Source organism: Malania oleifera, chromosome 1, assembly GCF_029873635.1.
Source record: "Malania oleifera isolate guangnan ecotype guangnan chromosome 1, ASM2987363v1, whole genome shotgun sequence".
Lineage (NCBI taxonomy): Eukaryota > Viridiplantae > Streptophyta > Magnoliopsida > Santalales > Ximeniaceae > Malania > Malania oleifera.
In genome coordinates, this window is record NC_080417.1 from 49070523 (window position 1) to 49142611 (window position 72089).

The window sequence follows — 72089 nt, forward strand, 5'->3', positions numbered from 1 at the left end:
ACAAGGTCCAACCCACTAGACGAGTTGAAAGTCATATGGAAAGAATGGTCTCCTGCGCGACGGTTGAAATTTTCTCAAGAATATGGGCACATTGCATATCTCGGTAAAAATTCAGGACATAAAAGCACTTTTTGAGTTCTGGAATCCACCTTACTGCTACTTTACGATGGACGGACTTGACCTAGCACCAACCCTTGAAGAATGGTCTCCTGCGCGACGGTTGAAATTTTCTCAAGAATATGGGCACATTGGGTTTTAACTGCCTATCTCGGTAAACATTTAGGCCATAAAAGCACTAGTCGAGTTCTGGAATCCACCTTATTGCTGCTTTACGATGGACGGACTTGACCTAGCACCAACCCTCGAAGAATATGCTTCACTCCTGCACTTAGTTAAATTGCAGACACCATACTGAACCTATGTACATGACACCAATACTTCCTTTGTAAAAGAGTTCTTCAACGCCACCGAGGTCAAGATTCAGAAGACGCTCTCAGGGGAAGGCACAAAAGTTAGAAGGATCTCCTGGAAACAGTTGAAAGAAGTGATGGAAAGGGAAGAAGGGGAAGAAGTCCAGATACGCATAATGGCACTGGCCATTCATTTTTTCAAAAGAGTTGGGCATGGTCCATTAACATTAGCTTTGTCAAAGTAGTAGAACCTGTCACATTCCTTAGCACTGCCAATCGTCTTTCCTGATGATAGGTCCTGAAAGACACAATGAGAGGGTAGGAATTTAGCTGAGCAATTAGACTGTTTGGTTAACTAACTAATAGATAGCAAATTGCACGATAAATTAGGAATGTGGAGGACAGATTCAAGAATAATAATAGATTTAGAAATACGAATACTCCCTTTGCCAGCGATGGGGGATAGAGTCCCATCTACAATTTTGACTTTTAAATTACAGGCACAAGGTGAGCATGTTGAAAATAAATGATGAGCATCGGTCATATGGTCAGATGCATTAGAGTCAATAATCCAAGGGGTAAAATGAGAAGTGGAACTAAGGGCTATCAAAAAAGTACCTTTGTAGGCTAAAGAACCAGATGACATATTATTAGAGGACTAACCGGAGGTTGTCTCCTTTTTGGGTAGCCATGGATTGCTTAGGTTTCAGAGGAACCCGAGCTCTGATACCATGTAGAAAAAGAGAATAAATCTTTTGTATATTCAATTGTGTATTCTGTACATACTCGGGTCCCCATTTAACATGTACATAGGGAATAATATATGGAAATGTAAAAGTCAACCCATACAATCAGCCTTAATATTGGATCTAATTAGAGCCCTAATCTTCTACCACAATCTTCTTCAAATCCCCTTCCAAATCATTTGGGATTTCCACAAAATAATATTTAAATGATTTATGAATTTCATTTGTATTAATTGAATATGTTTAATGCACACATTATCTTACAAATAGCACACTTCATACACAACATAGAAGTATTTAACTTGTAATATATTAGTCCTAAAACTTAAATTATAATGTCTATTAACCATTTCTAAAGTTTAATAAAAGAATTTCATGCTTTACTACTAATTTCTGTTATTTTTTAAAATCAAAATTGAAATTTACATTGAAATTGAAATTTCTATCGAAATTTTCGTACTTTTGGAGCTTCAAAATTTGAGTTGAAATTGAAATTAAGAACTTGCCTGCAATGCAGAAGATGCAGCAAAAAAGGCAATTGTGACACGCAGGAAATTAAGAGAAAAATTGAAAATCACTTTAGATTTCTAGTCATGTGGAAATGAAATGGGAGCATATGTTGATTAGTGCCAAGATTTGTGAACCAACTCTGCAGGGAAGCTATTAATCAAGATTGGTAGATCAAGGAGTATTAAGGTTGGGGATTAGATGATGTTTTTCCTTCAAAAAAGAGAGATTTTCGTGCTTACCAAAAGTTGAAAAGTTGAAAATTGGTGCGCTACTTTGGTGAAAATGCCTATGAAGTTGAACTCCCTCATGACTTGGATATATCACCATTCTTTATTGTGGCTGATTTGTAGCCATTCCTTGGTGATATACAAAGTGTTAAGTGGAAGAACTCCACCAAAATCACTTGTCACAAGGTAGAAAAAAATTGATGTTGTCATATTATGTGTGAGCGGTGAAGACTATGGCTGGTATTTATTTCAGATTCTCAATAAAATGGGTTGATGCACCTGATTATAAGAATTCATGGATTAACAAGAAGGAATTGATGAAGATTGACCCTAAGATGTGTTAGCAACCAAGAAGGGGGAATGATGCACTCAGTAGTCTTTATATAATTCTCTGCTTATATCAAGTGTTATAGATGTTAGGGGTATTTTGTAATTTCTAAAATATGGGATTCATTTTGGTCAAATTAGCTTTAGGATATCTTTTGTAATATGTAGGGGTAATTTTGTGAAGGGATTTATTTTTGGTGGGTTGTAAAACAATAAGTTTCTTTTAGAGTGGGGTTATGTGCAAAATAGGAGTTGGCTTCTCGTAGAAGTGTCAACCCTTGCATAAATAGGAGTATTAGCCACTTTTCCAAGAGGTTTTGGCATTTTATCTTTGAAATGATTTTTCTCTATTGCTCAACTCCAAACCAGCTAGGGTTGGAAAGATTTGGAGGCTAGGGTTTTGATGATTTGACCCCCTAGTGCCTACCAATCCCTCCGTCATGGCTAAAGGTTCAAGAAGCTAGCAGAAATCCGTTATTACCATTCATAAATATGGCATAAACAGGTACTGGGTTATGTGCAAAATAGGAGTTGGTTTCTCTTAGAAGTGTCAACCCTTGCATAAATAGGAGTATTAGCCACTTTTCCAAGAGGTTTTGGCATTTTATCTTTGAAATGATTTTTCTCTATTGCTCAACTCCAAACCAGGTAAGGTTGGAAAGATTTGGAGGCTAGGGTTTTGATGATTTGACCCCCTGGTGCCTACCAATCCCTCCGTCATGGCTAAAGGTTCAAGAAGCTAGCAGAAATCCGTTATTACCATTCATAAATATTGCATAAACAGGCATTGATTTGAGGATTTAGTTGTTGTGGTGACTAGAGACTGTCTTATTGTTGATTGGAATTCATAGCAGTAATCTCTTTATTACTTTAAGTATTTAGTAGTTATTTGAATCAAGAAAGGTTGCTAAAACACTATCCTAAAACTCTCATCTTCATTTATGAATTTCTTGTTCTATTCTACACTTATTTGCATCACCTCAAGAAAGGTTGCTAAAACACTATCCTAAAACTCTTATCTTCATTTATGAATTTCTTGTTCTATTTCTACACTTATTTGCATCACCTTTGCTAGTCGATTGAGCCTTTGTAATATTTGTTTCAATGTTATCCCTAGATTATGCTATTATTTTTGTGTGTGCTCCAAATTTAGATTTTTAATTGGGAAAGAATGAGGTCCAAGATGATAAGAGGCTCTTTCAGCTATCCTTACATTGAAACATTCCATTGTTTATCCTTTTTGAGCCTAAAATATCCTTTCTTGAAAACTCGGTCCAAGGATCACCCCTACATTGGGATATTTTATGCAAAAGCTCCCCAAAACTAGGGTAGTTTTTATTTTGATGATGAAAAAGGAAATTGAAAAGGAAAGATGAGAAAGAATTGACACACAGTAAGAAAAATGCTATATATAGCAAAAGAAAAACCTTTAGGTTGAAAGAAAATGGCAAGAGAAAATAAACCAAGTTGAGAAAGTGAGTGAAAAGTGATCCTTTTTCAGCAACCTCAAAAGTTCACCTTGAGCCTACAACCTCAAAACCTCTAGATTCATCATCTTTTCTAGTTAAATCCTAAATGAATTGCATCAAAATTTGATCCTGCATTGAGTGCTTAGGAAACCTATTACTTAACAAGTTCAGTCCAACTATCACCATCTAGGAGCACTAGAACACATGAACACTAGTGAGTTTTAAGCTTATCATCCCTTATTTATGAGAGTTTTATAACCCTTGGTCATGTTTTGTCCTATAAAATGTTCATCTAGAGATTCATATTTTTCTGCAATAGATTCAGCATGCTTGTTACAAAATCAAGTTTTGGAATCACATGTACGTATAGAGCACATGCCATTTCTTGGTGAAAATTAGAAATGAGAGTAAAAGGGTACATGGCCATTCAAAAGAAGAAGGAAAAAGGTAAAGAGTAGGAGGAATAGTTCATATTATAACACTACAGTAGTTTATTTGAAGATATTTCAAATTAGCTCTATCATATATGAAGTTCATTAAATTCATCACATTGGAACAGCTGCAGTCAAACATTGACATTACAAATACTAGGACAATTCTTTTTCAAATTTGGCATAATAAAGAGCATGTTAATGATTTTTAGCTACTTTCCATCTTCCGTTGGGATCAAGAAAAGGTATTATTATTTTAATCAATTTTACATATATGGGGTACCCTAACCCTCTCTCCTCCCTGATTATCCAAACCACCTTGGCTTACATATTTTTTGAACCTAATTCCATGAGTTTTAGGCTCATTCTGTTTTGAATGGAAAAACAAAAAAAAAAAACAAAAAACAAAAAACAAAAAAAAAAGCATGGCTTTTGACTAAATTCAAGTTCATAGTGGGCAGTCACCTAATGGTATGATTAATGTAGTTGGTTTTAGTTTTGATTAAAATAAAACCTTACAACCTCCAAAAGATCAAAATTTCAGAAGCACAGAAGAAGCATTAATATAAAATCAAACTTTGACATGTTCAGATAAGAGGCTCTACAGTTTGGCAAATAAGAGGTTTCCACAAGTCATGACCGTGGGTAATCATGGGGTTAAAGCAACAGCTGATGACTATACTTGGGTAAGCATTACACTTCTTTATTTCAATCTTTAGTTTGTTCTACCAAAAAGACTTAAGCTTTTGGGTCAAGTTGGTGCACACACGTGTATCAAGCATACCTTTGGACTCCTCTAGTTTTAACAAGTGGTATTAGAGCCGACGGTTTATAATGCTGGGTGTTGGAGTGTGTGACCGAGGCTAAGAAGGATCATCTAAGCTGCCAAGATGGATCCAAATTGGGTCAAGACGTGGGAGGTAGGATTGATTTGGAGGCTCCATTTGGAATACAATTCGAGACACGTAAGACGACCCACTTGAGCAAACTGTTGGAGAATTTGTCTCGTAAGAGAGAAGATGGCTTCCGTTCAAGGGGGAGCAATTGGAACTCACAAGTGAGGTGGAGATTGTTGAGAATTCCACTTGTGAAGTTTGTCCCACATTGGAAAAAGTGAGTATTTGATGGGTGCTTATATATGGTGTAGCCCAAGACCCAATAGGACTTAAGCTTTTGGGTTAAGTTGGTGCTCACCCATGTGTATGAAGCACACTTTTGGACTCCTCTGGTGCTAACAAAAAGGAAGGGGAAGGGAGGAGAGAGGAGATGAGATACTAGGGGAAAACTCACATTCAATTCCAATTCAAATTCATCAATAACTGCCTACAACATGGTTTTCACACATTATTTATAAGAAAACCTCTTTACGTGAAATTACACATAAACCCCTAAAACTATATTACACTACAAACATGCCCCTACTTAACTCAAATATTACAAACAACCTCCAAATACGCATAATCCTATACTAATTAATACTAAACACACATAATAAACTAAACCTCACAATTCCTTAACCCAACTCTTCATAATTATTTCGCAGCAAGGATCTTCCCAAGGTCTTACTTCATGTCCTACATCAAAAATCTGTCCTCGAATTTTGAAATGTTGGAGAATCAAAAGGGAGAAGCAAACTTGGATTCTTTCAAAGCTAGCGTTTGAGTGATACAAGAAACCATGATCCTTTGGAAGCATCATAGACTTGAATTGAGAGTTAGCATTAATAAGCACATAAAGAATGACAAACTCAACAATTGGAATGTTTGAAGGACTTTGGATGCCTTCAAACCCATTCATTTTTTTGTATTTTCTTCAAGTTGAGTAATTATGATTGATTCATAGGTAGGATATCACACCAAACATTAGCCAAATGTTCACCCATTTGGATGGGAACCAAACATCTTTCATGAACATGTACAATAGAGTTATCAACCCAAGGCATCTCATAAGGCTCCAGGTGAGGTTCCAGGTGAAGCTACATTTGAGTGGCTCCATTTATGTAAACCACATTCACTAGACATCTTCCATCAATAAAATGATTTTGCAAACCTTTCATTGCATTTGAGAAAGGTGTTGAAAAGCTTGAAATTGTGCCCAAAGTTTGGCAAATGACAATCGTTTTTCCTATAATTTGTCACCATGTTGCTGAATTATGCATATACATATGCTGCAGCTATATATCACAACCCTTTAACACAATTTCCCACAAGCCTTACTCCCAATTTCTCAAAAACTATCTTTAATCCACCTTGATATTGATTGTCTAGCTGAAATGAAACAAGTTCACGAAGAAAACTCACAAATTACAGCAAAAAATCTGATTTTTGATGCTGGCAGTGACAATTTCTAGGGTTTCATGCCAAATTATCGTGCTTGCTTGCAATGTAGTGAATACAATTCAAATATCTCCTTGCAGCTCAAAATATCACAGAGAAGATCCAAAATTTTGTGGCTGGGAAATTTTTTGTGAGACTTGAGCAGGAGGAGACACTCACTCATAGTCGCTGGTGCGTGGGTTGTGTAGGCCACCAACAATGGTGCTCCAGCAATGATTTTTTTGGCAAAGGTAGATTGGGGGTGGGGAATACGGAGGTGATGGCTGTATGTCAAAAGAACTTTGGCAAGGGTGGATTTTGAAGGAGCCGACAGCTGAAGAAGTATGCATGGGAGCCACATGAATGGTTGAACGATGATGAAATTTTGAGGGAAAGGGTTTTAGAAGATTCTATTTTTGGTGGTGTAGGTGGTGTTGCAGGATGGTTGTTGGATAGTGGTGTTTGAGATTTGGGGACATGACTCAAATTTCTGAATAGTCCAGAAACTACCTTTCAATGTTTTTTTTTTTTTAATATTAAATTTTAGAATAGAAATTACGAGATGGGAGAGTAACTTAGTGTAGGTTCTGCAGCCATGGAGAAATTAGAACATACCCCTACCTTACACAAATATTACAAACCTCCCCCAAATACACATAGTCCTTTAATACTAAACACACATAATAAACTACTAACTTACCCCCACAATTCCTTGACCCAACTCTTCTTAATTATTTTCCAGCAAGGATCTTCCCAAGGTCTTACTTCTCCTACATTAGAAGGTCAAGTCAGTTTTCAAGGTCGTCAAATCCTTGAGGTTTTTCCTTTTACTTTTCATTGAGAACCCTTTAGGTCTGTCCTTCTATCTTTCAGTGGGCAAGTCGATTTGAGATCATCAGATCCCCTTGAAGTTCACCATATTTCTTTATAGGAGTAAGTTAGTTCGAGGTCATCGAATCGTTGAGGTTTTTCCTCTTACCTTTCAAATTAAAACCATTTTTTCAAGGATAAGTCAGTTCTAGGTCATCAAATCTTGGAGGTTTGTCCTTTTACCAAGTCAAGTTGGAGTCTTTCAAATCTCTGAAGTTTATTATCTTTCTTGTTTAGGATAAGTCAACTAGAGGTCATCAAACCCTTGAGGTCTATCTTCTATTCAGACAAGTCATTTCAAGGTCATCAAATCCTTGTGGTCTATCCTTTTACCTTTTAAGTGCAAAATTCAGTTCAAAGTGATCAAATCTCTAAGGTCTACTAAATTTCTTCTAAGGATAGGTTAGTCCGAGGTCGTCAAACCCTTGAGATCTATATGATTATCTTGTATATAGACAAGTTAGTTTGAGATTGTCAAATCCTCAAGGTATAAACTCTTGCCTTTTAAAAGGAAAAGTTAGTTCGGAGTTATCAAGTCTTTGAGGTTCAGGGTTATCAAATCTTTGAGGTCTATCATCTTACCTTTCAAATGGAAAAGTCGGTTTAGAGTCCTCAAATCTCTTAGGTCTACCATTGTTCTTTTAGGGATAAGTGAGTTCAAGGTTGTCAAATCCTTAAGGTCTATCTTCTTACCTTTCAAATACACAAGTCAATTCGAGGACATCAAACCATTGATGTCTATCTTCTTCCATTTCAAATAGGCAAGTCAGATCAGGATCATCAAACCCTTGGGCCATCTTTCTTACCTTTCAAATAGACAAGTCAATTTGAGGTCATCAGACCTTTGAGGTACCTTTCAAACAATCATTTCGAGGTCATCAAATCCTTGAGGCCTGTCTATTTGTATTTCAAAAGGTGAAGTCAATTCAGAGTTCAAATCTCTAAGGTCTATAATCGTTTCTTTCACTTGGTAAGTCAGTTCGGAGTCATCCAATCTTTGAGGCATGTCACCTTTTTCTATGGATAAGTCAGTATAAGTCAGTTTGGGGTTATTAAATCCTTGAGGATAGTCCTATCATCCACTAGTATTTTATTATTTCTTAGCTTAATAATTCAGGGTTCCTAATCCATGAGGTCTATATCCAATCATCATTTCCCCATTGAATCCATTCAAAATGGACATAGAATCTTTGCCTAATGCTTTCAAAGGAAGACATTAGCCCCAAGAGGGGCAATTGTCGATGCCTATTTTTAACCAGGGGAATTGTTCAATTGAGAGAGTTAGAGGCATTGATTTTGGAGTAATTGACACTTATCCTTGTTGTATGGGTTCTCCTTGATAATATTGGGTTTGTAATGGGTTCCAAATAACCTTGAGGGCAAGGAGGCAATTCTCCTTGCCTCCAAGGGCACTTTTGGGAATAGGGATTCTGTCAGCACAAGCCTAGCCCTCTTATTATAAATAAAAGGCTAAAGAAATAGCAAAAGGTTGGCTTACATTGAATGGGTACCAAAAACCCTGGAGGGCAAGGAGGCAATTCTCCCTACCTCCAAGGGACTCTTGGGAATAAGGAAGCAGTTAGCACAAGTCGCCCTCTTATTTGCTAAATTCTTTAATCTTACGTGGAGCAATTTCCTTCACAAGGTAAGCAGCCAATTTAAGTTGTGCTCTTGATATCTTGCATCTTGGAAAAGGTGGGCTTAGATTGAATGGGTATCAAAAACCCTGGAGGGCAAGGAGGCAATTCTCCCTACCTCCAATGGACTCTTGGGAATAAGGAAGCAGTTAGCACAAGTCGCCCTCTTATTTGCTAAGTTCTTTAATCTTGCGTGGAGCAATTTCCTTCACAAGGTAAGCAGCCAATTTAAGTTGTGCTCTTGATATCTTGCATATTGGTTTCATGAGGAAGTGATCATCTTGGAGCATATTTGTTTCAAGTTCATTATATTTGATATATGGGCTTCATTTCATTCTTCTTTAGATTGATGCTTTTTTCGTGAATTGGGTGTATTTCAATGGAGAAGATTTTAAACTTTAACATTATTTTTTATTAGAAAATTCGTTGGATGCCAAGGATTGAAAATATTTTGATCAGGGTTTGGACATATTAGAATCGGATTCTTGTAAGTGATATAACTTCATGGTGAGTCTTTAAATGAACAAGTTGAGTCTTTTTCTTCTCTCGTCACTGAAAATTCTAGCAGACCGGACCTCCTAAGGGTTGGTCTGGTGCATTCTATTGTCGTCTGCAGGATTGGAGAGACTCCCGGCCATCACCGGAGATTGTCAAGCATGGCAAGACAGTAGATAGAAAGAGGAGAGAGAGTAAGAGAGACCTTTAGAGAAGGAAAAAAGTGTTAGAAATGAAGAAAGGTTTTTTTTTATAGTGTTAACTGGTGCATTTTTCACTAGATGGGCATTGAGTCATGGTGAACAACTTGAAGTAGCGGGCAGCCATGGCTGCAATTTGTTTTTAGAAAAGAAATAAAGAAAGAAACAAAAAAAAAAAAAGGACACACGAGAGAAGGGGCTAGAGATATTACAGCAGTGTCACCAGGCAATGACGACAATCGAGTGATGGTCAAAGAGGTGTGGGTCGGTCGTGGGAGGGCTGAGCTAGGAGGTTGTGGCAGCGTGCTGGAGTTATAAGAAGAAAAAGAAAGAAGAGAGGAGGTTTATGTGACCCACCACGTACTTTTTAAAATAGCCAGACTGGGTTGACCAAATCTACTATAGATACACTAGTATTGTTGTTAGTACTATTAGTATTGTAATTATCCTTATACTTATTATTGTTTTTTTTTTATTCATCATTATCATTATTATTTATTTTACTCATTTATGTAATAGAAAATTGATTAAAAAAAATAAAAATATCTTTTAAAAATCACAAAAAAAATATGGAAAATAATAGAAAATTTTCTATAAAAAGTGGAAAAAACAAAAAGAATTAAGTGCTAGGAGGTTTTCTATTTTTCTTATATTTATTTCCTTTTATCTCTTTTTCTTTTTATTTTTGTGGTCAATGATGTTACCCTAACTTAGAATATTGTTTTTTATTACCAAAATCTAGAATTTCCTTCTCATTTCAAGATCCTAATTCAAAGTTTTCAAATCATATCTCAAATTTTCCTTTTTTAAATCTAATTCAAAATTCTTTACAAATCACTTTTGCTTCCCTTGTATTTCAAATTTTAAAACTCAGATTTTCAAAATCAAATTCTAAGGCCCACATTTGTTCCCTTTCTAATCTTTCCTTTTTAGAAGCTGTAATATTTTAAAATATTGTGGTTCTCCTTTGTGTCCTAAATTACATCATCCTTGATGTTTGATTTGATCGATCAAAGGAGAAGTAACCCATTCCATACTTTTGAAAGACTTCCAATTAAAGCCTTTTGGCTAACTAGGAAGGCCCTCAAGCTGCTCTCTTTCATCCTGAAACTACGCCATCCTTGGTGTTCAGTTTGGACACAAGGGAAATATTCCATGGGCCCTTTTATTCCTTTCTTATTCTAAAATATAGGACAGCCATTCAATCAATAATAGTAATCGTTCATAGAATAGATGTCATAAGGTGCCTAACACCTTCATTACACATAGTTAAGACTCTCGAACCCACCTCTTAGTTCATAAATCATTAGAGTTTTGATTGTGAATCATAGGGTTTCCTTTATTTTATCCCTTCCCTAGAAGGTGAGGTAGTGACTCTGCATTGTCACATTCCATCCCTCCATTCCGTCCATGCACATCGCACAGTGGACGAAATCCAACGTTGACAATTGTATCTTAGTTGTTTTTGATAGATTCTCTAAAATGGTTCACTTTATACCATGTAAAATTTCTCCAAACACTTCTCATGTGGATGCTTTATTCTTTATAGAAGTTATTCGCTTGCACAGGGTTCCAAGGTCCATTGTTTTGGATCGTGATGTGCATTTATAAGTCGCTTTTGGAAGAATCTTTGGAAGCTATTGGGTACTAAATTGCAATACTGTAGTGCTTATCATCTCCAAAAAGATGGCCAAACTAAAGTGGTAAATAATCTCTTTGAAATTTGCTTAGAAGCTAGGTTGGTGAGAATACAAAGAGATGCAAGTTTGTTCTTTCTGAGCTGAATTTGCCTACAATTGCTCTCTCCACTAGTTAACTTGTATTTAATGTGAGTGATTTATATCCTTTCTATGGTGATGCAAATAGAATTGCAATGAAGCCGCATGACTTTATAGCAAAAACCACAAGTTCTACTTTGGAAATGATAGATGTATTGGATGTTAGAAGAATTATAGCTAGGCGTGGAACTTATACTCTATATTTTGTTTATTTCAATGGAAAACTAAGTTCAAAAGATGCTTGGATTTTAGTTCACAAGCTCAAGGAGTTGGATGAAGCGCTTTGGGAAGATTTGACTTCAAGCACTAAGCTGAATTCTTTTCAATAATGTTTATTATTGGCATTTCAGTTGTTTTCTTGTAATTAGATTTTGTTATGTGATTTATAAGAGTTACATTTTGTACAAATATAGATCAAATGAATGAATCTAGCAGTACTTTGTTCTAGAAATCCACTTTTGCAAGTATTCTTGCGTGGAGTGATTATTTTCCTCCTAATCAAATCAAGTGTGTGGCTCGGTCGCTTTGAGTGGCATCTGCAATTAGTGATGTTGAGTGGCACCTATCAACCGCAATAAAGTGGCATCCCAATTATCTTTTCCTTTGTAAAAAACCCTACTGATTTTGACATTTTCTTTATTTTTTGTATGTGTGTTTGGCTTGCATAAAGTTATATGATTGAGACAAAGTGCTTCAACTCCTTAAGGAAAATCTTGTTGCAACTTAAGCTCATATGAAATAGCAAGTTGATAGCACCATAGTGAAAAGGAATTCTTAGTGAGAGAATTGGTATTTCTCAGCCTTTAGGACAAGGCTAATTGAAGGAGGCAAGAATGTTAGGATTCCCAAATCAACTGGGATTTCTAATTAATGTTTTTGGATTCCCAAATCAATTAGGATTTCTAATTAACGTGTTATGAATCCCAAATCAATAGGGATTCTATTTAATGTTATGATTCCCAAATCAATTGGGATTGAGTCCATTGAGGACTTAGATTGGGATATTTTACATTCCTAATAGGAGTAGGGTTCCCTACTCTGTATATATAACATTGTAACCCTATAAGGATTTTTCATTCAAGAAATAACATAATTCATAGCCTTTAGCTAATTTGGAGGCAAATCCCTTCGAAGTGATCAACCCTATTTTTCTTTCGTATTTTCCATCTTTTCAATTTTCCCAGTTTCTCTACAATAAAACTCTAGGGTCTTATCTCGATTTTACTCTGCCATAAGTGAAGTAGCAAGAGTGTATGGAAAGGCAGCATCTATGGTTTCATTTGATCATGATATAACCATCATGATAGGTGTTTTGGCATAAAGATAAGAAGATCATCTTGACCCCTACCAAACCCACTACCAAGGACCCCAAGTTTAGGAACAAGATAGCCCTTCAAGTCCCATTGCAACAAAGCACACTTGCTAAATTATTGGATATTTAAATGAGAAAGTGTACAAAACATGGGTATTTTAGCAATTGTTGCTCGAGAATTTGTTCCTTTTAAGGATCTAGAGTTTCCGCATAAGTATCCACCTAAGTAGGAGAGTTGTTAGTTAAGTTCTTTGATGTAGTGAGTTACCTAATGAGCTACCACCTACATGAGACATTCAACATGCCATAGATCTTATTCCAAGTTTACAATTACCTAATTCTCCACATTATAGGATAAACATAAAGAGTATGTTGAATTGAATAGATAGGTGGAAGAACTCCTTAACAAGGGCTTTATGTGTCATAGCCTAAGTCCTTGTGCAATACTAGCTTTTCTAACTTTGATGTGGTACCTAGTGAGTACCTAATGAGCTATTGCCTACCTGAGACATTAAAGATGCCATAGATCTTATTCCAGGTTCACAATTACCTAATTTGCCATGTTATATAGGATGAACCCTAAAAAGCATTTTGAATTGAATAGGTAGGTGGAATAACTCTTGGACAGGGGCTTTATATATCATAGCCTGAGTCCTTGTGCAATACTTGTTCTTCTAACTCTGGAAAAGGATGGATGTTGGATGATGTGTGTGGATAATAGATACATCAATAAAATTACCTATCCTAGATTTGAGGACATGCTTGATATGCTTGCTAGCTCTAGTTAGTAATCTAAGATTGACTAGCACAATGAGTGTCTCCAAATTAGAATTAGACTAAGAGACGAGTGAAAAACAGCCTGTACGACCCAGTCACCTAGGATGTTTATTTGAGTTGTTGGTCATGCCCTTTGGATTTTTCAATGCTCCCAAGACACTATGAGCATTATGACACATTTTTTTTTTGTAGCCATTCAGATGAAAATTCCTAGTGGTCTATTTCAATGATATACTAGTCTACAGTAAGACTAAGGAGGAGCACATGTTTTGCATTCTACTATGCTCTTTCTTGTTTTATTTTTTATTTTTTATTTTTTGATTTTTTTGGTATTTGTGCAATGAATAGCGAGTTAGAAGTAAGAACTTCAAAGCCATTTGGGGATTGATTTGAGCCAACGACTATTTTTGAGGTTTGGAGCTTCCAATTGTTTACCTACCCCCTATAGGTGATTCATAAGGCGTTTTGGCGCCATTATGGTTCCCGTCAAGAAGTGTGAGCTTCATTGGACATAGAGCTTTTAAAAAGCTTTAGTATCTTTTCCGCTTGTGATACCTCTGAGGTAGGTATAGGTGGAGTTTTTAGTCAGGAGGGATACACTCTAATATTTTACAAAGAAAAACTCTTAAGAGTCTAAATAGAGATACAATGCATGTGCTATGGTGAAATCTCTGCAACATTGGAGATATTATTTGTCACCCCAAGATTTTGTACTCTTTGCTAACCACCTTGCTTCGCAATGTGTAAGTTTACAAATGAAGTTCAAGTGCTAAGCAACCATAATTAGGTAGAGCTTCTTAGTGAGTCTACCTTCGCTCCCAAATATCATTTTGGTGTTAAGAATAAGGTTTCTTCTCCATATCATGAGAAATAAGATCATTGTGTTTGATTGTTTGATCGTACTCTACTTGTCCTAATTTTGGTGTCATATTTTAGGAGGTAAGTGAGGGCCATCGTAGAGATTTTATAGATTTTATCATCCATAAGGGTTACCTATTTAGGGGCACTAGGTTATGTATTTGCCACACTTCTTAGTTTGGGAGTTGCATGTTGGTGGGTTATAAAACTATGACTTAGTTGATGACAAGTTTTATATGTGTTCCATCAAGAGGGATGTTGCTAGGATAGTGTCTCAGTATTGTATGTTTAGCCAAATCTAGGAAACATAACATTAGTCTTTATTTCCATTACCACATGTACCTTGGAGAGAGACCTAGGTTTATGGATTTCATTCTTGGACTCCATAAAACAGCCTGGGGATAAAAACTATTGTTGTATGTATTTTGATTTCAGACCCTATAAAAGAGCCTAGGGATAAAATTGTCGCATTAATTGAGGACAAAGGTTTATTGACCTTCCATGAAAAGGAATGTTGGTAGGATAGTGTCTTAGTGTCGTACCTATTAGTTAGCCAAATCAAGGAGACGCAACACAAGTCTTTATATTCCTCTTCCATTACTACACATACCTTGGAGTGATTTAAGTATGGATTTTGTTCTTGGACTCCCTAAAACAACTCAAGGACATGATTCCATTTTTGTTGTTTTTGTTTATGCCCCTTTTCCATTATCTACCTCGGAGAGGCCTAAGTATGGATTTTGTTCTTCGAATTGCTAAAATAGTTCGGGGACATGATTCCATATTTGTTGTCATTGATAGGTTTTCCAAGATGGCATATTTTATCCTATGATAATAATAAGACTTTTGATGTTCCTCAGGGTGGTTTTTGACAGTTCTTAGTTCAATGAGAGATCATCCAGCTTCTGATGCTACATGGCTTACTAAGGATGCTATTCATAAGAGTTGTTCCTAAGTTGTTAGAGACATTTACAGTCACACTCTACAAAGCCAAGTTCCTTTCAGCAAGGGGTATGACAAAGGACCATCTACATCTAAGCCATCCATTCGACATACTTATATTTGGCAAATATTTAGGAAATTATGTTTGTATTAAAATTTCTTTGTATTACATAATTTAATGTTTTGTTGGGGGTTTTTATGTAAATATGTGTTTTTTAGTAGTAGATAAATTCCTATTTTATAAGTGTTTGGAGACAGTTAACCAGGTTTGAATTCAGATATGCAGTCTCTGACACTCTCCTCTCTCTCTCTCTCTCTCTCTCTCTCTCTCTCTCTCTCTCTCTCTCATGCAACCTCTCCCTTCCTCTCCTCCTTCTACCTTCTTCTTCCTCCTCCATTCTCTACTATGTTCTATCTTTCAACTAAAACATGTGTTTTAGTTAGTAGTAGATAATTGCCTATTTTATAAGTGGTTGGAGACAGTTAACCAAGTTTGAATTCAGATATGCAAACTTTGACACTCTCCTCCCCCTCTCTCTCTCTCTCTCTCTCTCTCTCTCTCTCTCTCTCTCTCTCTCTCTCTCTCTCTCTCTCTCTCTCTCATTCAACCTGTCCCTCTTCTCCCTTTTCCTTCTTCTACTTTCTCTCACTCTCTCTCTCCTGCAAGTTCTCCCTCTCCTCCTTCCTTCTTCTTCCTCCTCCATTCTCTTCTTTGTTCTATCTTTCAACTTTTTTTCTATTTCTACTTTCTTTTCTTTCTTTTCTACTCGTTTCTATTCTCAGCATTGTTCTATAGTTCTCTTCCTTCTCTCTTATTCTTACTTCTTCTTATCTTCTTCTATTTGTGTTTTTGTCCCTTAATTCTCTTTCTAGTTCTGATTTTTTGTCCCTGTCCTACATCAAGGAATCCACACATTGCAGTTTGATAAGGGAACCCCAGACTCCTGGTTTAGGCCTTCTAATCAAATCAAACTAACAAGATAATAGTACTTTATGGAGAGACATGTCTAAATAGTACATGGTGTGGATGAGTTCTTTATTTGTATGGCAGAGAAAGTAGACACAACTCCAGACTAACTAGAGAATAGTACTTCACACAAAATGACTTGGTAGAGACTACTAGGCCTCTGAAAGTCAGATGAATGAGATAATAGTACTTATGTAGAGACATATCTAAACAGTACAAGAAGTAGATGACTTCTTTGCTAGTGCATGCAGATAAAACGTTAACCTCACCTCTATTATGTGCACCAAAACCAACCAAATGAAAAGAAAAGAGGAAGAAACTTATTTTGCATGAGTAAACATTACGTTATGATGATATGTTTTTCCTTTTTTTTATTTTTATTTTTATTTTTTTCTGGTACAACTTTGAAAAGTATGCTGCATTGACTACTTCCCTTACCCCCGCCCCAAAACAACAAAACAGAAAAGGAATCAAGGAAGAAACTTTCTTTTGCATTAGCTCGCATAACGTTCTAATGGTACTTTTTTGCATGAGTTGGCAATTGACATAATATTATAATTGTGTTTTTTCTTTCTCTTTTTCTTTGATCCTGAGAATGACGAGTAGGGGTGAAATCGGTTCACTTCAGTTTGGTTAAGGCAGAAACCGAAAATTGAATCTAAAACTGTGGTTTTTAATTAAGGGGAACTGAAATCGAACCAAACCGAACCTTCTATTCCTTTGGAGAATCTAACATTGGGCGGTTTGGTTATGATTTTTTCGGTTCTTAATCAATATATTTTTTTTAATATTCAATGATTCTTTTGTTCTCCCACATTTTCTCAGCAAGCAAACAATCAAACAGATCCATTTTCACATTCAAACTAACTTGATAACTCCAAAAAAATCTAAGAGAAAACAAGAAACCTCTGAGAACCATTCAATTTTCAAACCCAAATCCACGAATCAAACTAGTGAAGTCCCATGGAGATGGCCTACATTGTCAAGTCGAGTGTAGCATTTGTAAATCAACAGGAGGAGGCAAACAGTTAAAGTGCTGAGGAGATTATTGACGGCATACTTGGTGGTCGCACCAGCAGATTTATCCAACCTCGTCAATGACCTCTAATCCGCGATGTAGCCAAGGAGGCATTCACGATGGTGTTTCGGTTATGCAATGGAGTTGGAGAGGAGGTTGTTTGAGGCTGCTAGCCTACTATGCCAGCGAGGGTTGTGGGGCTGGGGCTTGGGGGGTTTTGGAAAGGTGGTGCCACAGCGGGTGGGGAGGCAAAGGCAATGCCGAAGAAAGCCTAAATGACCAAATCCCTAATTGTAATTGAGATTTGAGGATGAGAAGTGAGAAGACAAACCAATTTTTTTCAAAAATTTATATGGGTTAATATTCCAATGTGTTGCACCCTATTATACTTGGGACTGTAGACCAATCATATGTTAAAACACACACACACACACACACACACACACACACACATATATATATATATATATATATAAAAAAATAATATGTAATTTGATTTTCGATTTGGTTAGGTCTAGAAAATCAAAATTGAAACCGAAATCAAAACCAAAAATTTTGGAAATCCTATACCGAAACTGAATATTGAAAACCAAATTGCTTTTGATCTAAGTCCAATTTCGATGCGGTCTTCGATCTTTTAGTAATTTTTGTACACCCTTAATGACGAGCCCCTATGGGCTTGTTGATGCAAGTGCGCAGCGGAAACCTCACACAAACTCAAAACAATCACGGAACAAGCAATGCAAGTACTCAATAATGAACAATACAGAATAAGCAATCACTCACAAAAGAGTCAACGAAAGCAATAATCAATGAGACAAGATTTACGTGGTTCGGCAATGTGCCTACGTTCACGGGAGCAACAACTGAATTTTTCACTATCACAATGTCAAGCTTACAACTATGGTTACAAAATATGATTATATAGGAACCCTATGTATACAAGGAGCCTTAGAACCTATCTAAATCATCCCTGTAGCAATCCTCGGAGGAAATTCCTCCAATTCCCCAATCTACTAATCTCCAAATTCAAAAATCGTAACTTGCACAGAACGAAACTGTCGCCCAAACCAACAACGGTTTCTTCCCGCAAACTTCTTTCTTGTTCTTTGCTTCATGTTGCTTTCCCAATGTATGTGTTCCACTCAAATATGAGCCACATTTCCAACAATCTCCACCTTGGCGAATATTCACCACTTAGGAGAATTTGAAAGCATAATCGCTGCTCCACTTTGGATAGTAGATTGGGACCATCTTCCGTTTAGCACCTAGATACGTTAATCAATTCCAAGCAATACTTGAACTTTTCCGTTGTGACTGGCTTCGTCAGCATATCAGCTACATTGTCAGACGTGTGAACCTTCTCAAGTAAAAGTTCACCTGAAGCAATCAGTTCCCTGATCCTGTGAAGCCGCACATCAATGTACTTTGTCCTCGCATGATACACTTGATTCTTTGCCAAGTAAATGGCGCTCTAACTATCACACTATAGCTTAACTCCACCTTGCTAGACGCCTAGCTCCCTGACTAATCCCGTAAGCCATAACGCTTCCTTGGCAACCTCAGCCACTGCCATGTACTCCAACTCAGTAGTAGATAAAGTAACAAGCAACTGCACCATAGACCTCCAACAAATAGATCTTCCCACAAGGGTAAATATGTAACCTGTGGTAGACCTCCTATCATCCAAGTCTCTTGTATAGTCGGCATCCACATACCCTACCATCAGCGGATCACTCTATTGTCTACTGAACATGATACCATATCCGGTTGTACCCCTTAAGTACCTGAGAATCCACTTGACCGCATCCTAATGTTGTCGACCCAGATTCGAAAAGAAATTGCTCATTATGCTAACAATCAGGCCCGACCTCGTACATACCATGACATACATCAAACACCCCACTGCACTAGCATAGGGGACCTTCAACATGTCATGGACCTCATCGTCTATCTCAAGGCACTGGACGGTAGATAGCCTGAAATGCCTTGCCAATGGAGTGCTCACCGGTTTAGCATTAGCCATGCTAAACCTCTCCAGCACCTTCTCCTCATAGTCACCCTAAAAAAACTATAGTCTCCCTGCAACTTTGCCCCTATGAATCTTCATGCCAAGTATCCTCTTGGCTACACCCAATTCTTTCATGTTGAACTATTTTCCCAGTAGAGTCTTCAACTAATTGACCTCAGTCATGTCTTTAGTAGCAATTAACATGTCGTCAACATAAAGCAACAAAAATATAAGAGACCCGCCCTCAAGACTCCTCACATAGACGCAGCAATCGTACTCAAACCTCAAGTAGCTAATACAGGTCATATAGGCGTCAAACCTTTTGTACCACTGCCTCAAAGATTGCTTCACCCCGTAAAGTGACTTCTTCAGTTTGCAAACTAAGTGCTCCTGTCTAGGTTGGTCAAACCCTTTTGGTTGTGTCATGTAAATAAGCTCCTCTAGATCACCGTAGAGAAACGTCACCTTTACTTCCATCTGTTATGCATGTCATGTTGCGCCACCAGTCCCAACACTACCCTGATGGAAGTGTGTCTAGCTACAGGGGAGAAAATTTCATCATAATCTTACTCCCTTCCTCTGCGAGTATCCCTTTTCACCAAGCAAGCCTTGTACTCCTCTCTTTCATTTTATGAAACTGCTTCTTTTATCCTATATACCCACTTGCATCCATGGTATTAAATAACGACCGTTACGTAACGGAAAATCATCACTCCGATACCATTACAGCCCGCATTAGCGGTGAGCAGAAAATTCACGTGCGTAACGGCCGTTACAGAACCATAATGGCCCATAACGGCCGTTACACTAACGTTACGACACATTACAGCCAACAGCCCCTTACACTACTGCGTACCTTCCTTATCTCCTCAAATCTGCTCCATTTTGTGTGTTTCTCTCCATCATCTAGCTTAGATCTCCTCATTTGAAGCCTCCAAAGAAACGAAAGCAACTTCGAAGCTTCGATTTGTTGTGTTCTTCCCTCTTTCACTCTTCGTCTCTTTCGTACAGCTTCAATCTATTGATCTGAAGCTTCAAAATCCCCAAAATCAGCTTCGATTTTTGCCTTGAAGATGTTCTTCGCAGTTCGCAGCCATCGCAGGTCAGCTGACGGTAGTTCGTCTTGAAGGTGTTTGATTTTTTCTTGAAGGTGTTTCGATTTTTCCCTCTTCGTTAGTTCATCTCCTTTGTCTAGTGTAAGAACACAAAAATCAGCTTCCAATCTTCGATTTGTCGCTTGAAGGAGCTATGCTCTGCAGGTCGCCTCCATTCGTAGGCTCGCAGTCGCAGCTCCAAAAATAAATTTTGAAGCCTTTGATTCCCCCAAATTTTGGGGGCTTGCAGGTTGCAGCTCTCTCACAGCTTCGGTGGGGACTCGGGACTCGGGAGTGGGTATGTTTCTTCAGTTCTTCTACTTCATTGGTTAATGTAATTGTAAATTACCAATTTATTCTAAATTAATAATTTAGTTTATTTTATAATTTCAGTTTATATTTATTATTTAATTAGTATGCAAATTTATGAATGATTATATAAGTAGAATTTATTAATTAAAATAAAAAAATTAGTATAAAATTATTAAAACATAAATTTATAAAGTTACTTAGAAAGTTAGAGTACAGATTTAGTAAAAAATTATTAATTAATATTCTACATAATTATTTTTTTAAATACCTTGACTATTAATAATTTAATATTAGATCTAAAATTTATAATAAATCCTAATTTCTACACAATTAGTCAAGTCTCAAGTGACTCAAGTACACTACCATTTAAATAATTAAATTGTAAGATTTACAATTCCATATTTATTTTTTTTAAATTGTAAATTGTAATATAAATTATTGTATTGTAATATAAATTATTGGGTCTATTGACTCATTATAAGTAACTTTATGTCTTTAATCAATTGATTCTTCATTTTAATTACATTTCTACATCTTTTTTACCCATTGAACTAATGCAAACTTTAAAAAAATATGCCTTTTTTTTATAAGCAGCGCATTAAAATTAATATAAAAATCATAATGCCTATTAAAAAGCATTTGTAGGTTGAATGAAGGTTGTCAAAATTCATTAAAAATCATGCATTAATGAATTTCATGCTTATTTTTCGATTTTGGCATGGTTGTGCATGCGTGAAAAAAATTCACAGCCGTTACGCCCGCTTCCCATTACGTAACACCCACGTCTCCCGCGTCCCGTGACACCCGCGACCGTTACGCGACGTTACCCGCTACCGCGATTTCGAACCATGCTTGCATCCAATCGTCCGTTTCCTAGTTGGATGCTCCACCAAGTCTCACGTCTGATTCTTATGCAACGACTCCATCTCCTCAACCATAGCGCTCATCCAGTTACCTTTCTCCTGGCTGTGCACGGTCTCTTGAAAGGTAGTAGGATCCCCTGTGCTAATGATAAGTGCATAAGACACTAGATCGTCAAATCCATACCTGGGGGGTGGCTTGACAATGCGACTAGGTCTGTCTACAGCTATGCTGCTATGTGGCTATTGGCCACTCGAGCTAGAATTCCCTGTATTCTGAACACTGTCATCTCCACCCTTAGTTTCTGACTCCATCTACACTGCTGACTAATCTCTCAAGTTAGAACTCCCTGCATTTCTGACCTGAGTCTCCAACTCCACCTGAATCACATGCTCGTTGCTGTTGCAATTTTCTGGCATCTGTTTCTCTATTTCCTCTTGAGTATGCTACAACATGGCTTTCGCATCGAAAATCACGTCTCTACTCACTACCTTGTTTGCCACTAGATCCCATAACTTGAACCCTTCCACGCTTTTCTGATATCCTAGAAAGATGCACCATCTAGAGTTCACCTCAAACTTTTATCTTTCCTCACCGGGAATGTGTGCATAAGTTGAACACCCAAATACTCTTAATTCGGAGTAGTCTACCTCGTTACTTGTCCACACATTCTCAGCAACTTTCCCATCTTGTGATGCCCTTGGGGATCATTTACCAAGAAACAAGTCATACTAATTGCCTTGACCTAGAAATTCATAGCGAGCCCAACATTCAACCTGAGATACCGAGCCATTTCAGCTAGGGTTTAGTTCATCCTTTCTCCACACCATTTTGTTGCAATGTCCAGCGTACTGTAAAATGCCTCTTTATGCCATGCTGCTCGCAGAACTCTCTAAAACTCGAGTTTGTGTACTCAATTCCATTGTCTGTCCTGAGGAACTTAACTTTTCTCTCGGTCTAGTTTTCCACCTCAACTTTTCACTGTTTAAACTTGATAAACGTTTCCAACTTGTGCCACATGAAATACACTCAGACCTTCATGGGTAATCATCGATGAAACTCACGAAATAAACATGTCCCCCTCGTGATGCCACTCTCATCGGTCCCCAAACGTCTGAATGAATGTAGTCCAGTATTTCCTCCGTCTTGTGCGTGGCTGTCATGAACTGAACCTTATTCTGCTTCCCAAGCACACAGTACTTGCAGAAATTCAGCTTACATGATTTGACCCCCTTCAAAAGATTTCTCTTGTGAAATTCCTTCATTCCACGCTCACCCATATGCCCTAAATGCATATGCCACAAAACAATACTGTTAAACTTAGATTTTGCGGCAGCAGCTCCACCTACAACCGTGGTACCTAGCAGTGTGTATATATTCCTCGGCACTCTCTTCCCTTTCGTCACGATTAGAATGCCATTGCTCACCTTCATTACCCCACCTTCAGATTTGTAACTAAACCTATTACAATTTAAGGTGCATAACGAAACCAGATTCTTCCTCAACTCCGGTATGTGCCTCACATCACATAATGTCCTCACCACACCATCATACATCTTGATTCTGTTATTCCCCATCCTAACAACTTTGCACGCAGAATTGTTCCCTATCAAAATGAAACCAGAACTCACCAATCTGTATGTAGTGAACCAGACCTTATTGGGCTTCATATGATAAGAATACGGTGAGTCCAAGATTCAAGAATCTGCGAACTCATCCGACCCAGATGAAACTGAGAGCATATCACCATTACCGCTCTCAAAGTCTCCTTCTTCTACTACATTCGCCGTATTTGACGAACCTTCTTTGGTTTCAGCAACCCCTTTCTTCCCTTCTGAACACCCAGGTTTTATGTGCCCCCTTTTCCCGCACTTAAAATACCACACGTCCTTCCTCTTCCTGGATCCTATGGTTGCTTGATCCACCCCAGAAGTTGCTCCTCCCACGATCCTGATTCCCCTTCACCACAATCCCTTTACCATGTGAACCCTCATCGCTGGCCTTCTTCCTTTGATGGGACCCAGCAATGCACTCATGATGTCCTCCAACTCCAGGGTTTCTTTCCCTCAAGTCAAAGTCGTAACCAGATTCTCATATGTAGGAGACATAGGTAGGGAATTAAGCAGCATCAATGCTTTATCCTTTTCCTCGAACTTCACATCAACTCGCTTCAGATCACTAATGATCTAATTGAGTGTGTTGATGTCCTGAGTAAGGTTCAAACCCTCTGCCAAGCCAATGTTTTTGCTTAAGATACAACTTGTTCGTTAATGACTTGGACAGGTACTGGATTTATAGTTTCAGCCAAACTGCTGCCGATGATTCCTCATCCATAACGTGATACATCACATCATCGGCTAGACAATACCGGATAGAGGACACAACTTTTGCTTCAAACTCCTTCCAACTCGTGTCGTCCATACCTTTCTTGCGGCTTCTTTCCGTATAGTGCCTTCATCATACCTTGCTACATAAGTAAGTCCTTAACCCCCCCCCCCTCTGCCAAAGTCCGAAATTTTCCATTCCATCGAACTTATTAACATCAAACTTCACCGAAGAGATCCCAACAATTGCAACCAATAGCTTTGATACCAATTTGTTGATGCAAGTGCGCAGCGGAAACCTCACACAAACTCCAAACAATCATGGAACAAGAAATGCAAGCACTCAATGATGAACAATACGGAATAAGCAATCACTCACAAAGAGAATCAACGAAAGCAATAATCAAAGACACAAGATTTACGTGGTTCGGCAATGTGCCTACGTCCATGGGAGCAGCAACTGAGTTTTTCACTATCACAATGTCAAGCTTACAACTAGGATTACAAAATATGATTATACACGAACCCTATGTGTACAAGAACCTTAGAGCCTATCTAAATCATCCCTATAGCAATCCCCGGAGGAAAATCCTCCAATCTCCCCAATCTACTGATCTCCAAATTCAAAAATCGTAACTTGCGCCAAACGAAACCGTCGACAATTATAGTGAAACCATTGATGATTATCCCAAACTGTCATCCAAACCGGCGACGGTTTCTTCCTACAAACTTCTATCTTGTTTTTTGCTTCACGATGCTTTCCCGATGTATGCATTCCACTCAAATATGAGCCACATTTCCAACAAGGCTTTTTTTGAATAGCTGAAATGTGGGATCCTTATTACCTTTTAGGTACTCATCAGTTGTGGAAAATAGTCTTCATTTTCTATTTCCAGTTTTCTAAAAGAACTACAAAAACACCCCTTGAAAATCTGAAAGACAAATAAAAAGATGTTTTTCAACTTTAGTGCAAATTTTTGAAAACTGGAAAAGAAGATGACATTTTTGTCATTTTCTAGAGGACTGAAATAAAAAATAATTTTTTTCCATAACTGAATTGGCCATTAGGTTTCCATTAAGATTTCTTTTCTTTGCATTATTGTTCAATCTTGTGCTTAGATTTTTTAAAGAAAAGTGGCAACCATTTTTCATCACCACTTTTGTGACTCGTCAACAAATCAAAATCTTTTGTCTAATAGATTAACTAAGGTCTTGTTTGGGTGCATGAATTTTGGCCTTGGATTTGGATTTGCGTGAATTTGGAAAAAACTCAAATCCTATCCAAGTTCGGAAATCGATGCTCCCAAAATGCGAGGTAAAGGTATATTGGTACTGAATTGGAGGTTCGAGATCAAGGGCCATCGGCTAAAATTCAGTCATACCACCCCCTATCATGGGGAGGACGTGAGCAAAGGGACTTTTTTTCACTGTACCTGTTTTTCCCTTGTGTCCATGAGGTGTTTAAATGGTTGTTAATCTGTCCTTGATGCTGTTTTATGTGGGATTTTCAGGGACGCTGTTTGGTGAGTGCTGTGTCGTATACTGAACCTTTGTGTTGACCTGATTATTTATAGCAATCTCTTGTATGTAGTGTGGAAAACAATTCACAACATAATGCTGCTAAGATTGCTCGAGGTGGTTGGGCAATGATGAAACAATTAACAGCATTGTACATTTGTTTTGCGGTCTTTTTATTTTGTAATCCATTTATCATATATTGAAACAGTTGATGACAAGCAGTTGATGGTCTTCAAAGATAAAAGGAGTCTTATGTTTTCTGGTAACTGTGTCTTATTCTTTTGCACAGAAAATTCTGTAACAAATGCTGCTGGTGATGAAACAATTGACAACTTTGTACATTCATTTGCATCCTCATGTTTTTATTTCTTGATATATTCATCTTATATTGAAGCAGTTGATGACAAACTATGCAATCCTCAAGGTTAAAGTCTCTGTATTCTGATAACTGTTACTATTTGCGCCAAGAAAATCTCTAAGAAAATGCTGCAGATTACATATGTTGTAGGATTTATTATCTGCGTTTCTGAAGAGATCCATGCATGTCGATCCATGTCGTAGATTGTTTCGAAACTCTGTTGATCTTATAAAAATCTACCTCATTCCCTATGTGAAATTGTTAGAGAACATGGTTTACTTGTCCAGTTTCATAAAGTATGTTTAGCTTCTGTGTATGGCCTTTGCAACTCATCTGTTTCTTACTACATTGTCATTTCAGAATTGCCGATCAATAGCCATTGAAGCCATCTTTGTGTGGTTTTATCGTAATTTTCACCACCTGTGAGCTTTTTGTATGGAAATTTGGTGAAACATGTTGAAACACCCTAACCCACTGATGCCAACGTCCACCAGTCCCAACTTGATATCCATGCCTCTCTCCCTCTTTTCCTTCCAATGAGACTACCAGCTACCAGGAAGGTGGTTTACACGGTGCAGGTATGTTTGGTTTGCAGAATAATTATTTTTAGGAGTAAGATGGATGCAATGAGAAATTTGATAGAAAATAGTAGAAAAGTAATGGACATTTTTGATGATGAAATTTGAGAATACTTATTCTTTAGGACAGAAGACTACCAGCTACAGGTGCTTTACACGGTGCAGGTATGTTTGGTTTGCAGAATAATTATTTTTAGGAATAAGATGGATGCAATGAGAAATTTGATAGAAAATAGTAGAAAAGTAATGGACATTTTGATGATGAAATTTGAGAATACTTGTTCTTTAGGACAGAAGACTACCAGCTACAGGTGGTTTACACGGTGCAGGTATGTTTGGTTTGCAGAATAATTATTTTTAGGAATAAGATGGATGCAATGAGAAATTTGATAGAAAATGGTTTGCAGAATAATTATTTTTAGGAATAAGATGGATGCAATGAGAAATTTGATAGAAAATAGTTGAAAAGTAATGGACATTTTGATGATGAAATTTAAGAATACTTATTTCTTAGGACAAAAGACATTGACCTTTCCTAAGATTTAGACTTTCCGTTTGACACAAAGACAATCTCTCCTAAGATTTTAAAATTTTCAAACATCTTTTTTGATTTTTGAAAATTTTCATGAACCATCCCGAGGTTTGCTAAAAAGGCAGACCTTCTCATTGACAATGCAATTATAAGTGGGAATAAGATGCCACGGTTTAAAGAGCGGGAGTTTGCCTTGGGAATTTTAACTAGATTTACATTTGCTTCCTTCTACCAATTTTACCTTTTCTAGAATTGTATTTCATTCGTCCTACAAGAGTTGCCTGTTATTAGTAAGAACCGATTCCACATCGAGTCGTTAAAAGCGAACATGCGCGACCCAAACCGGCAGAGATATATTTAGTTGTTCGATTTTCTAATGTTAAGATTTTTAAAGAATTATAAAATTTTTATTTGGTAGAAACCAAAGTAAGGACTTTATTTAAATGTATAAAATAATTACAAAAAAAGATAATTTATTTTTTTTATTTTTCAAAATTTATATAAGATAGTATTTTGAATCATAGATTTTGGCGCTAAAATTTGGACTTGTGTAAATTTATTTTTTAAAATATATATATTTCATACAAATATTTAAAAAATAAAAGTTGGACTTGTGTAAATTTATTTATTTTTATTAATTTATTTCATACAAATATTTTTAAAAATAAAAAAATTAGTTGACTTTTTAATAATTTTTTTAAAAAATAAAATAAAAATTATTTTCCACAACTAAATATATTCTAATATATATATATTTTTTTGGTATCAAATGGCATTCTCGTCCCAAAAGAATGGTTCAAATTTAAAACTAGGACTTTTAAATTTAGTTAGGATCAAGTATATTAATAGAAATATCAGTATGGTGAGCCCCAACCCAAGAAAGTGGTAAATGTTTTATTACTCTTGAAGTATTTAGAAGTAGCATACAACACATTTACCATTCAGCAAAGATTCAACACAGTTGACTTATCAAACATTATCCATGGAGCATCATTAATATAACAACTAGTATGCTGCTTTCTCATCCTACAAAATTTTCTTTGCAAGTGATTCCACCAACAAAACATAATGAATGGTCATAGAATTAATTATTTCTTTTTTGTTGGCTACTAAATGATTTTTGTGTAACTTTTTTTTTTTTTTTTAAAGTCTTATTTAATGGAGGCAGCTCATCAAATGAACATTAGGATATGGAGCAATTTGTTTCATTTCAATCTTATATTTAAGAAATAGTATTTTATTATGAAAATGAAAAACTAGGTGAGTGAAATGCACACACTTAGAAAATATAGGAACCTTAAACCTTTACAATAAAATGTTTATTTAAACATGATAAACATTATTCATACATCATAATTTTAAGACCTTCGAAACTCATAATTTTACAATCATTAACGTTAAAATAAAACATATCTTAATCCATAGCTTTCAAATATATATATTTCAGACTATGTTTCTATCTCACAACCCTTGCTCTTCCTTATGCTTCAACTTAATTTGATGGATATATTTAGCATAAGCATCATAGGTTGAGATAGGACCAGCCCCTAACCTCTCTTTTATAATTACTTCCATCAAGTGATTAAAATAATGTATCATAATTATAAACTTCTCATATTCCGAGATGTCATTATAGTTTTACAAAATTTTGAGATCATTAATTAGAAAATATAATTTCAATTATGATAATAATATTTTATTTAAAGACCTTTCACATCACCTCAACAAATATGATTATAATTTCATTTGAGGCAATTAATGTCTTACATTCTCCCACTTGGTTCAAGTGAAATTACTTAACGTAGTTGATCATAATGCACATACATTAGTTATCATTCATATGTAGAAAATTTGTAGAAGTCATGGCGGTTCCATATCATCTTTATTAACATAGTTCCTTCCATCCACTACAATACAAGTTCTACTACACATAATGATCTTTTAGTTGAGAGACATACATTAAGTCCAAATTTAATCCTGTTATCATTATTCCATAAAAATTATGTATACAAAATTGAAAACAAAAATAACAGAAACATTTTCATTATCGAGCTCAAATATCAATTGAACAACATACATTAAGATTCAATAATGCCCATATTTTCAACATGACCAATAAATATTTTGGGCGGCAATCCTTTCGTCAAAGGATCAGCTATCATACAATCGGTGCTAATATGTTCAATTGACACTTTTTTGTTTCTGTACATTTTCTTTAACAGCAAAGTATTTTAATTTCATATGCTTAGCACCCTTGGAATACTTATCATTCTTAGAGAAGAATACAGCTGCGGAATTATCACAATAAATTTTCAACGGCTTGGCGATATTGTCGACTATTCCAAGTTCTGAAATAAAGTTCCGCAACCAATTAGCCTGAACTGTAGCCTCAAAGCAAGCTACAAATTCAGCTTCCATAGTGGATGCAGCAATTATTGACTACTTCGCACTCTTCCATGAAATTGCTTCTCCGGCTAGCAAGTATACATAGCCAAATGTGGACTTTCTTGTATCCACACATTCATAAAAATCAGAATCCGAATATCCAACCACCTCAAGATGATCAAACCTTCGATACCTAAGCTTGTAATCTTTTGTTCCTTGCAAGTATCTTAGAACTTTTTTTGTAGCCTTCTAATGAATCATTCCTGGATTACTTTGATATCTAATGAGCATTCCAACTACAAAGTTAATGTCAGGCCTAGTGCACGTTTAAGTATACATCAAGCTCCCAACAACAGATGCATAAGAAACATCCTTCATTTGCCTCTATTCCAGATCATTTTTAGGACATTGCATGAGATTGAACTTGTCTCCTTTCTAAATTGGAATGGGTAAAGCTGAGCATTTGTTCATGTTAAATCTCTCTAAAACTTTATTTATATAACCTTTATGAGACAAACCAACGAGTCCTTGGGACCGATTTCAAAAATTTCTATTACGATCATATACTTTGCCTCTCCCATATCTTTCATTTCAAAGTGTTTAGAGAGAAATTCTTTAGTCTCATGTAACAGACCAAGATCATTAGTTGCAAACAAAATATCATCAACACAGAATCAAGAATATAAACTTACTCCCACTAATCTTCATATATATACACCGATCAACAGTGTATTCTTTAAATCCAAAGGAACCAATGGTATTATTAAAATTAAGATATCATTGTTGGAAAGCTTGTTTAAGTTCGTATATTGACTTCTTAAGTTTACACACCAAATTTTCTTTCCCTTCAACTGTAAAACCCAATGGTTGATCCATATAAACATTTTCATCTAAATTCTCATTTAGAAAGGCAGTTTTCACATCCATTTAATGTAACTCTGAAAGAATCTTTCTTAGAGACCGGTGAAAAGGTCTCTTTATAATCAATACCACTTTTCTGAGTAAAGCCTTTAGCAACAAGTCTGGCCTTGTAACATTCAAGGTTACCACAATAGTCTCATTTGGTTTTAAAAACCCATTTACATCCCAACTCTCTTGCAACCTTTTGGCAATTCTACAAGATCCCAGACTTCATTTTGTTCCATAGACTTTAACTCTTCCTTCATGGCATCCATCCATTTATCAGAATTATCATAGCTAATGGTCTGTGAAAACGAAACTGGATCATCTTCAATTCCTAAGTCAAATTCTGACTCTTGAAGATAAACCACATAATCATCCGAGATAACAAATCTCTTTTCTCTTTGAGATTGTCTTAACGCACCCTCTTGTGATTTTTCTATAATAGGTTTACTTTGAATAGCGAGAGTTGTAATTTCCTTAATTTCCTCATTTAATTGAACCATACTCCCACTAGTTTCATCATTCTCAATGAACCTAGCATATATCTACTTTCAACTATTCTCGTGACATGATTAGGACAATAAAATATATACCCTTTCGATTTTTCTGGATAACCAATGAAATTACCGCTGATTGTTCTTGCATCTAGCTTCTTTTCTTGTGGAATCTAAACTTTAATTTCTTCTTGACAACCCCACTGCCTTACTAGGAACACGGTTCAATACGTACATGGCAACTTTTATAAGCATACATCTACAATGAATTGTGTAAGGACTTTCTGCTTATCATGCTCCTAACCATATCCATCAAAGTCCTATTACGCCTTTCTAATACACCATTCTGTTCTGGTGTACCTGACATTGTGAATTGAGCACAAATACCACGTTTCTCAAGGAATTTAGCAAATGGACCAAGTAGTTGTCCAGTTTCATTATACCTTTCATAATATTCACCTCCTCTATCAAATCTAATAATTTTCACATTTTTGTCTAATTGTCTTGTTGACCCTATGGGTCATATCCTGGTTTTGATAATGACAAATACTCAAGTATTTAATGGCTATCTAGTTCATGTGTAAGTTTATATTAGCATATACACTAATGACACATGAAGAAAAGCTTGAAGACCCTGAAGATCATTTTTATAGTATTTCATTATTATTTAATTCGGGTCTATAATATTTAAGTAGGAAAGGTCTATAATATTTAATGCATATCATGCATGTAGGAACTACAAAGCTCAAAGACCTCATAACGACTCTAGGTCCCTACACAAAATCATGACCTTATAAAGACCTTAAGGCCCCTTTGGTTGACCGACTTCGAATTTTTTCGGTGTCCTAAAAAAGACCTAGACTGACCTTAGGACTCCCTATAATCTTAGTCTTAAACATTAATCATTATATGAATAGGGTGAATGTATAAGGGAGTTGGACCCGAAATGCACTTAAAATGTATGTTCGGTCGACCGTACTTCACAAGTACAAATAGGTTAGTCTACCGAACCGGTCACCGAGTACACTGTTTGACCACTGCTCAGTCAACCGAACACGACTCAGTTCACTTCACCTGGTCGATTGAACTTCCTCTGAGTCAACCATTTGACCATACGGTCGATCGATCCCAAATCATAAGCCAACAACCTAGTTAACCGTACCCACACATAGGAGAATCCAACACTCCGGTCGACCGAACTACTTAGTTCAAAACCTCATGGTCGACCGAACCGCGCAGAAAAGAAAAATCGCCTTTGGGACACTATATCCGGACGACCGAACTTTTAGTTCAAAACTTGCCCGATCGACCGAACTTGCACAACTCGGTCAACCAAACCTGCCTTCAGTCGACCGGTACTCTCGGGTTGTCATGTTATTTTTACCGCGGTTAAAATATTTAAACAGGTTTAATTGGATTAAAATGATTTAAAACAATACTAATAATCCCCTATGTCCTGGATGGTTAAAATCATGGGATAGTCTTTATATACCCCCTCATTGAAAAGATTAGCAAGAAATTAGTAAAAGCGATTAAAAAAATTTCTCTCAAATATCTTATAACCCTTTTGCTATATACTTAACATTCCAAGCAAATTTTTACACACTCTCTTTGATTTCTCTTTGCAAAACCATTGATAAAGAAAGCGTTTATTGTATCCTCTTCATTTGCATTATTGTTGCAACTTGAAGAGTGAATATATTTGTGTGTTTCATACATTATTTTTAAGCTAGTATACTCTCTCATTTATTACTGTTAAAATTATTTTTAGAGAGTTAGCTTGAGTTGATCTCAGATTATTTCATTGATAAATATTATTTTGGGATAACTTGTTTGAGCTTGTGAATCTTGCGTTATTGTTGCAAGTATTCAAAGGCTAGTTCTTGTGTTTTGTGAAATATTTTTCAAACAAGCTTGATTTTAAATATCTCTTGTGTTAGAATCTTGAGAAAATCATCTTAGAGATATTTTGATTACATTCTCTGAAAATCTTTGAAACCCTATTTGTGGTTGATATATATCTATATATAGTTTCAAAGATAGATTGTGAGCACACTCTTACACTTGGATTGACTAGTGACATTATCTTGAAAGTTGTAGTATTATCTGAACTAAGCTTATAGTTCTTATATTATTGATGTGTATTGATTGATTGATTATACTGTGCTTAGTGGTACATAATCTGCTTAGTGTAAGAAGCATTTCCGTGTACGTAAAAATTTATACACATTTGTTGTATTCTAGGCACGAGTCTTATCCCTGTTGAATAGTCCCGGACTGGCTTAGACCCGGTTAGGAAAGTTAGGTGCGCCATCCTAATGAGGCGTGTTGGTTGAGGTCAGCCCTTTTAATTGACCTGGTTGTATCCGATGTCGCTCCACCGGTTAAGTGAGCATTAGTGGAATCCTTGTGCTGGTGTAGCTAAAGCGGGGACGTAGGTACAGTTGACCGAACCCTGATAACATTTTTTGTGCGTGCTTTTAATTTCTGCATTTTAAATTTCAGCACATAAATGTTTATATTTTACTATTGTGAATGATTGAGTTTATAATTGCATAGAAAGACCTTAGGTTTGTGAAATACTGCTTACTAGATTAGTTGAACCTAGGGATTAATTTTTAAATATCCAATTCATCCCTCCCCCCCCCCCCCTTGGGAATACACCAAGGCTAAAAATTGATATTAGAGCCTCGTGACATTGACTTGAACGTTTTTGCCAAAAGATCGAGATGACTCATATTGGTGTATCCCCATTCGGAGAATGACAGTCACCTACTAGTCCTTCATTATTTTGTGGTGTCGATTACACCACATGGAAAATTAGAATGACCTATTTTTAAAATCTGTGAACTGGAGGGTCTGGCTTGTGACTGCTAAAGGAAGATGTGCATAAATAAATGAAAATGATTTTAACATGATTAATTCTAATGCCATGGATATATTATACTATGTTTTAGAGTCTAATATTTTGCTTAAAATTTTGGCATGGGTAAGTACAAGTGTAAAGGATATCTAGGATGAATTTGAAAGAAAATATGGAGAGACCCAGGAGAAAAAGATCACTCCTCCGGATGCTCGAAGTTCAAATGATCAGGAGGAGGTAAATCATGAGCATGTAGCATTTACAGTCAGTGAGGTATATGATTCTCACTCTTATCTCTTTTGATGACCCCTGTTGCGATACTGCATATAACATGTACTGAATCTAATGATAAATCGATTGATGATTCTTGTGCTGAGTGCTATGTTGTGTCACATGCTGAATCATCTATTGAACATAATGATAATTCTGCTAATATTGCATGTGATGATTCACTTGTTGATTCCTATAATATATTTTGTGATGAATCTTCAAATGTTTCTTGTGATGATGATGGTATGAATGCATGCAATGATTCATGTGTTTTTCAGTTTGATAAATCCTGTGATGAATCAATTGATGAGATGCCTTCACGTGGAAAACTAGAAAAGAATTCATTTAAAATGCATAGAATTCTAGTTGAGATATCAAAGAAGAAAAATATTTTTGAAAAATGAAAATGAAAGGTGGCAAAGCATTTAAATGATTTGAAAGAATATCAAGCCACTCTAAAAAGGAGAAAAATTGAGAAGGTTTTGAAAATCATTTGTTTAGAAAGAAAAGTTAAGAATTATTCTAAAATGTTTTTCAAATCCTCAAGTGAGAAAGATAACCTAAACAACTCATTTAGACTTAAAAAGAAAATTCTTTTCAAAAAAGATTCTGGTTGTTTGCATAAAACCAATAGTCTAGTCTCACTGAAGAAAAATAAAATAAATAAGTACAATCTTTTATGTATATTCAATACCTGCTTATTTTGCAAAACTATGTGGCACGTATGGTTTAATTGCTTGCTTAGAAGTACCAGAGGCTTAGAAAAGGAAATGAAATGGATATTTAGCAAAGCAAACCCCGTAGGACTTAAGGAAAAACGGATTCCAAATTGAAATTATCTTCTAGTTAATTCTTCCTTAATTCCTAGGTTTAGGGGTTGTGATCACTATAGGCTTGGGAGGTGATAAAAATTCTTATTATATGTATTCACTATGCACTGTTACCATACTAAGAATCATAAGATTAGCAAGCTGATTCAAAAATTGGATAAATTTCACTTCCAAATGGATTAGGCATCTTTGTTAGGTAAATATTTTCAAATGCTTAACCCATGTTTAAATAAAATACTTTAAGTTAAGTCACTGTTGTCCATTGCACAAAATTGAGTGTTAGGGTTACATCTTATATCATATATCATTATACCCTAAACTCACTTTTGAATATGAAAAGTCTAAATAAAAATCAAGTCATCACTCTAGGCTTAAAGCACTATTGATCATAAATGACTAATATATATTGAGTGCATCTCATAGCTATAACCAAATTAGAGGCATCTACGAAGGGATTGGTCCCTTTGAGTTTAAATTGTAAATCCTTTAATTTTGGTTTAATCCCTCCATAGGAAATCTTTACCAAATCCGATCATATCAAGTATAGATTCATCCTTTCCTTGGTTTGTATCCTTGTTCCAAATTATGATAATATCAAAAGGATACTTTCCAATCACCAAAGAGCATTGTTCACAACATTCGCATATCTTATATGTTCTTTGCCCAAGTATGGACATGATTATCATCACAAAAATATTTTGAAAAATGTCTTGTCTATCCTAAATACTCTTCTGTACCCATTAGTGATTTAAATTTTCAAAGAGTATTTATTTATCTTCCCTTCACAAGCTCTCAAATCATTAAGTCATATCCTTTAAAGCTTTATGTACTTAGAAATGAAGTTGAATGGCTAATAAAATTGTTATAGGTTTCAACATACATGGAAATGCAAATAATTAAGAAACCTATGCACGAACTTTAAAAATGGAAAGTCATTTGAACTTGGGCCTCTCACATTTTGAAGATTATAAGAAAAGAGGCAGTTATAGGCTTTATTCATTAAAGGAATATTGATTGTGACTCTTTGGTCCTTTAAAGCCTATGAATAACTGAAAATCTTAAAACACTTGGCTAAAGAATTTGAAAAATAGAAAAGGCATGACTTGGTTGTGTGCATAACTCAAGGGGAGTGTTTATCCTTCATATCTATATAAATGAAAATGCTCTCATATTCTTATATCATTTATGTCTTTATGCCTTAATGAATAACCGCACTGTACTGAACTCAAATCTATCATCTGCTCTCTATATTCTTTAATGGATAGATTATATTTTATGAATTGTTGATTACTACTGGATTGCATGCTTGTATTGAAAGTCTCCTGCATGGAGGATGCAGTTGATGTGTAATTGCATGCTAGTAGTGGATATAGGTTCTCGTGTGCTTTGAACTTAATTATAAATTGCTAAATTGAACCTATTAGGTACAAGTTTTATGAGAAAATGTCCGATTTACAAATGGCATGTTGCCGAAATTTCGATAGGAATTTTTTCAAAATAAAACCTTGTGCTAAAGATGATTAAGATAAAATTAATATTAAAATATTTTTGAAAGGATAAGTGAAACCAAATAGATAATTAAACTTCATCCTAACATAATCATCAACTGTTTAGAAAGGCTTAGATCCATCCCTATAGGAAGCGCATAAATGATCCATATGCATCACTTTCATCTACTGAATTATTGAGGCTCTTATGAAATCCTTAAACATTATATCTTGCGCTTGAAGTTTTATGGTTTGATATAGAATGTTCTTGGTCCATGAACGTTATTGCATGCCTTAATATATACTCTCTGATGCATCTATGGTCTATAGGGACAGCTATACTAATCAAGTGACAAATGTAATTGACAAATACTTAGTATAGTTGATTTTAAAGATTTGGATTGATGACTTGTACTACTAAGCATAATGAAATTAATCTTTGGTTAGTATAAGTAGTTAAAAAATCTAAGCACGTACTCAAATTGATAGGGGGTGCATCTAAACATAAAATCCTATTTTGTTTTGCTCACAAACTTTTGAGGCTTAGATATGTTATTGAATCAAGTGTGGGATGTGTTTAAATGAAATACTTTATTAAAAATCATAAATTTGAAATATGTTGTTGTTGCCACAGTCATTTAATTTGTCATATGATCTTGCATGTAATTGTTAAATTTTTAGGATCATCGTGGTTGTGGTTTTCTGGTTATATTTTTGTATGTGCTTAATTGACAAATCAGAAAATTTGTGCTTGCTTGTTTTAAATTAAAGCTTCTTTTTTAGCAAGCAACCCCCAATACTTTTTGCAAATATCAAGGGGGATATATATTTACATATATACATATATATATTTATTGTAATACTTTATGGCAAGAACTATCTTCAAAACTCAAACTTTTTCTCTTGCCTCATTATTATTATTATATACATATAAGTTATAAAGTCGCATAACTGGTTCAGTAACTACACATAAAAATGCATGCAAACTAGTTAGACTATGTTTATGCTCAAACCTATTCTTTATATACCACATGTTTTTAAATTCCAATTTTTTGCGAGTCTTATGTTTTATTTGCCATGGTTTGAGAATATTTCTGGTTTAACTACGTTTTTCATGTCATTTAAATAATTTAAATGACCAATTGTATTGTTTGTATGCTAAATTGCTGAGGTTATCTGTCATTCTTTTTGCATTGTATGACTATTATATTTTTTTTTTTGCATTGAATGATTGAAAGTTATACCTTTATTTTATGTGTTGAGAATACTGGACTGTTTGAGTAAGTAGTTGTGGATATACTGTCAATATATTACCCAATCAGGTCACCTGTATGCAGGTATTTTTGGCAAAAATGTTCTGTTTTCGAATGGCATGCTGCCAAATTTTCTAAAGACCTTTTCCCAAATATATCTTGTATTCAGATGATTATTTGCCTATATATACTTAAATTTTTATCTAGACCCTTTTTACTGTTGTCAAAGTCGGAGAAGTAAGCAAGTATTTGTCATCATAAAAAATGAGGACATTGTTGACCCTATGGGTCATATCCTGGTTTTGATAAGGACAAATACTCAAGTATTTAATGACTATCTAGTTTATGTGCAGGTTTATATTAGCATATACACTAATGGCACATGACGTAAAGTTTGAAAACCCTGAAGATCATTTTTATTGTATTTCATTATTATTTAATTCGGGTCTGTAATATTTAAGTAGAAAAGGTCTGTAATATTTAATGCATATCATGCATATAGGAACTACAAAACTCAAAGACCTTAGAACGACTCTAGATACCTATACAAAATCATGACCTTAGAAAGACCTTAGGGATCACTCTTCGGTCGACCGACGCTGGATTCTTTCGGTGTCCTAAAGAAGACCTAGATTGGCCGTAGGACTCCTTATAATTTATAAAAACATATGCCCTATAGTCTCAAGCATTAATCAATATTGTGAGTAACATAAAGCATGTTGGCAAAATACTTGTAGATTCATATTAGCATACATTATCATTATATATATCTACTATCACATCAGACATTTTGCACCATCATTATTATTACATAGATTTTAAGAAGTATCATGGCAAAACAGAATTAAACATACTGCACATAAAATAAGTTTGGAGACGTGCAACATTGTCAAATTTTATTAACCAAAATATACCATACTTACACCATTATGCCTTAAAAAAAAAAAAAAAGGTTACTATGCCTTGATTCATAAACTAAAATTTAACGAAACATGAACCTTTAATCATTATCTAAAATTATGAGTTTCTACAACCTCACTCTGATACCACATGTAAGTTTAAACATGATAAACATTATTCATACATCATATTTTTAAGACCTTCGAAACTCATAACTTTACAATCATTAACGTTAAAATAAAACATACCTTGATCTATAGTCTCCAAATATATATATATTTCAGACTATGTTTCTATCTCACAACCCTTGCTCTTCCTTATGCTTCAACTTAATTTGATGGATATATTTAACATAAGCATCATAGGTTGAAATAGGATCATTCCCTAACCTCTCTTTTATAATCACTTCCATCAATTCCTAAGCAAGTTGAGCTATTGAAATGCACACTAATAATTTGGTTCTTTTGAAACCTCTCATTTTGAGCGATAAAAGGTTTTGCTAGATAAAAAAGTGAAAAAGGTGGCTCTTACTAGTACTTCTTTGAAGTTTTTTTGCACCATCAAACTAGCATATTGGTGTTCAAGCATTAGTCTTGTCACTAAATTCATGTCGAGTTTGAGTTAAAAATAATTCTATGCATGAACAAATCACTACTTATTACGGTTCATTAAGTCTAAAGCCTACTTTATCAAACCAGCCCACAAATGATTTTAATTTTAGTCTATTAACACAAGTACAAACTAAACCTACAATCAAATCACTCTCATAAGTTGAAACGAGTTGAGTCTATTCATGTTCAAGTGAACGAGTTTGCAAAATTGGACTTGAAAATCACTCATTTATATAATGAATAAGTCTAAACAAGTTCTTATTAAGCTGAATTTCTTACCTGCTCGTAAGCAGCTTGATTCATTTGTAAGCCTATCTATTTGGCATGCTTCTAACAAAATTGAGTGTAACCTCTTTCATCCATAACTTATTTCATTATATTAAACAAAATGTAGCAATATTGCATGCCCAAAATTTGTGGAATTTGAAAGGTTGTATTTAACTCAAAAAATATTGAATGCTAGTGGATCCAGCTATTACAACCCACTCAAATAAAATTTTAAATGTTGCATATTTTGAAAGTTTTATAAAATTATTTTACGTTTCCTAAAAATTAATTCTTTTCGAAAAGTTAGGGCAATAAAATTTTTATATTACTTTCCAAATATTTACAACAGACATTATCATTTACCTATTTAAAACAAATGGCGAGAACTTTATTAATATAGCCTAGGTATTATTTGGATAGTGACATCAAAATATTCTCATGAAATGACATTTTTGAATATCTCATTTTTAGGAATAACCTACCTCATGAAAACTTTTTTGTTTATTTTTGTTGCATCCAAAAATTGGTTGGATTAACTGGATGAATCGCCACTCAACCACTTACAAGAATCAAGAAAAAGAAGCTTAGATGACTCGAGGTGTACTGTGAGGGATCATGTCGCTGCCTAAGTTAGGGAGTTTGGAGGGATTGTATGTTTACAATAGTAAGAGAATATGTCAAAATGAGATGTCTTACCTTTTCTCAAAGTACCCCTTTTAGTTATGACCTTCTCCCATTAATTTCCTCATTCAAAGGGATTATAAGGGAGTTATGGACTTTAATTATATTAATGGATCTTTATTCTAACTTTTATTGGGAGATTACAAGGGTTTCATTATCCCCTTTAATTGTCTTTTAATTTCATGTCTTCATTGGTCGATTGACTTTATGCAATGGTTTTAACACTACCTAAGGCGTACATTTTATACTCTATTAGTTGGCTCCACTACTGCCCCTATAAATTACTTTTCTTCACTTAGGAGTAGTTTTGAGATTACACACACACATATTTGAAGTTGAATAAATCTCTTTTACCTTTGACCAAGCAAGTCTCTGGCTATGATTGAGCTGAACGTTATCTAACTTGAACAAGCTTATTTGAGATGAGCATAGTTCATCCAAGTCAAGTAGGGTTTTCTCTTTCTTTTTGGTTGAACAAGTTTATGCTTTATCTGTGTCTTATGCTCAGTCTTTTGGAATTTTACGTGTCTCATAAGTAGAACTCATCATACGGCCTTTTTTCATATCTTGTATGCAAAGCTCATTATTTGACATTTCATGTCTCATTTGCAGTACTCATTATTTAGACTTTTTAATGCTTCATGAACAATGCTCTTCGTTTAGACTTTTTTCGTGTCTCATGAGTAGAGCTCGTCATATAGGCTTTTTTCGTACATTATAAACAAAGCTCATCATTTGTAGTCATCGTGCCTCGTGAACAATGCTTATGATTTGGGGTTTTTCATGTCTCACGAGTAGTGCTGGTCATTTGGAATTTTTTATGCCTCATAAGCAATGCATCATTTAGGCTTTTCTTAGCAAATGACCTTATATAGCATGTTGAATCAATCTTGTAGTCCTTGTAAGTTATTATTTGTTTGCATTCAAATATTAACAAAAATATAACATCTCATAATATTATAATGAAGTTACATTGAGTTCATTTGATATAAATTGATCACAAACCTTCAATTTTAAAATATATCCTCAAATGCCAACGAGCATTGTTTATTAATGCCAATGCTATTGGCATCCTCAATACCATGACTCTTCCTTACTTGATTTGAAATCTTTACAGTTGATTCCAAATACATTGGTGATTTACCTTTTGGTGACATATCCAATGGAACGATTCCCAAATTTTGTTATGGACAATCCTTCTTTATTATAGTAGTAATCCAAATATTTCTTCCACCCTTTTTTAGAAGACCACAAAATTGTTCCATTAGAACTATTTGTCCTTATGAAGAAACATCAATTGCATTGATTGAATTAATATAAGAGGAGGATAATGAAGGTAAGTGATCTCCAAAAGGAGGATAAGAATTGAAATTATAAAAAGTGGTCATGATCATTATTAGTTCAACCGTTTCAATCATTCCACAAACAGTGTAGCCAAAAATTGACCGAATTAACTAGATTGACCATGACCTCAACCACCCTCAAGAGTCAAGAAAAAAAAATTTGGTAGAGGGTGTACTTAGGGAATCATTCCAATGCCTACAATAGGGAACTTGGAAGATTGTATGTTTTCAATAATAAGAGAATGAGTTAGAATGAGTTGTCTTGTCTCCTCCGAAAGTACCCCTTTTATAATTATTATGGTCTTCCTTCCATTCATTTCCTCATTAAGGAGGGATTATAAGAGAGTCATGGATTTATTCTAACTTTTATTGGAGGGTTCAAGGATTTCATTTTTCCTTTAATTAGTTGTCTTTTAATTCCATATCATCATCATCATCAACCTATTGAATTTGTGCGATGACCTTATCACTACCCTTTGATTACGGTGTATATTTTATGTTCCATCAATTTCATATTGTAAGATTCTTATAGAATTCCCATGTTAATATTGGGTTTAATATGGAAATCCTAACAAGTATTTTAAGAAATTGACTATATATCCTTAACATGTTGTAACTAATATATAAAAACAATTATAATTTTTTAACATAAAAACCTATTAAGAATATTCACTTTATTAAAATTATATCTTAAAATTTTTAACAATTATAAATTTCAAACAATTACACTTAATAATTGATTAATTGAAATAGTTGAGCGTACTATTTAAATATTAAATATTATATTCATTTTTTAAGGAATAATAATAATAATAATAATAATAATAATTTTATTTAATAAATTAAAATATTAGTTAGCATAAATATTAACACTTTTAATAGACATTTTAAACATTATTTAATTAAAAACTAATTAAACTTTTTGGCTAATATTTTTATTTTCATTTTAATATTTAAAATATTTTTTAATATTTAAAACTTTATGATTAATGTTGTTTAAGTAACATTGTATATATTTTATAATTAAAAAATAATTAATATTTACTTTAATTTTAATTTTTTATTTTATTTTATTAGTAATTTATTGTTTTAGCTATAATAATAAAATGTGATTTTATTATACTATAAGGACATTGTTGTCCAAAAGTCAAAATAGGGAAGGCAATTTGGTCCAAAAATTAAGATGAGACTTATTGATGGGAGAGGTGAGAATAAAATGCTCATGTTTCATAAGAATTCTTTCAGGAATATAAACATTTTCATCAAGTTAGATTTTAATACTCATATAAAAGTGTGAATGAAATGTTATTGGCGTCACATTTTCTAAAATGTTAAAAGATGTCACAAATTAAATGTCATTTAAAAAATAATTTCCGAAGGCAACCAAAGTATAGTAAAAACATTATGGTGTGGCACATTCTAAGTATAATACCAATGTGATTCAAATGAATGGAGTCATTATTTTTTTTGTAAGTTAAAAAAGTAAAGAGTTTTTTTTACTCCAATATTTCAAATACATCAACAATTCAACCATTAATTTACAAATGAAGAATGCCATTGAGTTTGAGATAGGAAGGGAAGATGGAAGGCTATTGGTTTGAAATTTAGGTACAATGGTACTATTACAATGGAGACTTTCATATATGATGTATAATTTAGTTAGAAAGAATTGGAGAGGAAAGCATGATGAGTAGTGTCACACTTCCTTATCAAATATCATATTTACTTATCTATTGCTTTATATAGTTATATTTTACACAAAATACAATATGTACAAAGGCAATCAATAAATAAAAGTGTGATATTTATAAAGTAAGTTTAGCATTTTCATTTTTCAAAAAGACATGAATCTCCCTCAACATTTGGCAAAAATATACAATATTTATTCTCAAATTTCAAAATCCCTCGAACCTTCTTGTATGTTTGAATTTTGGGACATTTATATTCCCTCTTTGACTTGCCATAAATCAATAAAAAACAAGCGTCATATAATTTAAATGTCTAGACAACTTCTGGATTTTTAAAAATTTTTTAATGAAAGTTTGCATCTTCTCACCAGACTTCAACGAAGAGTTCTTACATAAAATTTATGCAAATTTAAGGAAGCAATTATTTTATTTTAAATGTGGAATCTGCCTATTGGGGAGATGGAAGGCAAGGTTTGGTGAGCTAAAATAAGCAACTTAGATGCCAAATGAATTGAATTTTCAATTGAGTAAAAAACTATTCTAATATGTTAAAATATGATTTATGCTAATATCCAACAATAATCAAATCAAGCTAATTAGTTTTAAAATTTTGCTTCTCGCGTTTGAAAAAATAGAAGGTATATATTTAATAAATTACAATTAGATAATGTACACATTTATGCATTTTATAATATATATTTAGAATATTTATAAAAATAGTAGCTCGGTTTGGTTAAACTAGATTGTTGAATTGATGATGAACTGAAAATCAACAAGTTTGAAAAAATCAAATAGAAAAAAAATGGTTAACCAATTTTCCATTTGATTCATTTTTATAGTTCAATTTGATTTTTTGTTTTCTTCCCCTCCACATTAATATGACTAAACTTTAGCTCATGAGGCTACGTTTCATATTTTTGGTAAATTGTGCTATGTGTTAGGGAGTGACAATGTAATGGAGAAAAATGGGAGAGAGATACTGTTATAATTGTATTCTCTAGGAATTTAGAATGAATATATGATTATTTGTGTTATCGTTTGTATGGTTATTCTCTTGTAGTTGAATAATACAAGTAGTCCTCTTCATTGTGGTGTTTCGTTGCCTTGTATTGTGATGTCTCTGATTGTTATAGTCTTATTCGATGTATAATAATATATTGCTCGTGTGATATCCTATTGTTCCTTGTTTTTCTTGTGTATTGAGAGTCACTTGGTGCTCGTGCTTGTAGGCTTGAACGTGTGAGATTTTCCTGACTTGTCGAGGGAGAACTCTCAATGAGTGCCACACAGCCCTTACTTGAGTCCCATTTTGGGGGTCCATGACAGTTGGTATCAAAGCATAGTGTGTGCGAGCACCATTAGTGGTAATATGAGAAACAAGTCAGGAAAAGTGGAGCACATTGAGGCACTTGAGAAAAAACTTGTAACCCTAGAGACAATGTGCGGTGAACTCCAAGGGTTGGTGGCAACATTGATAAAGGAGAAAGGCATGCCAACGGAGCTTGAGGCCGCTGAAGAAAACCCTAGAGAAAATCTCTATGGGGTATCAAAATTTGGAGAGAGACTTGAGGAACTTGAAAAATTCATTTCATGTGTGAAATCCCTAGAGAAGAGGCCAAGAGAGCTTGAGACCTTCCAGAAAAGTATCGAGCAGTTGGAAGCCTTTGAGAGTAGGCTGGAACATATTGTATTGTCATCTCTTTCGTCCCAACGAAGATAGTCAATAGAGCTTAAGACCTCTTTACGGGAGCTAACGGATAATTTTGATTTCCTTGCAAAAGATGTGAAGGAGTCTATTACTGCTTTGAAGGAGATGGGCAATGTCCAAAGTGTTATGAATTAGGTTAAGAGGGATTTACAAGAGATGACGGTGAAAGTGAATGCAGTGGCACAGATAGCTCGAAGAGCGGTTGCAGATACAAGTGAGGGTTTTTAATTAAAGGTACTAGAACCTAAAAGTTTTGGGGATACGCGAGATGCAAAGGAGCTGGATAATTTCTTCTTTGATATGAAGTACTACTTCACTTGCTCACGAGTGGATCTAGAAGTGGACCGGGTAAATATGGCAACGGTATACCTGGTTGGGGATGCAAAATTGTGGTGTAGAACTAAATGGAATGATATTCAGCACAACAGATGTGTCATTAACACTTGGGAGGGGTTGAAACAGGCGTTGAAGACCCAATTCTATCCAAAAAATGTGGAGTACATAGCAAAGTGAAAAGTAATGGAATTGCAACAGACCGGCTCAATAAGGAGTTATGTTCGGGAATACCAAGCCTTGATGTTGGACATCATAGACATGACCGAATCAGATAAACTATTTTATTTTTTTTGGGGTTTGAAGACATGGCTAAGGAATGAACTGCGTCGGCAAGGTACCGGTGATCTCTCTTCTGCCCTTGCTGCTGCTGAACGGTTGGATGATTTTTCAAACAATTTTGGGAAGCAAAATTTCCCTACGTCCTCCAATAATGATTCCAGGCCCAGTAAAGTGTATAAGCCCACAAATGAGAGAAGGGATAGGGAGACAAATAGTTCTTGGAAAGATAAAAGAGTACCCATGAATAGGGAGTGGAGGGGCGGACGAACGAGGGGTGGAGAGCATCGACTGATCTTTTGTTTTCTTTGCATGGGACCGCATCAAGTGGTGTAGTGCCCTGAACGAAAGGCTTTGAATACTTTAAAGGCCCTTTGAGGGGAAATCGAAACCCCGACAGCAACCCCAGAAAAACAACAGAATATGGTGGGAGCATTGAGATTTTTGGGGGCATTAGAGCGTCAAGTAGTTACCAACAAGTCTCAAGAGAATGGCTTAATGTACGTTGATATACTTGTGAATGAAAGGAAAATCAAGGCCATGATTGATACAGGGGCCACCCATAATTTCATTGCTGATTCAGAAGCCCAACGGTTAGAATTATAAGTAGATAAGGATGTGGGGAAGTTAAAAACAATGAATTCTCAAGTGTTAACCACGGTGGGAGTGGCACCTAAAGTGCCATGCCAAATGGGGTCATGGTCTAGAACAGTTGATTTCACCGTGGCACCCCTCGATGACTTTGGCGTGGTATTGGGGATGGATTTTCTTAAAATCACACCCTCAATGTCGATCCCAGCTGCGGATTGTCTTGTGATAATGGGAAGTACACCTTGCGCGGTCCCCGCAGCCTACAACAATTTCGATGAGGGGAAGTTGCTTTCAGCCCTCCAATTCAAGAAGGGAGTAAAAAGGGGAGAACCTTCTTTCGTGGTTCTACCGGTAGTCTTAAAAGATGAAAAGATAGGGAAATATCCAGTTGAAATTAAGGAAGTTTTAGAAGAGTTCAAGGAGGTAATCCCGGAACAGCTACCTAGGGTTTTACCACCTCGACGACAAATTGATCACGAAATTGAGCTTTTTCCGAGGGTAAAGCCGCCAGCACGTGCCCCTTATCGAATGGTGCCGCCTGAGTTAGCTGAACTTAAAAGGCAACTGAATGATCTAATTGCAGTGGGGTTTATCCGTCCTTCAAAAACACCTTTTGGGGCCCCAGTGTTATTCTAGAAGAAACAAGATGGTAGTTTGCGCTTGTGTGTAGATTATCGTGCTCTTAATAAGGTGACGGCTCGTAACAAGTATCTCATTCCACTAATTGCCGATATTTTTGACTAGTTAAGTACAGCTAAATATTTCACTAAACTGTACTTGAGATCGGGATATCATCAAGTGCACATTGTAGAGGGAGATGAATCGAAGACCACTTGTGTCACTCGGTATGGAGCATTTGAATTCTTTGTCATGCCTTTTCGGCTAACAAATGCACCTGCTACCTTTTGTTCTCTAATGAATCAAGTTTTTCGGGACTACCTTGATCAATTTGTGGTTGTTTGCCTTGATGACATAATGGTTTTCAGCACATCTTTAGAAGAACATAAAGATCACCTTCGGAAGGTTTTTCAAAAATTCAAAGAAAATCAGTTATATGTAAAAGGGGAGAAGTGTGCTTTCGCTCAAAAGTGTATTAAATTCTTGGGGCATATCATTGAGGAGGGCTAGATACGGATGGATTCAACTAAAGTACAAACCATCAATGAATGACAAGCACCTACATCCTTGAGAGAACTGTGATCTTTCTTGAGCCTAGCCAACTACTATCGAAAGTTTATAGAGGGGTACTCCAAAAGAGTTTTATCATTAACAAATTTACTAAGGAAGGGGGTACCATGGGGTGGACAAAAGAGTGTCAATCAACATTTGTTGAATTAAAGGGAAAGATTGTAGGAGATCCTGTGCTAATCCTTTCTGATGTAACAAAGTCATTTGAAGTACAAGCAGATGTCTCTGACTTTGCATTAGGGGGAGTTCTTTTGCAGGAAGGGCATTCAGTTGCTTTTGAAAGTAGAAAATTAACAGGTGTTGAACGGAACTATACATCACAAGAAAAGGAACTTCTCGTGGTGGTACACTATCTTCGGGTGTGGAGGCACTATCTCTTAGGGTCCAAATTTGTGGTAAAAATCGATAATGTGGTAATTACTCACTTCTTGTCACAACCTGGACTAACTTCAAAACAAGCCCGTTGGCAGGAGAAGTTAGCTGAATTTAATTTTGATTTTGAATACAAAGCGAGGAAGATGAATAAAGTGGCCGATGTTTTAAGTAGAAAAACCGAATTGGCAGTATTGAAACTCATCAATCATTTATCAACTAGTATGGTGGTGTTACCTTTGAAGAATCTTATCAGGGAACATTTAACTACACACCAGCAGGTGTAGTCACTGAGCAAACTAATAGAAGAAGGGAAGACACGACAATTCTGGGTAGAAGATGGACTGATAATGACTAAAGGCCAGAGAGTATATGTGCCCAAAGCTAGAAACTTGAGGAAAACCTTACTAAAAGAGTGTCATGATACATTGTGGGCCGGTCATTCGGGATGGCGAAGAACCCATGCATTGATTACACAGGGGTACTATTGGCCGAATATGCAAGATGATGTGATGAGTTATACCAAAACTTGTTTGATCTGTCAACAAGACAAGGTAGAAAGAAAGAAGACCTCAAGTTTATTGGAGTCATTGCTAGTTCTTGCCAGGCCATGGGAGAGTGTCTCTTTGGACTTCATTTCCTTGTTGCCAAAAGTAGAGGGCTATGACACAATTTTGGTGGTGATTGACCGATTCTCAAAGTATGCAACTTTCGTACCAGTCTCAAAGTCATGTTCAGCAGAGAAGACAGTTCAGCTATTCTTCAAGCATGTGGTGAAATATTGGGGTATTCCAAAAAGCCTAATCAGTGATAGGGATGTCAGATTCATGGGGGGATTTTGGGGTGAACTCTTTCGCTTGATGGGTTTAAACCTTAATCTATCCACCAACTATCACCCATAGATAGATGGTCAAACTGAACGTTTTAATGGGATGCTAGAAGAATACTTGCGACATTTTGTTAACTCCAATCAGAAGAATTGGGTTACTTTACTGGACACGACAAAATTCTGTTTTAACTCTATGAAATCTTCTGCGACTAATAAAAGCCCTTTTGAGATTGTGACAGGTCAACAACCGACTCTCTCGCACACTATGGATGATCCATACAAAGGAAATTGCCCGAAAGCATACCAATTCACAAAAAAATGATTGTAAAACATCGAAGTCACCCGAGCCCAGTTAGAAAAAGCATCGAAGCGCATGAAGAAATGGACTGACAAAGGGAGACGACCACAACAATTTGAAGTTGGAGATCTAGTTCTTGTAAAAGTGCCGCCAGAGACATTTCGCTTTCTTCGCAGCAAGGATAAAAGGTTGTTATGCCGTTACGAAGGTCCAATCAGAGTGATCGAGAAGGTGGGACATGCATCTTATCGGCTTAAACAACCTGAGTGAATGAAAAGTCACAGACGTCTAGTCCATCCTATGTTTCATGTAAGCAATTTAAAGTCATTCCACACAGATGTAGCAAATCCGCACCGATAAAAGATAAGGAGATCAACAATTTCCAGAAGGCAGCCTGTAAACAAAGATGTCTAGGAAATCATTGCAGACAGAGTCGTTAATGCAGAAGGTCGTCAACAACAATAATTTCTGGTTCTATGGCTGGGGTTGGAGGAAGAAGAGAATAGTTGGGAAAATGCAGAAAACTTTCAGCATGTCATACAAAAGATTGAAGATTTCAGAAATTCGAAGACAATGACATCAACTTCAACATCAGAAGAGTGAGAAGGCTTTCTACAACACATCGACGATGACGTCAATAAAATGAGTGGGGGAGGATGTTAGGGAGAAAATGGGAGAGAGATACTGCTATAATTGTATTATGCAGGGATTTAAAATGAATATATGATTATCTATGTTATCATTTGTATGGTTATTCTCTTGTAGTTGAATAATACAAGTAGTCCTCTTCATTGTGGTGTTTCTTTGCCTTGGATTGTGATGCCTATGATTGTTATAGTCTTATTCGGTGTATAAGAATATATTGCTCATGTGATATCCCATTGTTCCTTGTTTTTCTTGTGTATTGAGACTCACCTGGTGCTCGTGCTTGCAGGCTTGAACGTGTGAGATTTGGCTAACTTGTCGAGGGAGAGCTCTCAACGAGTGCCACACGGCCCTTACTTGAGTCCCATTTTGGGGGTCCGTGATACTATGCTTAAATGGAAACGGGGATAAACTAATAGGAGCTAACTTAGCAGAGTTGAGAACAAACAAATAAATAAATTCCTAGCCACTCTGCTATTTGTTGGCTTGCAAATTGCAATAGGCTCTCCAAATTGAACTCCTCCGTCTCCTTTCCCACCGAGACAATGTTTTCTTCAACTGCTCCAGTTCTCCCTAGTTCTCCAATAATTCTTCTTCCACTTTGGCATTGATAGAGGGCCTGCCTCTCGAGTTAAAAACCAGAACCATTGCAATCCTCAAGCTCCTTTATTGTGCCAGGAGCATGTACCACATTTGGAACTTAGAAACTTCTGAAGACTCCCATATTTACATTTCCGAACTGTCCAATCTATGCTTTGTTTTTGTTTTTTTGTTTTTAAATTAATGTAGAAGGCTCCTGCCAGCCACTACCTAAAAGGGCTTTGAGGATCTTCTCTAGTGCTTTACGTCCTGTCATATTACCCTCATGCTTGTATAGTTTCTTAATTTTCTTCAAGAAATGGAAAAAAAATACAGCGCATGAGATTATAGCATGAGGTGATTAGTAGAACTTAGATACTAGATTAGATTAATGACCTAACTTCATTCACGGTTCATCATTTCGTAGGCCTTTAAAAGCTCACGAAAAGCATTTTGTACGCTCTTAAAACTAAATGATAGAAGCTCCTGATCCATTCAACAGCCTGTGGCCCCTTCATAAATTATTTCCTTCATGATAGATGATGAACTCTAGATGGCCGCTCAACCCTTTTACCAAACAAGACAAGAAGAAAAAAGGGAAAGAGAGCCAGAGAGGTGGCTTGGGAAACCCTAGAAAATCTTTAATTTTACCAACTCATGCCCAAAGCAATTTGTGTCAAAGATCTACCCATTATTTGTTGTCAAAAAATAAAAACCTATAAAACCTTACACCATCACCCTCCAGCTGCGGCAGCCACCATCACCCACATTTTTAAGGAAAAATAGACAAAAACTTTACAAAATTATACAAAGCTGTGAAGTTCATCACTGTGGTCAAAGCCATACACTCTGTTAACTAAAACATTTACCACTTCGGTGTTTCTTTTTCTACATATTTCGCCATTTCCCTATTACAGTCACCAATAGTCAACCCAAGGTTCAATCATAAAGAGTGCACCTTAGAAGGTATAGGAGAAAAAAGGTCAAATAAATGGATACTCCTTTCCCATACAACAACAAATGCTTAGACTTTGATGTGAAAATTACATATTACAGTATAAATTTAAGTAAAAACTCATTCTCAACATCCAATTAAAACGGTAAAGAAATGGGAAGAATAAAGAACACAGTCATCAATCTGGTACCATAACAATAAAAGCACACCTCCAAAAAGGAACAAGATTGGCATAGCAATGACCATACACCAAGCTAGCGCCTCAGGCTAAATTTACAGCTACTCTGCTTTCCATTATAGTGCTCGGAAGCTGTCTGCTTTCTCAAGTCTAGCAGTGCCTGAGCTTGATGACTCACCCATTGCATCAGTGGAAATACCCATTTGGGATGAGTGCCGTTTCAGAGAAGTTGGCAAACCCGAAACCTCCTGGTAAGAATGAAAGAAGATGGAAGAAGATGAGAAGGAAAACAAAAAACAAAAAACAAAAGAAGGATGACCTCATCTCAAGTTTTCTTGCAGACATGCTTATATAAATTCTCTTCATATAATTCTTTGTATGAGAAGCATTCATGGAAATTATGGCCCTTTACTATGATGGCTAAATTTCTCCAAATCAAACAAATTGCAAAAGCTTTGACTTGAGAGAGAGAGGGGGCACCAACAAAAGTTGTTTCTTGTTAAAAATCTTAGTGCTATCAACCCATAGTTTTAAAAGGACATTTTCCAACCTTACTTTTGGAAGAAGTATACATGCAAGGGCAAAATAATTACTATTCATCCCAAAGACAACCAAAAGAAATTCAAAATTTACCTTCATCAAGTGCAACCTCAAGTCGCAAGGCCGAACTTGATTTCCAATACATGCCATCACAAATTTTGAATACTGAAACAAAACATCAGCAGCAGCTTGCTTTTTCTCATCAGTCTGCAATTGTATTCACAGCAACAGTCAAAGACCAATGGTAAGTGAATGTAGGTGATTAATCTAACAATGACATAGTACTTGGGACTAACCACTTTTAAAGGTTGTCCACCATATTCAAATTTTACAAGCATGCTCACCAAAAGGATGTGTAGCATTTTATATGCCACACCAAACCCTATACCATCCCTTAAAAAGCGATACCTTTACCATTGCAACTAAGATGAGGAAAGCTATGAACTACATTTACAAAAAAATAAAAATACAAATAAAAAATCCTAATCAATGGTTTCAATTTTTCAGATGTAACATTTCTCTATGAGAACAATCTGCACATCAAACTGCACGCACGCATAAAAAATAGCCCCTTGTGCCCAATTGGAAAAAAAGAATAGTGCCTTGTTGTCTAGGTAACTAAAACCTTTATGTGCGTTTGGGAACCTAGTTTTTAGGTCTTGGATTTGGAGCAATTGATGTGCCCAAACCGGCAACATGTCTAAATTCATGATTTCAAAAGGAAACGGTATAACAAAGAAAAACCATCAAGGATGAGGAGGATGAGGTACAAATCACACAGACAAGAATGCATGGATACACATTTTGGTATCGAATGGAAATTTCATTTTTACACATCTAATGGATGGATTCTTAAATTCACTATCAATGATTTTAAACTATTAAATACAATGGAATCCATATAAATTACAAACCAGAAACTAATGTTGCTTACAAGGCCCCGCCATCACAGAAAACACACATTCTTCTATGTTAAATGTGCCATTGAATAAATGGTATAGTTGGCAGAGTATGTAAAACCTTTTCAGATCCAAAGTTCAGAACCTCAGAGATATGTTTCATATCTTTTGAAGTCACGTTAGATGTAAATTTCCCAACAAAATGCTCAACTTATACATAACCAATGTGAGAAACTGGGACACATGGATAATAAGGCACAGTGCTGACAACTGCTGGTAAGTAGCAAGATGGAACTTTTCTAATCCCCCGCATTAGATACACTAATGTTTTAGTGAAGTAAAATAAAACTGGCCATGCACGTATGAGTTAATTGTAAGGTCGAATCCAGAATCCAAAAGAATGGGAAACCAATAAAATGAAATATTTGCTCTAGTCAAAACATTACCAAGAAACTACCGCATCAATGTCCTTATTACATAAAAAGATAAGGTTATCTATAGTTCAAAAGCTTGATTAGTTATCAGAAGATTTGTGCCCATGGGTGTGAGGTAAGGTGGACTGCATTTATGTTCCTGCGGTATCTTTTGGTAAATGACAAATTGAAGTAAGTTTCTTCTCCATGGGAAGCAATGTGGGAAACAACAATACTTGCTGCCACAAGTAGCCAAAGATCACTTGTTGCACAAGTTATAGGACTCAAAAATGCAAAATCCCTAATAAAAAATACCTAAACTTAATTACTTAAACCATCAATAAGAAAACAAAATTAAAGTGCCGCAATTTCTTGGTGAAGAAGACTAACATGTTTAGTTGTTCCTCAAATAAACCAACAAGATAAAGATACAAACTTAGCAAAGAAGCAAATATCAATTGGCGATTCCACATCAATGCCATAAAAGTTTCTCCTGTCCAAACATAAACTTCGCTAAAATGCTGAGATCCATGAAACGTCACAATAAAATCACCAATCCCCGAGCTGGGTTGAAACTAAAACTTAGAGATCCATGATTGTCACAATAAAATCATCAATCCCCGAGTTGGGTTGAAACTAAAACCTAGCTTATCAAATCATGTAACCGTTTTGCACAGGAAAAATTGCATTTCCTCAGTTAAGTTTAATAATTAAAAAAACTAATAGTGATATCATAGGGGATTATGAATGATGATAGCTAAAAATGACGAATTAGTTGTGCAATAACTTGTTGATTAGCAAGATCGAAACCAAAAGCTGTACGTAGCTATTACAATTTCTTTTGAAAGAAGAACCAATTTCTGCCATGGGAGACAGTAAATGAGTCGAACTATGGACAAGATTGGATACGAGTTTGAATTTAGGGTTGATTTCGACGGACTCGATTCAAAGAATGAAGATGAAAATAAGAATCAAATTTTTCCCTGACAAGAAGGGACCATAATAAAACTGACCTCATAATCTTCTTTCATGGCTGAAGCTCAAAATCTTCAGGGATGTTGAGAATTATTGCTCGCATTTAACAGTCCTTGCAGATCAGATCGCCAGCGGACGGTGCTGAACTCGTTTCGTAGCCAAAAAAAAGGTTATAGAGCCTTAGATTTGAAGGCCTATTAGCTCAGCTGGTTAGAGCGTCGTGCTAATAACGCGAAGGTCGCAGGTTCGAGACCTGCATGGGCCAAATTCTATATTTCTTTTCGATAACTATACTTTCTATGAGACCGTAGAATACCAACTTGCGGCACTTGCTTGAAAATGTTTTTTATTTTATTTTATTTTTTTCTATTGATTAAAAGACAAATTAAAACAATCACACCCATGACAAAAGGTCAAATTATCAGAATTTTAGATTTGGATATACACTAAGTTGCATTATTATTATTAATCTTTTGTTATTATTATTGTGCACCCTCTCCACATTTTTAGTGGGTGATTTTATTTTATTTTATAAAAATATTATAGCTAAAAATGTAAAATTGACATAAAATAATTTTTTAATAAAAGATTATAATTTATTTTAATTATTCATTTGGTAATAGGATCATGGTGAACAATTATAGAAGAAGTTAAGTACATAAAAATTATTAGTGAATATATGAATTTTTTTAATTTTAATTTTATTATTTAATAAAATATTAAATAATACTTGAACAAAAACCATTTCCATTTTAAGACTAACCGAATCTCGCAGGACCAACATTTGTAGTGTTTCAAATCTCGTCTCCGTCTTCGAAAAGGGTGAGTGTTTCTCTCAGTCCAATTCTCAAACACATTGCGTGCGTCCTTATACCAACAATCTCTGTTATGTTTCTCTCAGGAACATTCTTGTCGCTGACCCATGAACTTGGACTCGACGAGAGCGAGGCCCAATTACTCCTGGGTATCAATGGCCTCGCGCTGGATCGCTTGGTTGCGAAACGCCAGGATGTGCTGATAGCTGAGGGAATCAATCCATTGCTACATTTCATTCGGGATGATTTGGAAGGAAAAATCGAAGCGTTGCAGCTACCAACGACTGATGACTGCGACTGAACCCAGATTATTGGTGGGTTTTGAGGATAAGGTTAGGCTTCTTCTTCATCACGGAGTTCCAATCTGAAAGAGATAAACTGTTTGAAGAAAATATTATTTGTGCCCAAATGTATATAACAAAGTATTTAGATTTAAAAACAAATTGAGTAAGTTTTAAAAAAATTTTACTTCAAACTTCAAACGCAGTACAGTCTGCAGCGAGGGTACTACAGCAACTGCAATACGAAGAGCAGGCATGCTGGCCTTGAGGAACGGATCGTGAGTTTTTTTCCGTTTTATCCCTTTTTTTTTTTTTTTTTTTAATATATTAAATAATATCTTTTTTGGAAAAATATTTTTTGGAACAACCCTAAACTCGCTACTTGAAGTAGCGAAATTTGTCACGTGTCATTTCAAAAAAAATATTATTTAATATATATTTTTTAAAATTAATAAATCGGAAAATAAATTCTTTTAATATATTTTTTAAAAAAATAATAAATTAGAAAATAAATTTTTCTGCGTAATAAATTTAGCATTTATTATTAGTTTTGAGTAATTAGCATTAGAAATCGGGAATGTTTTGGGAAACTTTCTATACCCGTCCTGGCATTTGAAAATTTATATATATAATAATTATTTGAAACTAGCTATTGACTGCAGGTAAGGCAGTATTTATGACTATCCAAAATAAATTTTATTTTAAGAAAACACTTGCGTCTCTCCCCTTTTTATATTTATTATTTTTTACAGGAGATAATAAAAATTATTTTTACATTTAAAATTTTCTTATTAAAAAGTTATGAAGATTTATTCAAATTTTAAAATACAAAATCATTTATAAAATTATTATATATATATATATATATTACACTATTTTAAAATTTTCTAAAATATCCATATAATTATCTGTAATTCTTACCTTGTATGCATTGCTTTGGTTCTTTAATTTTAAAAAAAAATTTCCAAAAATTGATAATTTAATTGAATTAAAATATTCTCTAATTTTTTTATTTTTTTATTTTTTATTACTCATAATTTTAATATGTATGGGTCTTTTGGAACATCTCAAGTGATGCCAAACCACCTAATTAATCTCAATAATTAGAATTTAAACTATGGTATCATTTTTATTTTTTTTATATTCATTTTTGTACAGTAAAGAAACAGTTTATCACAAAAAAATCAGGTATTGAATCAATATTGAAATTACTGTCCGTAACTTTACAGTGTTAATAATAAGTATTTTTCTTAATTGATATTGGTATTGCTAAAAAATCTTATATTGAATAAATATTAAAGTAATTTTTTATGTTGTGTCAATATATATATATATATATATATTAATTTCAGGTACAATTAAAATTGATAATTTAAATAAAGTTCAAATTTTCAATTTATTATGTAATAAATTCTTTTAATATATATTTTTTAAATATATTAAATAATACTTTTTTTGGGAAAATATTTTCAGGAATAACCCTGATGTAATCTCGCTACTAGATTTAAGCGAATCTCGCTACTTCAAGTAGCGAGATTTGTCACGTGTCATTCTCACAAAAAAAATATTATTTAATATATATTTTTTAAAAATGATAAATCGGGAAATAAATTATTCTGCGTAATAAATTCTTATGCATAATAAATCGGGAAATAAATTGTTTTAATATTCTTTTTTTAAATGATAAACCGCGAAATAAATTCTTCTACGTAATAAATCGATTTATCATTATTATAATAATAAATGATAAATTTATTACGCAGAAGAATTTATTTTCTGATTTAATTATTTTTAAAATATATATATTAAAAGAATTTATTTTCCGATTTATTACGCAAAATAATTTATTAAGCAAAATAATTTATTTCCCGATTTATTATTTTTTAAAAAAATATATTAAAAAAATTTATTGCATAATAAAATAAAATTTTGAACTTTATTTAAATTACCAATTTTAATTGTACCTGAAATTAATATATATTTATTGACACAACAAAAAAAATTACTTTAATATTTATTCAATATAAGAATTTTATCAATATCAATTAAGAAAAATACTTATTATTAACAATGCAAAGCTACGAGCAGTAACTTCAATATTTATTCAATACCATATTTTTTTGTGATAAATTGCTTCTTTACTGTACAAAAATGAATATAAAAAAATAAAAATGATACCATAGTTTAAATTCTAATTATTGAGATTAATTAGGTGGTTTGGCGTCATTTGAGATGTTCCAAAAGGCTCATATATATTAAAATTATGAGTAATAAAAAATAAAAAAATAAAAAAAATTAGGGGATATTTTAATTCAATTAAATTATCAATTTTTGGGATTTTTTTTTTAAAAAGTAAAGAGCCAAAGCAATGCATACAAGGTAAGAATTACAGATAATTATATGGATATTTTAGAAAATTTTAAAATAGTGTAATATATATATATATATATATAGAGAGAGAGAGAGAGAGAGATAGAGAGAGAGAGAGAGAGTCTATAATAATTTTATAAATGATTTTTTATTTTAAAATTTGAATAAATCTTCATAACTTTTTATTATTATTTCTTAAAATAAGAAAATTTTAAATGTAAAAATAATTTATATTATCTCCTGTAAAAAATAATAAATATAAAAAGGGGAGAGACGCAAGTGTTAAAATAAAATTTATTTTGGATCATCATAAATACTGTTTTGCCCGCGGTCAACGGTTAGTTTCAAATAATTATTATATATATAAATTTTCCAATCACAGGACGGGTATAAAAAGTTTCCCAAAACGTTCCTAATTTATAAATGCTAATTACTCAAAACTAATAATAAATGCTAAATTTATTATGCAAAAAAATTTATTTCCTGATTTATAATTTTTTATAAAAATATATTAAAAGATTTTATTTTCCAATTTATTATTTTTTAAAAAAATATATATTAAATAATATTTTTTTTTTGGAATGACACGTGACAAATCTCGCTACTTGAAGTAGTGAGATTTGTTTAAATCTCGCTACTTCAAGTAGTAAGATTACGTCAGGTTATTCCGAAAAATGTATTTCTCAAAAAAGGTATTTCTCAAAGAACATGCATAGCTAGCTACTTAGATTTTTTAAATTAAAGAGGGTAGGTAGAAGAGAAAGAAACATGCGTGGTGGGTAGCTACTTAGATTTCTGAGCTCAGCAATGGAACTAGAAATTTCTCATTTCCAGGCAATAGCTAAGCAATCACGATAACAGGGGTCCAAAACAAATTAAAATATTTTTGCTTCCATCAGCAACTTGAGGAAGAGAGATAGGGCTGGTTGTCCCCTATTGTTGTTTCTTTAATCTATTGCTGTTGGTAAACAAGCCTATGCGTAGAACAGCATGTGAATGGTATTTAATTAAAATCACAAGGAGATATTAAGGGAATGGCTACTTTAATTTAACTGTCACTAATATACATGCGCCACATAAATCAATGTTTTTTCATTCGATGAACTCGGCACATAACTTTAAGGCGAACAAAATTTTTTTCTCTTACCGAGCATTCTAGTGGCTAATATTTAAAAGTTTTATATTAAGCGTATTAAATTTGGATATTAAAAAGAAAAGGATTGGGAAAGTATAAATTTAAATCTTAGAAGCGGAAGAAATGAGTATTGACAGGAGATAGGTTAATAATCATGTTGTTGTAACTTGAGTTAGCGTAAACTTCCAATGAACGTAAACAAATAAATCACAAATTTTGTCCAACACTTCGCAATCAATACCACTCTCACACAATTTCATCCTCATTATGTATCTTAATAGGCATTTCAATGATTAGAATTCAAGATTTTCCAGTTAAAGAGTCAATATTAGAATTAGGAAGTTGGAAATGATATGAAAGGAGATATAGATTACCCGTTGCTGTACAGATCAAGTTTAAAAATTATCTTTATACGATCATGAAACGAAAGTGGGTTGGAGGTCCCATATTGGTTGAGTGGGAGTCAAGGAAATTTCGGATTTGATGTCAAGGTTCACTCTGTCCATGACAAACACATTTAAAGGTAAATTCGCGAGACTTCTAGGTCAAAGCAAACATTTCCCTCACATGAACAACAAAACAACGTTTGACATAAACAATTCACGCAACACAATGTGAAAGCACAATGTTTTGTTTGACATAAACAATTCACGCAATACAATGTGAAAGCACATTTTGAGGAATGAAAAGCTCAAATCTAATCGAACACATACATGGGGTCTTCCTTGACTAAGAGACTCTTATGACATACGAAACAAGGACAACCGGTATTATAGCTTATGTACTATGCATATTATGTCAATGTCTAATAACGTGGTCTTTGGATCACATAATAGAATTTGTATTACAAAATTCAATATTACATCATGTTTCTAATTTTCAAAAATCCATATTTAATATTTGAATTCCAAAATGCGAACAAATAAAATCTAGTTTATATTACAAAAATGTCCTTTTTATTTTTTGGGCTGATAAGTGGCTCTAAATGGGTTAGGGTTACACAATGAACAATTTTTATATTTTATAGAACTAATTACTAATATTCATAACTTAAGTGTTAATGCACATATGATATGAACAATTTAACATGCAACAAACTATAAATTTTTTTCCATGGAATGATATGTGTATCAATGCTTCCAAGTTAAATAGAGCACCTTAAAAGTGCCCTAAGAAAATATTTAATAAGACATGGATATATATATATATATATATATATATATATATATATATATATACACACACACACAAATATATTGTCAAAGTGTACTATTAATACCTTACTTTATATCGAAGAGAATGAAATTTTTGGCGTTGCTTGCGGTAGAAGGAACAAATTAAATCGAGGCTTTAAACCTAGATAATTTAGGCTGGAATTCCATCAACTTGCATGTGATTTTTTTTTTTTTTTAGTTTCCTCCAATCAATTGTAAAAAGTAAAAATAAGAATATAATAATTTTTTTGATAGTATTAAAAGACTTATTTTGGAGGATAATATTAGTATTTATCTTTAGAAAAGGAGGATATTATATCTAGTTAAAATTCCGCAATTAGTGTGTGTGTGTGTGTGTGTTTATACATACATATATATATATATATATATATATATATATATATATACAAATATATATTTGCTCTTAAAATTATTTTAGTAAATTATGAATAATTATATTTTCAAAGTGTACTACTAATAACTTAATTTATATCAAAGAGAATGAAATTTTTGGCGTTGCTTGTGGTAGAAGGAACAAATTAAGTTGAGACTTTAAACTTAGGTTAGAATCCCATCAACTTGCATGTGATTTTTTTATTTTAGCTTCCTCCAAACAATTGTAAAAAAAATAAAAATAAAAATATAATAATTTTTTTGATAGTATTAAAAGACTTATTTTGGAGGGTAATATTAGTATTTATCTTTAAAAAAGGAAAATATTATATCTAGTTAAAATTCCGCAATTAGTGTCTTCATCTTACTAATTGTTTATTGATCCCAGACTCAATTATACTGGCGAGCCAGTAGAATGGAAGGTGAGGGGAATTTCATTTTTTTTTCTTTTAAAAAATAAAACAAAAACAAAAAGAAAAACCTAGGAATCAACTGTACATTTGGCTAGTTGGTGATGGGGAAACGTAAAATTTATGTCAACTAAAATTTGAAAGTAGAATAATTATGTTAAATATTTATAGTTTTTATTAGTTTAATTTTTAATGTGTATTATTTATAATTTTATTATTTTAATCATATTTTTATAATATTATTTGATTTAAAGATGAAAATGAGTATTTTTTAATTAATTTTTTATTAATGTACGTCCAATTTCACATCGTCTCTGTGAGTAGTTTCAAAGCCAGTATAAGATCCTCCTAGCTCTCTCTCCTTATTACTTAGATCTGAGGATGAGTTCTCTAACATAGTATCAAAGTTAGGCCTTGTGCTGCTTGGCTCATCCGTGGATTGGACTTCTCCTCGCCTCATTTCTCCCCATGGGCTCTCCTCACCTCATTTTCCCCATGGGCTCAAGAGGGAGTATTAATGTACGTCCAGTCCTACATCGTCTCTGTATGCAGTTCCATAACCAGTATAAGATCATCTTAACCCTCTCTCCTCAATACCTAGGTTTCGAGGATGAGTTCTCTAACAGTTTTTAATTTGTATTAGTTTTATAAATATTACCCAAACAAGTTGCTAGTTTATAGTTTTATAAAATAAATGAATCGTGTACCTAGATGAACCTCTTGATCCGAGTGGGTGGTTGGAATGTATACCAAAATTATGTTTGGACTAATTTGATGAACAAGCCTATGAGTAGAATAGCATGTGAATGGTATTTAAAATCACAAGGAGAGATTAAGGGAATGGCTTCTTTAATTTAACAGTCTATAATATACATATGCCACAAAAATCATTGTCTCTTTACTCAATGAACTCATTACATAGCTTTAAGGTAAACAAAATTTTTCGTCTCTTACCACACTTTCTATTTATAAGTTTTAGGTTAAACATATTAAATCTAAATATTAAAAATAAAAGGATTGGAAAAGTATAATGTTTAAATCTTAAAAGAGGTAGAAAGGGGTATTAATAGGAGATAGGTTAATTATCATTTTGTTGCAAACAATTCCCTCACATGAACAAAAAGACAATTTTTGACATAATCAATTCATGCAATATAATATGAAAGCACAATTTGAGGAATGAAAAGTTTAAATCTAATGGAAAACACACATGGGGTCTTCCTTGACTGAGAGGCTTTTGAGATATATGAAGCAAGGACAATTAATATTATAATTTATGTATCACATCACATAATAAAATTTGTATTACGAAATTCAACATTACAGTGTGCTTCTGATTTTCAAAAACCCAGATTTAATATTTGAATTCCAAACTATGAATGAATAAAATCAAGTTGAGATTACAAAAATGTTTTTTTTTTTAATTTTTTGGGCTGATAGGTGGCTCTAAATGGGCTAGGGCTGCACAATGAACAATTTGATGCACATATGATATGAACAATTTTACATGCAATAAAATGTAAATTGTTTTCCATGAAATGTTATGTGTATCAATGTTTCCCAGTTAAATAGAGCACCTTAAAAGTGCCCTAAGAAAATATTTAATAAGACACGGAAAAAAAAAAAAATATATATATATATATATATATATATATCACTTAAAATTATTTAGTGCACAGGGATGCCCTTTATGAATAATTATATAATAAAAGTGTACTACTAATACACTAATTTATATCGAAGAGACAACGAAATTTTTGGCGTTGCCTATGATAGAAGGAACAAAGTAAAGAAGAGGCTTTAAACTGGGATAATTTAGGTTGGAATCCCATCAAATGGCATGTGATATTTTTAGTTTGTTTAATTATTTTTTTTTAAAAATGTAATAATGTTTTTGATAGGGATTAAAAGAATACACTATATTGACTTATTTTGGAGGGTAGTATTGGTATTTACCTTAAAAAAGAATAGGAAATTATGTCTAGTTAAAATTCCGCAATTAGTGTATGCAACTTTTTAATTGTTTATTGATCCCAATAAAAAACCATAGGAATCAAACATACATTTGGCTAGTTGGTGATGGGGAAAAAGGTGAAGTCACTTGCGAGTTGTGTAGTATATATAAAGGAGGGGGTTAGGTATACATATAGCGAAGAAGATACACTTACCAGTGTTCCTCTTAATAGCCAAAATGGAAGAAGGGAAGAGGGCAACTTTCATAGTCATGCCTTCAATTGCTCTTCCAATGCTTATAGTTTTATTGAGTGCTTCATTTTCAAAAACTCTGGCTGAACATCACTTTCACTACGCTACCATTTCACGCTCTCAAAACGAACTCAATCCACATTCTGTATCATCGTCTATGATGACTAAACAATCAATCCTCGCACAAGCAACTTCTCCATTACATCTAGAGGCGACAAATAAGCCCCCTCCAAGCCCGCCAAAACGCCCAGCATCGCCAACGCGCCGAGCACCCCCACCATCACCACCACCCCCACCATCACCGCCACCACCATCCCCACCACCACCATCCCCCCCACCACGATCACCCCCACGAGCTAGGAGGACACGTTCCCCATCGCCGCCGCCACCACCACCACCTAAGGGGACACTTTCCCCATCCCCACCACCACCATTGCCACAACCATCACCGCCGCCGCCGCGGCGGCAGAATATACGCACCCCGTCGCGGCCACCATCACCACCACCACCATCCCCCCCACAACCATCGCCACCACCAGCTAAGAGGACAGGTTCCCCATCACCACCGCCACCACCACGTAAGGGGACACCTTCCCCATCGCCGCCGCGGCCGCCACCACCACCGCCGCAGCGTAAGAATGCACGCTCCCCATCGCCTCCACCATCACCACCACCACCATCCCCCCCACAACCATCGCCACCACCAGCTAAGAGGACAGGTTCCCCATCGCCGCCGCCACCACCACGTAAGGGGACACCTTCCCCATCGCCGCCGCGGCCGCCACCACCACCATCATCACCACCGCCGCGGCGTAAGAATGCACGATCATCATCACCGCCGCCATCACCACCACCACCATCCCCACCACCACCACCAGCTAAGAGGACAAGTTCCCCATCGCCGCCACCACCACGTAAGGGGACACCTTCCCCATCGCCGCCGCGGCATCCACCACCACCATCACCACCACTGCCGCGGCGTAAGAATGCACGCTCCCCATCGCCGCCACCACCACCATCCCCACCACCACCACCATCCCCACCACCACCATCGCCTCCACCAGCTAAGAGGACAGGTTCCCCATCGCCACCGCCGCCACGTAAAGGGACACGTTCCCCATCGCCGCCGCCGCCGCCACGTAAGGGGACACGTTCCCCATCGCCGCCACCACCACCAACTAAGAGGACACCTTCCGCATCGCAGTCACATTCCTCATCCTGCGGAACCCCACCAGCACTCGGGTGCATCAGGCATATTTAAAGGACAACGAGAGCAGACAATAAACTTATATAGGTATATATAAAAGGAAAGACGACACTCGTACTCTCCAATATGCACTTGAATTATTATAGAAACGCGCATGCATGCACCGAGATTGGAATGTGATCATCCATTTTCTCGATATATTATATGTATGCTGGTCGAATTAGAAACTATTATATATGAATAAAAGGAACTGAGCTCTAATTTTCTTCAAAAGTCAAAACCAGAGGAAAGAAGTTTGTTTATCAACGCCTTAGTACTACTACTAATTAAATGTAATTTATTGTTAATGTTCTTATGAGAATGAAGATACTCTTGTGGTCAATCAATATTACTTCCCACTTGCCTTCTACCTAGAAATAGTACTTCGTATTATAAATAAAGCAAGGGATTTATAAGTCTCCTTATTGGGCTATATAACACATACTTTTAAAAAAAAAAAATCAATAGATGGTGACGGGCAAGATATGAATACAAGAACACTATATTTTGAAAATATAGACACCACTATATACATGCCTTTCATTTTTAAGGTTAAAATCAATTAATTTACTAAATTTTCATTATTTATATATTATTCCACTAATTTTAGTTTGGTGCAAAGAGCTTCTAACTATTACAGTTAATTGAGTCAATGCTTTTGTTTAAGAAATAATAGATTAAACTCAAAAAAAATTACTAACTTTTGTTTCTTTGGTAATCCAATCCACCAACTTTAATTCAATATAAAGAAATATTAAGTATCTAACTTTGATTTTAATGCTATTCATTAATAATTTCTTTTCTAATTTTAATGTTTTAAGATAATTTTTATAACCTTACTAATTTCTCTAACCTTAGATTTGGCAGCATGGTTTTGGATCTTAGATTTTGACTTGTATAGATTTGGACAAAGTGCAACATAGAAATATATTGAGTTTTTTTCTTCTTTTTTCTTTTTCCCCAAATTTACACATTCAAATACAAGTTGAGAGGCTCTTCCTTTGCAACCTCAGGTTCTCTAGCAAGTGCAGATGTGCAGTTGAGAGCTACTAAAAATGTAGTAAAACTATGCAATGTTTATATCAATCAGTTTCTGAAAACTTTCAGAGGCTAGATTAGACAAATCTTGTGCAAATTTAATACATAAAAATAAAATGAAATTGAATAAAATTAACTAAATTTGTTAATATTTTGTTTTCATTATCTGATTAATTCAGTTCTTATTTGGATTTTCTGTAAATGTTTATAATATAATATTCTATTAAACTTCCTTTAAATCCACACAAACATTAGAAATCAAATGCTCCCAAAGATAGTTGGAAGATTAATAAAAGGAAGGTCAAACAAGCATCGAAGTGGAACCTAACCAAATTGCAAGTTGACCTAGACCTAGACCTAGTACTAGGTCCTAATATGCAGGTCAGCTCAGAATTTGTTCTGGTTCTGAACACTGAGGAGGCAAGGTAATAAACATTGCAGCTGAAGCATAATATGCCAAATTTGCAAAGAGATCAAGATTGAAGCTTCAATTTTAACCAAGGTGGTTTTAAAAATAAATAAATAAAATAAACCCAAATCACTTAGAAAAACAATCCATTCCCTGTATTGTGTTAATCAGTGCCTTAAATTTCAGTCTAATTGTACTCATACCATCAATTTCAAAACCAAGTGCTAAGCTCAACACACCAGTACAGGAGGGCTTATGATTTTGATACTCCAATAGCATTCCAATCACACACGAGAGAAACTCATAATAGAACATCAGAAGAAAATTTACCCATCACTACAGAATGGCTGGGCGGAGGGCAGTAACAAAGAAAAAGGGTTTAAACAGAACAATTCATGTTTCCTTAGGAGGGCCTTTCTTGGCAGCCTCAGCAGCTGCCTTCTCTGCTTCAATCTCAGCAACAAGAGCATCAATTTCAGCTTCATCCAGTTGCCGCAGCCCATGCTCCCTTGTCATCACAGCAACTTCTATGTTCTTTCCCCCGCTCTCAACAACCTAAGGATTAAAAGCATTACAGCAGTATACAATTTGTTATGAAGATAACAAAACAAATTGATTAAGAACAAGAGAAATGCAAGCTAGCATGATATAAATATGTATTATGTACAAAAAATACTATCATATAATACAACGGCAGCCCCATGCCTAGAAAATCGTTGGCGTTAAAAATTGAACATGAACAAGATACGGTTATCAGACCATACATGCACTCATTCTTGATTTCCTCTATGAGCATTTAAGGATTAGGTATGAGACAACATCATTTTAGAAAACATCAGCATATGCAATTTAAAGCTCATTTCTTTTTTGAAAACCCGGAACTCCATCCTGGATAAGAAGCCCTTCAGACCAGGCAGTTAGTCAGAGATGGAGCCGAGAGATTACATGGAAAGAAAGTAAACTCAGATGAAGAAGCAAGCCAAAGATAACTTACTTCGAGCAATGCACGAATAGCGAGCTTTATAGTCTCTTGCCCAGATGTTTCTTTATAATTTTTCTCCAAAAACTCCCGAATTGAGTTAGAGTTCCTACCAGTTGCATTAGCTTTCCATGCCGAAAATGTCCCCGATGGATCTGTCTGATACAGCGATGGGATACCAGTGTATGGATCAAAACCAACAATCAATGTTGAAAGGCCAAACGGTCTCACACCACCACTTTGTGTGTACTTTTGCTGAAGACCTGCAATGTACCGTGTAATATACTCAACAGTAACAGGATCCTCAACAGTTAGCCTGTGGCTTTGGCATTCAATCCTTGCCCTGTTTATTAAGACCCGAGCATCTGCTTTGAGCCCAGCACAGGCCAATGCAATGTGATTGTCCAGGTTTACTATCTTCCTGACCATTCTGAAAAAGAGAAGCAACAATACAGTTGGTAAGCAATCAATTTCAATTGTAACTGAGACATTTTGAATGCTCTTTCATAATTTGGCAAAGTGTGAGTGACTCCCTTAGAATGCGTACGGTTTATTGTCAGTAAGATTTCAGGGATTTGGGGAAAATAGAAGACACATTGCTTTATGGACTTGTCCACCGTATGCAATTTTCTGGACTATTTGGCTTGAGAAAAACACAAGAATTTTCAAGGATCAAACATCCTCCCCATTTTTGCTTTAGGTAGAGTAGATTTTTCATGCTTCCATCTTGGCACTCTTTTGGAATGTTTATTTTATTTTTGTGGGGGGGGGGGGGGGGGGGGGGCGATATCAGTGTCCAATCTTCGAAGGGATTTGAAGGAAACATTATCGTAATTAGTTGTTTTGCAGAGGATGTCTTATCTTCCAACTTCTGCTCTTTTAGTGATATGTACGTATTCTTCTTCTAAGATACTTATAAAAGTCAAAATACTCAAAAGTCCCTAATAATTGAACAGGCCTTCATGGCCATAACCATTATAACATACTACATGATTTCTCAACATAACTTTTCTAATTTATATTTTGTAATTTGTAAGCCTTGACCAAGCAAACAAAAATAAATCACGTTCCTTCAGATAAAAAAATGAAATGAAAATTGAATATGCCTTCCCTAGAATAGGACTTCTTTTTAAACTAACCCAACGTTTGGTTCACCGAATGTCTATTCCTAGAAACAGAGTGGTTATAATAAGTTAGTTACAATTAGTTAAACGAAAAACTACTTTTATACCATAAAGCAAATAAAATGAGTTCATAATAAGGAATAGAGAAGGAATAACTATTCTCAAATTTCACAAAGTGAATGTATATTCCTTTCTCATTATACATTGAATGAAATAACAAGGTACATTCAAGGAATAGTAATTTACCTACATTTCCAAAATTTTCATATATTCCATCTTATTGCAAGGAATAGCTATTTTGCAAACCAAATGAGCCGTAAGGTATTTAACAATCAATTAGCACTCTTCAAATAGCTGCCCATTTTTTGAAAAACCTTGGTTTCAAGTTATAGTGGATCTCCATGATGCCCATATGACCTATCCAAAAATGGTGAATAAAGAAAGAGCAACATAAATGCAAGAAGACTAGGTGGTGGAGTCTAAAGGGAGAAAATATAGTAAAATTGAAGATAAAATTATCAAAAAAGGGTGTTTGGACAATAGGGGATAAGGTAGATGCAAACATTTTGTGGAATAGAAAGTGCAAAGATTTAAATGTAAAATGTATAAAGGATGAGAATGATAATCTATTGGTTAAAAAAAAGACATAAAAGATAGATGGCGAAGATATTTTAATAAGCTATTTAATGAAAATCAAATTCAAAGCTTAAAACTTAGAAGTGGAACTTTATACAAACATATATCATCCCAATTGAAGTTTGGAAATGTGTAGGTGATAAAGGAAGTATGTGGTTAACTAATATATTCCCTATAAAGGTAGCTTTTCTTGCTCAGGAAACAACACATAGTAAGATCTTAACCCTTGACAATTTGCAGAAAAGGGGCCTGGCTGTCGTTAACAGGTCCTCCCTTTACATGACTGATGCAGAATCAGTTGAGCATGTCCTCCTTCATTGCCCCTAGATGAGGAACCTTTGGAATACGGCTCTAACCATTAATGGACAAAGGTGGGCTACTGCTAGCTCGGTGGAGGGGAACTCTAGACATGGATAGGGATTCAAGCAACCAAGGAGAAGAGAGAGGCTTTGTCTCTTATTTCTTTTGCAAAAGAAATAGGACTGTTCAAAAACTCTCTCACGCCACTTCAAGCTAGTAAGGAGAAGCTCTCCAAACCTCTCATAAGGAAGGGGTTTGCAAAGAGATAGTGAAGATGAATGAAAGGTTGTCTGTCCAACGTGTTTTACTCGGTGATAGTAAACGGTGAACCTAAATCTTGGTTGAGGACCACGAGGATGCTTAGACAAGGGATTCTCTTTCCCCATTTTTGTTTTTTTAAGTGGAAAATGTTTTGAGTAGGTTGGTTAACATGGCGATGGACAGAGGTTTAGTGAAAGGTTTGGAAGTGGGGAGTGAAGGGATTACAGTCTCACACCTTCAGTTTGTTGACTATACCATTTTTTTCATGGTGGATCACTGACCTTATTTTTTGAATATTTTGAGGCTTCTCCATATTTTTGAAAAGATTTCAGAGCTTAAGATTAATATGGGAAAGAGTGATATGGTGGGAATTAACATGCTTGCAGAGCATGTTTGAGAATTGTGGTGCATCAAGTTGAAGTGGCCATTGTCCTATCTTGGGTTTCCTTCAGAAGGTAATTCTAAGTTAGTCGTCTTTTGAGACATAGTAGTTGAGAGAGTGGCCAAGTGTCTAGTTGGGTGGAAGGGAGCTCTTTTTATCTTGGGAGGTAGAATTATTTTAATACAAGCTTGTCTTTATAGTATCCCATTTTATTTTCTTTCTATTTTAAAATTTCTAGTTGGTGTCGCTAGTAAATTCAAGAAAATTACGATAGATCTTCTTAGGTCAAGGGTAGGGGGTTCTAGGGATCATTTGGTGAGTCGGGATGTAGTTTGTAGGTCTAAACAAGAGGGTGGTTTGGTCTTGGAAATTTGTTGTCTAAAAACATGGCTCTGTTGACCAAATGGCTTTGGCAATTCGCTTTTGAGGATTCTCCTTTGTCGCATAAAGTTATCAAAAGCAAGTTTGGACTTGACGAGAATGGGTAGGACACCAATTTGGGTTCTAGATGTTCTTCAAAAAGTTTGTGGAAAGCTATTTCTCAAATTTACCCTCTTTATTCCCCATACTAAATTTTTGTTGGGTAAGGGTTGTAATTTTTGTTTTTGGAAAAATCTTTGATTGGGGAATATCATCTTGTCCACCTCTTTTCCTTGCCTATTTCGATTAAGATCAAGAGACAAAATAATCCCATTTCATCTTTCCTTGTTGATTTGAATGGTCCTTACCTTCTTGGAATTTTTATTTTAAGACATCCTTGAACAATAGGGAAAAAAATGAGTTATCTTCATTGTTGGTCCTGTTGAATAATTGTAGGGTATCCTCGGAAGTTGATAGCCAATCTTGGCTATTGATCCTTCAGGACTTCTAATCTTGCAAATCTTATTTGTGAATTCTTGGTTAGCAAAGACTCTTCCTTCCCACTCAACAAAACTATTTGGAAGACCAAAATTTCCCCTAAAATGAAAGCTTTTATTAGGTTGGTTGTGCTTAATAGGATAAATACTAAAAAATTGTTGCAAATTAGGAGGCCATTAAAGGCTCTCTTTCTGGATATATTTGTGCTTTGTTTTTTAACAGCTCAGAATCTGCTCTGCATCTTTTCTTGCATAGCGATTTTGCATGGAAGCGCTATGGATCAGTGCTTTATTCGCAGTATTTTGGGGTTTGTGGAAAAGGAACGAAACTCGCGTATATTTTTAGGGAAGAAATTAGCATTTTTGTTGATGTGGGATGTAGACACCCCAATTTGAACCAAGCTTCTCTTTTCCTCTCAATAAGGGGAGCCTTCGTAACAACATGGTAACTTACATGAAGAGGGGTCAATTTTGTATTCTGGAAATTTGAGGGTCTTTTTTGGAAAAAATCCAATTGTGTCCTTTTGAAAGTCCTTGTCATTGAGTCCTTTGAAATTAAACCCCTGATATTGAAATCCTTGTTAATTGAGTTCTTTTTCTTAAGTCCTTATCTTTAAATGGAGTTCTTATCATTTTAAAATTGAGTCCTTTTATTTAAAATTGAGTCCTTTTTGTTTCCTGGAATTAAGTTCACCCCGTTTTGCAACCAGGTCCCCTAAAAGCAATTATTGAAAAATCAATTCTTTGTATTTATTGCATTAATATATAGGAAGACAGATACAGGGGAATAAAATACAAAAGGGAATATGTCAGAATATCCAATTGCATTGAATGAGTTATTTCCCAAAATTGAAAAAATCTACATTAATTGGAAGATTAGGGAATTAATTGGAATAAAACCCTAAATCTATAAATGAGGGAGATACACACACAAGAAAGAAGAAGGAGCTGGCTGCCTGAGGGGGGAAATATAGAAAAAAAAGGAAAAAGAAAAAAAAAAAAAGAGAGGAGAGAATAAGGTTGGGGTAAGGGGTAACCCTAAAAGGGAGAAAAAGAAAGGGGAAAGGTGCAGAGGGCACTGAGCACCATGGCTGCGCCCTAAATCCCTCACACCTATGAATACCCACAGCCATGGCCACCTGCACTCACCACCGCGCATGGCCACCTGCACTCACCTCCCTACCCTCACCTGCACGACCTCCCTACTCCCAGCCGCCGACCACCCTCTCTCTCGGCCTGCAGTCACTCCTCCACCCTCATGGATTATTTTTAATTGCTGTAATATTCTATCTTCTAATTCTTTTATTTTTTTTTATGTATTTTTAATTTTTGTTCATATTTGTTTGGCCCTTGATTGTGTGTTTATTTATGTTAATTTGTTGATGTATATTGTATAATCCATTATCTTAATTTGTTGTTTATTTGCTTTGTCTGTATTATATGTGCATTATACACTAACTTGATTTTTATTATGTTTTGCTGTCTGCGTCTATTAATATCTATGTTTATATGCTTATTTTTCTAATATTTTGCTCTGTTCGTTATGTTCGTATTACTTTTTATTTCACAATGTTCAAGTTTTAAACACTTTTATTTTTTGAACTAATATGTTAATTGTTTCTCAGATTTATCATGTTACGTATTCCGTATCATTTAATGTCATGTTTTATTGTTTTTTTCACTGTATATTATATTATATTATATTATATTATATTTTTAATCTTTTTACTTTGCCAATATGTCTAATATATTTCTGCTGTATTTTTTTATTTATTTTATTTGGAGTTGTTGTTCATTATATTTTTTTTTTTGTTAATTGTGATCTATTATAGATGTTATACTTTTTTCATTAATTTTGCTATTCTACATTTGTGCATTAATTCTATATATGATTTTTGTGCTGCATTGTTCTTAATATTGTGTATATCTTCATCATTATTTTTTTATTTATAAAATAACTAATTCATCTTTGTGTTTCAATTTTGTCATTCTGCTAAATTCATGTAGTATTTTATCTTTGGTTTAGTTTTGCGTGTTATTCATTGTTCGTTTTACAAATGTTCAGAAAAATTCTACAAGTATTCTGAAAAATCCGGGAATGTTAAAAAATATTTTTGGAGGATTTTCTTGATTTTTGTGTGGGGGTGTCCCTATGATTATAAAAAGGGCAATGGGTATTTTTAGACCTCACCTGTATTAGCTCCGAGGGGGGTTTTTCTAACAAGATCCCCTCTTTTGGAGGTCTTATTAGACATTCCAAAATCACACCCTGTTTTGTTATATTCTACTAATTGTATATTTGTTCATTTATTTGTGTACTTAAAAAAGGGAGTAAATTAAAAGGTTATTAAATTTCAATATGGGGATAATTCTTAATTAATTAGGCACCATTCGTAGAAT

The 72089-nt window shown here is 34.8% G+C and overlaps 3 protein-coding genes and 1 non-coding gene across 4 annotated transcripts in view; 1 reads left to right on the forward strand and 3 right to left on the reverse strand.

Annotated features, from left to right (window-relative positions):
• Nucleotides 1-50657: 50657 nt before the first annotated feature.
• LOC131155739 (uncharacterized) lies at nt 50658-55032 on the reverse strand. Its single transcript, XM_058109112.1, has 4 exons — nt 54919-55032; nt 53673-54827; nt 51441-51554; nt 50658-51055 (listed from the first exon to the last, which is right to left on the reverse strand). Exons 2-4 carry the CDS (start codon nt 53688-53690, stop codon nt 50924-50926), a joined length of 264 nt encoding a protein of 87 aa, XP_057965095.1. The 5' UTR covers nt 53691-54827; nt 54919-55032; the 3' UTR covers nt 50658-50923.
• TRNAI-AAU (transfer RNA isoleucine (anticodon AAU)) lies at nt 53826-53899 on the forward strand. Its single transcript has one exon. It is a non-coding gene; the product is annotated as a tRNA-Ile (tRNA).
• A 7545-nt stretch (nt 55033-62577) lies between the features above and the next one.
• On the reverse strand, nt 62578-63705 carry LOC131161833 (glycine-rich protein DOT1-like). The gene has a single exon (XM_058117849.1). The coding sequence runs from the start codon at nt 63703-63705 to the stop codon at nt 62578-62580; it is 1128 nt and encodes a 375-aa protein (XP_057973832.1).
• Nucleotides 63706-65283: 1578 nt separating this feature from the next.
• LOC131155744 (proteasome subunit alpha type-7) overlaps nt 65284-72089 on the reverse strand; it is a 20066-nt gene continuing 13260 nt past the window's right edge. Inside the window, exons 2-3 of the mRNA XM_058109124.1 lie at nt 66145-66559; nt 65284-65705 (exon numbers count right to left, since the gene is read on the reverse strand). Coding sequence (XP_057965107.1) covers nt 65544-65705; nt 66145-66559 — 577 coding nt within the window. The 3' untranslated portion in view covers nt 65284-65543. The remainder of the gene's footprint in view (nt 65706-66144; nt 66560-72089) is intronic.

What these genes read in the sequence shown, in the direction of transcription:
- LOC131155739 (XM_058109112.1), bottom strand. An exon ending in TGAGGTTGCACTTGATGAAG is followed by an intron (nt 51,056 to 51,440) that starts GTAAATTTTGAA and finishes CATTCTTACCAG; the next exon opens with GAGGTTTCGGGTTTGCCAAC.
- LOC131161833 (XM_058117849.1), bottom strand. Translation starts at nt 63,705, where the DNA reads ATGCACCCGAGTGCTGGTGGGGTTCCGCAGGATGAGGAATGTGACTGC.